This window comes from Mauremys reevesii, linkage group 3, assembly GCF_016161935.1.
Source record: "Mauremys reevesii isolate NIE-2019 linkage group 3, ASM1616193v1, whole genome shotgun sequence".
Taxonomy (NCBI): domain Eukaryota; kingdom Metazoa; phylum Chordata; order Testudines; family Geoemydidae; genus Mauremys; species Mauremys reevesii.
In genome coordinates, this window is record NC_052625.1 from 187,380,652 (window position 1) to 187,452,740 (window position 72,089).

Below are 72,089 nucleotides of genomic sequence, written 5' to 3' on the forward strand. Positions count from 1 at the left end.
AAAGATTAAGGGACGTGATCATTCCCCTCTATTCGGCATTGGTGAAGCCCCATCTGGAGTACTGTGTCCAGTTTTGGGCCCCACACTACAAGAATGATGTGGAAAAATGGAAAGAGTCCAGCGGAGGGCAACAAAAATGATTAGGGGCCTGGAGCACATGACTTATGAGGAGAGGCTGAGGGAACTAGGATTGTTTAGTCTGCAGAAGAGAAGAATGGGGGGAAGGGGGATTTGATAGCTACATTCAATTACCTGAAAGGGGGGAGGTTTAGGTTGGATATTAGGAAAAAGGTTTTCACTAGGAGGCTGGTGAAGCACTGGAATGGGTTACCTAGGGAGGTGGTGGAATCTCCTTCCTTAGATGTTTTTAAGGTCAGGCTTGACAAAGCCCTGTCTGGGATGATTTAGTTGGGGATTGGTCCTGCTTTGAGCAGGGGGTTGGACTAGATGACCTCCTGAAGTCCCTTCCAACCGTGATATTCTATGATTCTATGATCTCTTAGTCTGATGTTAATCCACATGATTTAATGTGGTTTATATCAGGCCTTGTCTATACTGGAGGTTTAGTTTGCACTGAGTTGATGCATTTTATTTGGTGCATTATATATAAGCCATATTAATAGTGTGCTCACTGATAGCTGTGCCCTCTTTCAGTTTGCATCATTGTGTACGCTGGGTGGGGGCTTGCTGTGTACTGAGCATGTGGCATTATAGGAGGGTATCCCACGGTCCTTTGCTTTGCTGCTGAGCAGTATGCATTTGGGGATTTTTCTCACTGTGCATTGTGGGATGCATAGTGGAAGCCCGAATTCTGGGAGTTGGGGTCAAATTAAAAAAAACAACATGATTTCACTCTCTCTGCCCAGGTTTCCATCTTTGTTGGTGGGTTAGCACCATTTTTGAATTGTCCGCCAGCATGGACCCAACCATGCTCCGTGCTACTATGCTTTCAGCTATGAATACTCAGAGGCTCCTTGGGCTTTATTTGAACTCTCAAAGACGGGTAGCTTTGGTTTTGGACTTTGCTTGCTGCCCCTCGTCCCCACAAGCAGATGATGTGGCTGCAGCAGCAGCTCCTCCAGCATCAGTATCAGCGGCAGCCATCGCAGAGGAAGAAAGACGAGTATGAGGGAGAAGAGGCTGACGCTGCGCAGATGCTACTACAGGAGCTGTTCCTGGAGCAGCTTCACATAGTGCAGCGCTGTTTCTGGGCTCAGGAATGAACAGGGTCATTCTGCAGACCCGGGGTGATCAGCAGTGGCAAGGGAATTTCAGCATGGTGAAGGCACCACTTTTTTAGATCTGTGCTGAATATCCCTGAAGCTGGAGTGTCAGCGTACTGACATGCGGTGCCCCAGCCCTGTTGAGAATGGGGTCACCATTGCAATCCGGAAGCCGGCCACCCCCAAATGTTATTAGTCTGTAGCTGACCAATTTGTTAAAGGGAGGTCGACTTGGGGCCATGGTCATGCAGGTGTGTAATAGCATGCATAACGTACTGGGGCACTGGGATATAAATCTTGGCAATGCTCAGGAGACTACTGATGGCTTTGCATACATCAGGTTTCCAAACTGTAATGGGGCAATTGATGGAACCCATGTGCCTGTTGTTTGCCACCCATACCAGGGGTCAGAGTTTATAAACAGAAATGGGAATTCCCCCATGGTGCTTCAAGAACACCACAGCAGGTTTACAGACATTGTTAAGGCTTTCTCCCTAACTCTCACAAAACCTGTGCAACATGCCACATGCAACTATAATCTTAGATAAGCTTTTTCCTTCAACTTCCCACCTAGCTCATAAACAGCACCACCACTGTCATTCTGCAACTACTGAGGTGATAGTTAAACAGTTCCTTCTTTCTGTCCAAGTGGGCAGTCAAGGCTTCGTTACCCAGGGAAACAGAGGATGAGATGAGTCTCCCCGGATAACCAGAGCAATGTCTACACCATTAATCATAGAAATGTAGGGCTGGAAGCAAGGCATTTACTAGAAAATAGAAACAGCCAGGCCAACACTGTCAGGAGGCCTATTGCTCTTACTTGGAGTCTCAGGCCTGAAAATGACCACCTGGACCCCCAGTTGTTATCCCTGGGAGTGGGGTGGGAAGTGAGGGGAATGGATTGTGAGCCTTGCAGTATCGTTTATGGGTGGTAGATGTGGCATGTTGTGGAACTCCTTATTTTGCTTGTGTCTGTACCTTTGTAAAAACCTGTGACTTAAGCACAATTTACAGTTTTTCTGTGTGACATGCCTTGCCAGCACTTTCTGAATGAATTTTAATTGTTTTTCTTATTAAACAACAACTTCTTTGATAACACCCAGAAATAATCCTTCAATTAAAACAGCAATGAGCCAAAGCTTTAAAGTGACACAGGGCAGGGCAGGGCAGAATACACCAATGGTGGCAGTGGGTGGAGAGCGAGTGCTCCAGTTCACACGTAAGGACATCTCTTCTTGTTCTTGGGCCTTCTGGTTTTGAGTGTTGGAGCTGGAAGCTATCAGGGCATTAGAGGTCTCCAGAGATCTGGGCTCCCAAGGACAATTGTTCTCTCTGCCCTGAGCTTGGGCAGGGAGTGGGGAGGAGGTGATGACCTCTGAGAGCAAGGCTGGTGTTCCCAGTACCCTGTATTATTCAGGGGCTGCAGAACGTAGCTGGGTCCTTGTTGAGGGCACTGGATTGTCTGTGTGTGCTGGCAGCTTGCGCTGCAGAAGAGCAATCTACTGCTGTACTGCCTCCAGGAGCTCCCTCTCCATGTCCCTGTCTGTCTCTACAGTATCTTTTGCCATGGTAACACCGTCTAGCCAATGTGACGCTGTCTCTGGTCACTTCAATGCTCTCTTTGGATAGCTCCCTTTCTTTTTCCCTCTCCAACCTCAAAACAACCTCCACGCACCGCTGTTGTTTTCAGTTCTGGGGGGCAGTATGTAATGAGGTCTGTGAACATTTCTGCCTGAGTTTTCTGTTTTTTCCTCCTCAGGTTAGCCAGCTGCTCAGCTGTTGATAAAGACCCTGTCCTTGAGGGTATAGCTGGTGCAGTTGCCATGACAGGGGAAAAAAGCAGTTATTGTTCATATTCCAGCTAGCATTTAACATATATTTCTGATTTCCCCTCCCTGAGATTCTTCCCAGGCTCGGCGGGAACTCGGAGACGGCAAGTAGTGTGTGCATGGAGGCAGGATGCATTGGGATTTTTGAGTGTGCAGTATATGCTGTCTGGATTTTGAATTGTGCCTTGGAAGCTTTAGGGGTGTTGAGAATTATGTTCCCCGTCTGGCTGGGTACTGTTGCTGTGCCTTAGAGGTGCTCATATGATGTTGGAGGGGTTAGTGGAGGGCATCTGGAGGCGAGCTGGATAATAATCCCCTCTGAATCCCCCTCAGGACTGCCCTGACTCTTGATGGCGTTGCACTGAGGCAAATGGCTAGGAGGTAGAGAATGGCCTTATTCAAAAAGCAATGGGGAGACCAGTGAGATACGCTGTGAAGTTAATCACCAAGATGGTCCCTAGAAGTGCTCCAGGAGTAGAAGGGAGCTCAAGCTCTATTCAGGGCCATGAGCATGAAGCTATCCAGCATAATGTTTGGACCAAACTAGAGCAATTTCTCAGACTTAGTTTCTGCTTTCTCTCTCCTGCAGACCTGCTGAAGTGCAGAGAAAAGTAGATGGGGTTCTGCACTGATTGTTTGAAGCCTTAACTGCTCCCAGTCTTTCTCTATGTATGCCTTTGAAAAGCCATCAAGAGCTGTAGCCTTTGCTATCCCTAAGATAAACTTTTTTCTGTATAAATATGTGTTACGAAGCATTTATACCAGTCTTTAGTACCTATACCTCAGTCTTAGTACCTTTATGGGCATGCAATGCCCATGTCTACCTCATGTAAACCGAGAACTTTTCCTGTAACCACTGTCTCAGTAAAGTGGAATTTTGCACAACTGAATGTTTTCATTATTTGTATATGTTGCAGGAGGGGCGGCGAAGGGAGACTGAGTAAAGGCTGCAGCTGTGCCATGCTGCTGGCCATCATATGGAGCAGGTGAACTGAGCTGGGGGCAGGGTGGGAGAAGGGAGAGATTCACTGGGCAGCACAGAGGAGGGGAACAGAAAGAAAAATAGGTAGATGGGTATCTGCCTTCCTTAGCGTGGGCTTGGAAACAGTCAATAGGGCTATAGCATGAGACAGAAACCAACTGGTCAACCAGCCCAGCTGCCATTTTGAAAATGTATAGTGGGTACTGAACAAACAAGGGGGAGAGGGTGGACCAAGGGAGGAAGGCAAGGGCTAGAGACTCAAAAAGGCCTAAATGTGTGGCCATGGGGCACCCAGAGCAGAAGCTAGCAGAGAAGTATAGCACAATCAGACATTGTAAAGATAGATACTTACATGCCGAGGTTCCCTCCATAAGATCTACCTCCTCAGTCCCAGCCTGGGTCTCTGGCTGGGAATTGGGCTTGCTTCTTACATGGCTGCCCTCAGGGTGCTGAGTCCCAAAGAGAGCCTAGCTTTCCAGGGATAGCTCTTCACTGACCTCATGTTCCTCCTCCTCCAAAGATCCTGGAGACTCGTCCTGGGGAAGAGGCTGGGGGGACGGCAGGTTCCAAAAGCTCCTTGGGTTCAGTAATGGTTGCTGAAAATCCTGTCCAGTTCCCCCAAAAAAAAAAAAAAAAAAAAGGACAGGCTACATTTCCACAGTCAGACTGTTTGCTGGCTCCCTGGTTTTAATGTAGATACTCCTAAACTGTCTGCTCTTTATCCCAACACTAGTTGGTGTCCTGGTTGTGACCCCTTGAAGACATCTGATTAGCAATGTCAGCAAACACATCTTTATTGTGGTGCCTGGAGCTTGCTGCACTGATGCTTCTCCCCAGATGGCAAGGAGATCCAGGATCTCAGCCTGGCTCTGGTGGCTGCTTGAAGCATGTTGCAAAGCTTCTGAAGCCATATTGCAGCAATGCCGGTATATTTGAATCCAGGAGCAAATGGGCAAATTCTGGCCCTGTGCCAGTTTTTAAGTGTGGTCGGGAACATCTGCTCAGCTTGACCCCAGAGCCACAGAGGGCACATGGGTAAACAGACAGGTAAAATACAGGCACCCGCAAAGCATTGTGGGCTAGCAATTGGACTTGTAGGACTGACCGAACAAGGAGTAATGGTCTCAAGTTGCAGTGGGGGAGGTGTAGGTTGGATATTAGGAAACACTATTTCACTAGTAGGGTGGTGAAGAACTGGAATGGGTTACCTAGCGAGGTGGTGGAATCTCCATCCTTAGAGGTTTTTAAGGTCAGGCTTGACAAAGCCCTGGCTGGGATGATTTAGTTGGGGATTGGTCCTGCTTTGAGCAGGGGGTTGGACTAGATGACCTCCTGAGGTCCCTTCCAACACTGATATTCTATGATTCTATGATTCAAAGTAGTGCCCGGCAGCACTGAATATATACAAACAATAGATTGCACTATCTCAGTTTGCCTCGAACTTAGTGTGCTTTGGAAGAGGACTCCAGAGTTCACAATAAATTCAGAGCTAGTGCGCTCTAATGAATTGCATTGTATGCATGCAGGCATTTTCACACTGGACTAACTTGAGTTACTGCAGAATAAACCCTCATTGTAGTCAAGCCCTTGGTGTAACTGTGGTCAGAATTTGAACCCATATTCCTACATTACATATAGACTAACACGGAGAAAAAGTGAGAAGCAAAAATACTATAAAAGATCCAAACAAAGTGAAGGGCATCATGCAGGTGTAAAGAAACTTCGGGACTAATCAACTGAGAAGTGGAAAAGAAGAAGAGATAAAAAATGATTCCATGATAACAAAAAATGCTTCTCTTCTGCTGCACTGTCCTATCCCAACCTCCCCATTTTGTGTTCTCTTTCTCTTTGCTAAACCTTACAATGCGATACTGAATTATCGCCATGACTGCATAGCTACCTAGACTCTATCCAGGTTTTCTTTCATAGATTCATAGATTCCAAGACCATAAGAGACCGTTGTGATCATCTAGTCGGACCTCCTATATAACACAGACCAGTAAATTTTCCCAAAATAGCTCCTAGAGCAGATCTTTTGGAAAAACATCCAATCTTGATTTACAAATTGCCAATGATGGAGAAACCACCATATTTCCTTTGTTCTTTGATAAAGATATTAGATAACACTGTTATAGTCACCAGGTATGGAGGCTTATCAGCAAAAATGTCCAGTGGAGGGCAACAAAAATGATTAGGGGGCTGGAGCACACGATTTATGAGGAGAGGCTGAGGGAACTTGGATTGTTTAGTCTGCAGAAGAGAAGAATGAGGGGGGATTTGATAGCTGCTTTCAACTACCTGAAAGGGGGTTCCAAAGAGGATGGATCTAGACTATTCTCTGTGGTACCAGATGACAGAACAAGGAGTAATGGTCTCAAGTTGCAGTGGGGGAGGTTTAGGTTGGATATTCGGAAAAACTTTTTCACTAGTAGGGTGGTGAAGAACTGGAATGGGTTACCTAGGGAGGTGGTAGCATCTCCTTCCTTAGGCTTTGGCTACACTTACACTTCAAAGCGCTGCCGCGGCAGCGCTTTGAAGCGCTAAGTGTAGTCAAAGCGCCAGCGCTGGGCGAGAGCTCTCCCAGCGCTGTCCGTACTCCACCTCCCTGTGGGGAATAACGTACAGCGCTGGGAGCCGCGCTCCCAGCGCTGGGGCTTTGACCACACTGGCGCTTTGCAGCGCCGCAATTTGCAGCGCTGGAGAGGGTGTGTTTTCACACCCTGCTGCAGTGCTGCAAATTTGTAAGTGTAGCCAAGCCCTTAGAGGTTTTTAAGGTCAGGCTTGACAAAGCCCTGGCTGGGATGATTTAGTTGGGGATTGGTCCTGCTTTGAGCAGGGGGTTGGACTAGATGACCTTCTGAGGTCCCTTCCAACCCTGATATTCTATGATTCTGTGAAAAAGGACAAAACTATCAGTGCTAATATCGAACAGGCTTCTTGAGCCACAGACAATCAACTACTAATAGTTACAAAAGGGCTGTATGCCAGGCAACTGGAACAAAAGAAATATCATGACGGGTACACACAAATCGTGCTGGCCCCCCACTACCAATCCGCTCTTCTAAGTCAACAGCTCTTCTTCTACTCCCTCTCCAATTCCCATCCTCATAATCCCAGCCAACTTGTCACCCACACAGACTCCCTCCTTACAGGATCCTGCCAATTTCATCCAAGGGATGATGGGGGCACCACAACTGGGAGGATGGGGGGACATCATGCTGGATTTCATTCCCTTTATTACATGCACTACTTAGGTGAATGAGGAAGGCTGCTAAGATAAATCTTTTTCAATCTCCCGAATGGATCTACAGGTACTGAAAGCAGTGTTTTACTTCATATGTTTAGTCATGTCTATATTCCTTACGCATATTTTATGAGCTTCTTGCTTATTACATTACGTAGTCATATTTTAATACCCACCAATGAAAGTTCTGATCCAAGAGATTAAATAAGTGCTGTAGTCAGGAGCACTCGGAAATTATAGGGAATAAATTGTCACTGGCAGGAAAATGGAGTAGAGGACCTAACAGTTCTTCTCAATTTCTAATTTCTATGTATGGCTGAAGCAAAGGTTGCTTGTTGGAAATCCCAAGCACAACTCAGTGGTAGAGTCTTGATAAAGATTCTATATCTATTTTCCTACGGACCTTCCAGACACAAAGCTTTTCTCTCCCTCCTTTGGAAAAAGAGTCCTTGCTGGTGTCTCTGCTCCTCCCCCAACTCTTTCTGCAAACTTCTCTCCCTTAGAAACACTCCCTTCGGAACTCACTGTATCTGACAACTTCTTTCCCCTGGAAAAGGTCCCTTGGCTCCACCTGAAACCTATGGACCTTCAGCGTGGGAATTTGAAAAAGTGCTCAGCATTGGCCTAACTCTGCTCCCATTGCAGTCAAGGGAAGTCCTGCAATAGGAACAGAGTGAGGCCAGTGCTGAGCATGTTTGAAAACCCCACCTCAAGGATGGCAGGGTTTGTTTTTATTTTTTATGATTGTGAGTGCTCTGCTCTGGCAGATTCAAACTCTTGCATGTTCTCTGCTCATACGCTGCCCCACCATACACTGCAGCATGCCTCTATCATCCCCTAGTGGCTTTGATTCTCATAATAATTCTTCCATTTTATTGCTAGGGAGGAAGTTGGACTTTCCAATGGTAATAGCCAGAATACTCTCCATTCTTTTTTTAAAAATCACCACACTTGCTTTCCTCAGCCTCCCAGTATCTCCACAGTTCTTCATGAGTTTTCAAAAATTGTTGGCATGAATATATGAACTAGATCAGTGGTCCCCAATCTTTTTGGCTGGCAGGCGCCAGCCGAAGGACCACTGCGGCGGTGGAGCACCCACCAAAATGCTGCTGAATTTCGGCGGCATTTCGGCGGCGACGCCTCTCGATGACGTTGCTTGCCGTCGACAAGCGACATCATCGAGAGGTGTTCCCACCGAAATTCGGGAGCGACGCCTCTCAATGATGTCACTTGTCGATGGCAAGTAGCGTCATTGAGAGGTGTCCCTGCCGAAATTCGGGAGCGACGCCTCTTGATGACGTCACTCGTTGATGGCAAGCAGCGTCATCGAGAGGTATCTCCGCCAAAATGCCGCTGTGGCATTTTGGCGGGTGCTCTCCCGGGGGCCAGGACGCGGGCGCATTAAGACGCGTTGGGGACCCCTGAACTAGATATTCTATTATCAATAATAATAATTTCCTAAACAAATTAAGGTGCATACCAGGCCTAGGGCACTAGCCTGGGAACCCGGAAAAATGGATTCTAATTCTGGCTCTGCCACTGAATCACTGTGTGAACCTGAGCAAGTCACTCAACTGCTCTGTGCCTTAGTTTTCCCAGCTGTAAAAGGGATGTAATAATGCTTGCCAACCTTTGTGATACACTTCAAGATCTGTGGGTGAAAAAGTGCTATATAGAACTACTGAGCGTTGTTGTTATCATCATCATCATCATCATATGTTCACATTTTCCGTGTTTCCCCTTTCACAAAGCAAAATATGTATGTTTCATTCTCAATTATTTTTATTTTGGGATTAAGAAGAAGAACAGACAAAAACATATGTGAAATCTCCATGAGAGAGACACCAGTGATTCCCTCTGACATTCAGCTCCTAAATACTTGTGCAAAATTCCTCTTCTAGGCCCAATTCAATAACCATTATCAACATTATTTCTTTTGGCTATGTAGACAGGCCCTGCTATGGCACCTCATCACTATTTCAGAATGCCCTAATCCCAAATCAACCGGTAAAATGTTTTCCATGTTTAAGACTTCTCAGGATGGGACAGGTCTTTGTCTGGAGTTCTAGATCTCTCTACATGAACATTGCAGCATGCTCACTTGCAAGAAAAATTCCTAGAGCTGAGACTCAAGCCTGGTCTACACTTAAAACTTAGGTCAACATAGCTACAGCTATGGGGTGGGCCATATGTTTCAGGTACAAGAGCCAGAAAAATCCACCCTCTTCAGTGATGTATTATGCTGACCTAACCCGCAGTGTAGACACAGGTTGGTTGACAGATGAATGCGTCCATCAGCCTAGCTACTGTTGCTTGGGGAGGTGGAGTTCCTTCAATGATGGAAAAATCATCACAGTAGTCTGAGTCTACGCTACAGGGTTACAGTAACATAGCTACAGTACTGCAATTATGTCACTGTAACACCAGTAGGGTAGACATGGCCTGAGCTTTGGAAAAAAAGACTATTTCTTCTGGGGTCTGGCTAGTGCCTGGGGATAAAAAGCATCAGGGTGAACACAGCACAGTGATGGGACATACAGAAAGTGCAGCATTTTCCTATAATCTCAGTCCTTTCCACTGTTGAATATGCCATTGTGATAGCTAAGATTTGAATTATGAGAACAAAACCAGTTATTAACAGATTGGACCTGCAACCTACTCATTTAAGTGTACCAGTAAGTTTCTTAATGAGAACTAAGGTGGCAAAGATAAAATGAGATATGATTGTTACAGTTCATATTGCTGTAACATCACCCCATCACTTCTTTCATGTTTGTTTTCCACACTCTATTGTACATGGTGTACTTGTTGCATCACATCTAAAAGTAAAGTCTCAATTCTGCAATGACTTATGTACATGCTTAACTTTGAGAAGCATGAGTAGTCCCATTCAGATCAATTGGACTGCTCACAGTACTAGGGCCACCCGGGGAGGGGGGGGGGGGCCAGTGATTTGCCCCGGGCCCAGCCGGGGTCCCCATGCGAGTTTTGTGGGGCCCCTGGAGCGGGGTCCTTCACTCGCTCCGGGGCCCCGGAAAACTCTCGAGGGGCCTGGGCCCCTGGAGCTTCTTCCGCTCCGGGTCTTCGGCGGCGATTCGGCGGCTGGGGATCCTTCCGTTCCGGGACCCGCCACCAAAGTGCCCCGAAGACCCGCAGTGGGGGGTCCTTCCACCCTGGGACCCGCTGCCGAAGACCCCAGGCCCCCTGAATCCTCTGGGTGGCCCTGCACAGTACATAATCACTATCTTTATAGGATCAGGGCCTTGGCCTGTAAGGTCCTTGGAGGGGTTGCACAGTGACCTGTTTGTTTTATAAAGTGCCCAGTACATGTTTGGGTGTTGTAAAAACAATCAGCAACAATGATTGTCTATTTTAGTTCATTTCACGTGTCATTCTGTCCTCAATCAGATTAACGGGAGACGGACAAAATCCATCTTAAATTTCTTGTGTGTGCACCTATGGCACAGGAGAATTTTTAAATCAAGCATTAGGGATAATTGACCAAGCTGTTCATGAACTATGGCAATTTGGAAAACCAGAGGGTGAACATTGTTTCTTCTTCAGAATTTTATATCTAAAACATAGCTTGATCTAGAAACTGCAGATCTATTTAATCAATGAGGACAGTTTTCTTTGACTGTTTTATGTTTGTTTATTGCCTTTTTTTGCTTTCTTTTTTTTTAAGAATAGGTGGCTAATTTTATTTCTTTCTTTAATTGATTTATTATTTCTTTGGATTTAGACAATAATAAACACACGTGACAATCCAGGAGTCTAAGCACTCCTCTCACAAATTACAGAAACAAATTGAAATTAAATGGTATTCCCCCCCCCCCCCCCACGGTGATCAGAATGAAGACCTTCAAAATGTCAGCAAAAGAAATTGCATATTGACTTCATATTATTTGTTAGTACAGGTTGATAAAAAATGGAACATTTTCAGAAATTTCAAACATATTTTCATTTCAAATTTTTTAAAAATAACCTATTTATATTTGTCAAAAAATGTTGTGAAATTTTTTACTACATATTTTCAGTTCTTGATTTTTCCATTTTCTTCATTATCCGCTTTTGTCACTTGTAAAGCTAAAAAAAGTGAGTGAGAAAGAAAAAACCCCACAAACCCTGATTCCCCCCCACGCCGTTTCCTTTTTTAAAAATCCCAAAATTGAGCTGTTATTCAGGGAAGGATAGCTTAGTGGTTTAAGCATTGGCCTATTAAACCCAGGGTTGTGAGTTCAATCTTTGAGAGGGCCACTTAGAGATCTGGGACAAAATCAGTACTTGGTCCTGCTAGTGAAGGCAGAGGGCTGGACTCAATGACCTTTCAGGGTCCCTTCCATCTCTATGAGATAGGTATATCTCTGTATATTATATTAAGTTCATTTTTGGAAAGAAAAAAAATTGTTCAAAAAATATGACCAACTCTTTCATTATTGTTCTGGTAGCATCTATGTCCTCAAATGAGATTATGGCTCCATTGAGCTAAGCACTGTAAAAACAGTGAGAGATGGTCCTTACCCTAAAGATCTTACAGTCTAAATGGACAAAACAAGCAAAAGATGGGAAGGAAAACAGGAGAGCTGGTTGGAAAGTTGTTATTTTTCCTCAGAAAATTTTGACTTTTCATTTAAAATTTTGGTCTGAAAACTGCTGTAAACCAATTATTTTCAGCCAAAACCTGACCCAAATTGAAACACTTTCAGTTTTCAAGTTTTCAGTTTCTGAGGAAATATTTTAAAAATGCCAAGGGAAACAGACACTTTCTACAGAAATGTTCATTTTCTTGAAAGCCAAATATTCCATCAGAAAAAATATGTGAAAGAAAATATCCAGCCAGTCGAGTCACAGAGAGGTGAAACCACTTGTCAAGGCCTCACAGCAGGTCAGCAGCATATCCAGGAACTGAAAATAGGTCCCTGAGTCCCAGTTCAATGTCCTATCACTGGACAACGCTGCCTGTCAGTTTTTGCCTCAGTTTCCTGACCCAGTTTTATCCATGATAAAATGGTGAGGGTTGGCATAGCTGCAGGGGTCTGAGAGAAACCAAACTGGGAGGCATTGGCCTTGCTGTTTCATGTTCTGGACAAATTTCTATGAAAAAAAGAGAACAGAAATTGAACATAAAATCTTTGATTCTGACTAGGGTCAGAAGACAGAGGTCCCAGCTGATCATGAAGGGCCTGTTTAAAGTTCCTTCTCCCTGAGTATACAATTTATGTCCACATGTCTGCCCACTGATACATCAGTCACCGGATACCAGGTAGGTAAGCAAGACAGCTGTCTCCACACCCTACCTCTCCTTTAGAATAGTGCTTGTCTGAATGGCCCTACCCACAGAAGACATGGCCCTTAGGCATGTACAATCAGTGGATAGAAAGCATGACTGATGCAATAATTATGGCATTGCCTCAAGCACTGCTGAGTCACAGTACCCCTTCTCCAACTTAGCAATGCCACAAGCACAGTCAGGGGCGGCTCTAGACATTTTGCCGCCCCAAGCACGGAGGGTCTGCTGGTCTCGTGGCTTCGGCGGACCCTCCGCAGGCATGCCGCCAAAGGCACCCTGCCTGCCGCCCTCCCGGCACCAGCAGAGCGCCCCCCGCAGCTTGCCGCCTCAGGCACGCGCTTGGAGCACTGGTGCCTGGAGCCGCCCCTGAGCACAGTTAAGTCTGCAGAAGAGAAGACTGAGGGGGGACATGATAATAGTTTTCAAGTACATAAAAGTTTGTTACAAGGAGGACGGTGAAACATTGTTCTCCTTAACCTCTGAGGACAGGACAAGAAGCAATGGGCTTAAATTACCTCAAAGGGGGCTTAGGTTGGACATTAGGAAAAACTTCCTAACTGTCAGGGTAGTTAAGCACTGGAATAAATTGCCTAGGGAGGTTGTGGAATATCTGTCATTGAAGGTTTTTAAGAGCAGGTTAGACAAACACCTGTCAGAGATGGTCTAGATAATACTTAGTCCTGCCTCACTGTAGAGGACTTGATTAAATGACCCATCAGGGTCCTGTCCAATCCTAAATCTCCTTTTTGAGAAACTAAACAAGCCTAGTTCTTCCAGTCTCCTCTCATATGACAGGCCCTCCATTCCTCTGATCATCCTAGTAGCTCTTCTCCGCACCTGCTCCAGACAGTTCATCTTTCATGAACATGTGCAGTGTATTCCAAATGAGGTCCTATCAGTGCCTTGCACGATGGCATTAATATTTCTCTATCTCCATGGGAAGTGTCTCAACCTAGGACTACATTTGCCTTTTCCATAGCCACTTCACACTGGTGGCTCATAGTCATCCTGTGATTAACCCCCACACCCAGATCTCACTCCTCCTCCATCACTTCAAATGATGAGCACCCCCCACCCCAGCTTGTAGCAGAAATTCTTATTATTTGACCCTAAGTGCCTGACTTGTACTTAGTACTATTGAATTTCATCCCATTTCTGTTACTCTAATCTTCAGGATCATCCAGATCTTCCTATATAACATTTCAATGCTCCTCTGTTTTGACAATGCCTCTCAATGCAGTATCATCAGCAAATTTCATCAGGACACTTCTACTTTGTGTGCCAAGGTCATTAATAAAACTAAAAATTTCTCATGTGTCAATAAGAGGACTGAAGAATGACCAAAAAGGGCCATAAGGAATGTCTCTAGGAAACGTTTTAATTGGACCCTGTGGAGGATGTTGTGTATACCACTGCCCATGCCCTCAGCAGAGCAACAGACTCGGGTTTTATGGAGACTATAATTTCGCTTGCTGCCACCACTAGACCCTAATAACCAAACTGACAAGGGATTATTGTGCCACACGAGTCCTTCCTCTCTGCGCTTCCGCGCCTGCTTCACATCTAGTGAAAACTTCATACGGTGGGAAAACGCCATCCTGTAGTATGTTGTAAACCACACGCAGAACAGGAGCAGATGGAGGGGGCTTTGGAGGCTGATCCCGCGGGGAACTTCAGGGGCTCCTCCGAGGGCTGAGAGCCCTCAACTCTCCTTGGCAAGAGCTGGTTGTGGGGAAGGCCAACACCTTGCAGGACTGGGCCCTTACTCTGGAGGGATTAATTGAGGGGACCAGTAGAAACGAAAGAGCTACCAGTGTGGTAGAAACTGTGACTGAAGGTAAACTATAAATAAAACAAAACGAGGGAGTCGCTTTCCTTAAGCCTTTCCCTGGGTACAGATGTTAACAGTTAAGATTCCTGCAGGAACTGCGAGCTGCAAAGTTAACGCATCTGAAAGTTTCCTGATGCCTGAAGTCAGGCTGCTGCAAACAATGCTCACTAGGTTGAGCAGACTCTGCTAAGGCACTTTTATTGCAGTTGGACTGATTTCAAGCTCTGCTGTGTGATTAATTGCTCCTTTAAAAAAAGAAAGTTCAAAACAGTTCCCAGGAAGCTGGCGTAGCAGAGAATTCCAGTGGCACCAGGAGCTCGGAGCTCAGATCAGTTTTCAAATGGGCTGCCTTACGAGGTTCAGTTTCATGCAACTGGATTTGATGCAGCCTCCTTCAGCCAAAGAGTATCCCAGGAAGCATTGGAGCATAACCCCCCTGATCCTGTATCCCTGCCACACCCATACATCAGCAAACCAGTGCAGGGTGAAGGCGGGTCATGGCCCTTCCTTCTCCTCACGCCATCTTTTTTGTGCAACTAGCTTCTGGGGAGAGCAAGGACTGGAGCTGCGGCTGACTCCTGAGAGAGTCACAGGTAAGGAAGTCCCTTGCACCCCTCCCCCTTTGCCCTTCACACATTTTGTGCAGGGACCAGCCCCAATCTGATCCACAGCTTTAAAAAGTTCAATACTGTCTGAGGAAAGGAGAAAACAAGAGGCATAAGCACGGTAGAAAATAGTTATTTCAGATCATAGGCGCTGCGGAGGAGAAGGTTCTTGCAGCTGCAAAGTGACAGAGGGAAGACCAGGGCCAGGACTGGGAGCAGAGCAGGTCAAAGAGTCAGCACATTTTACCTGTGTACTGGGAAGAAAGGAGCTGTAAAAACAAGTATCCACATGATATAAAAATACAAAGCATGAGGCCTGCCACTAACATTAGATGTGTATAAGTTATGTGCTGCTTAAGGGAAAGGCTTGGATGTAGTGCTGACTCAGGGACATGCCATATGATCACAGTACCATGAATGGAAGGGACTAAGCACATATCCACAGTATCTACAGGTGCTCTGCATTGCTCGGTGTACAATATGGGCCAAACACTTACACTTCACAGGCAGTCCTCTGGAGACAACGGCGCTGCTCACGTAAGTAAGGGGAGCAGGATTTGGCACTGTATCTTACAGCCAAAAGGCACTGTAGGAACTAGTGACGTATCTGGCCGGTGTAATTATTTCCATCCCAGTTTTCTTTACACTGGAAAAGAAAGAGGCTATTGTTTGTGGAAAGAGCAAGCAGATAAACACCACAAGATGTGCTGAACTAATGGAAAATATCCTAGGTAGTCAGCAAGCAGGAGGCAGGAGGGTTGCAGGCAGCATGACCTTCGCTTGGCAATTTCCACTCAAAGGACAACAAAATAGATGCAGGCTCCTCTTTTTTGCTCATATGTGACACAATAAACACCCCACGGGGCCTTGCCACGCAGGGGCAGTCAAGTACATGATTCACCAAAGTGAAACCCTTGGTTATACATACATGAGAAACAGAGGTTGTACATGTAAGTGAGAGAAAGGCGGGGGGAGGTTGGCTTTTGGCAGTGCTGGAATTCTGATATTTATCTCATCTATCTCACAGCTAAAAAAACAGATTGGTAACTGTCTAGGTGTGCACATTGCTGGCTTATGGTAACGCACGTTCTCATTGCTGTCTCCCTCATCCTCACAGCCCCTTTCCTTCCTGCTCTTGGTTTTACCCACTTTGTACCCTAGGACCTGGTTCTGCAAACATGTATATACTTGCTTAACTTTGTTGCGCTGTGAGTTGTGTTGAATGCAATGGGACAACTCACAATGTGTAAAGTTAATCCCCTGGGGAAGTGTTTGCAGGATCAGGTCCTCAGTATAAACTCCTTCAGCTTTATGTTCATACACAGCCTAGCACACTGGTCCCCAGTTTTGACTGGAGTCTCTCTAGACCAGAGGTGGGCAAACTACACCCTGTGGGCCACATCTGGCCCGTGGGACCGTCCTGCATGGCCCTTGAGCTGCCGGCCGGGGAGGCTAGCCCCCGGCCCCTCCCCTGCTGTCCCCCCTCCCCCACAGCCTCAGCTTGCCATGCCATCAGAGCTCTGGGTGGTGGGGCTGTGAGCTCCTGCCAGGCAGCGTGGCTGCGAGAGCCACCGGCCTCCCCAGTGCTCTAGACTGCACAGCGGCATGGCTGGCTTCAGCTGGGCGGCGCGGCTGCCAGTCCTGGTGCTCTGAGCGGCGTGGTAAGCGGGGGGGTTGGATAAGGAGCAGGGAGTCCCGGGGACAGCCAGGGCACAGGGAACAGGTGGGCTGGATAGATGGGTTGCAGTCAATGGGAGCAGAGGGAAACCTTCCCATAGTTGGGACCCTCCTTCCAGATGGTGCTGGGGTTGCCTCTCGCACTGAGGTTGCCTCTCTGGGGGAGGGAACTCCAGTTTCTAGGAAAAGGCAGGTGTTAGTAATGGGAGATTCGATTATTAGAAATGTAGATAGCTGGGTCTGTGATGACCGGGAGAACCGTATGGTGACTTGCCTGCCTGGTGCGAAGGTTGCGGATCTCTCGAGGCATCTAGATAGACTTATGTGTAGTGCTGGGGAGGAGCCAGTGGTCGTGGTACATGTAGGTACCAATGACATAGGGAAGTGTAAGAGAGATGTCCTGGAAGCCAAATTTAGGCTGCTAGGGAAGAGACTGAAATCCAGGACCTCTATGGTGGCATTTTCAGAAATGCTCCCAGTTCCACGCGCAGGGCCAGGTAGGCAGGCAGAGCTTCAGAGTCTCAATGCGTGGATGAGACGATGGTGTAGAGAGGAAGGGTTTACGTTCATTAGGAACTGGGGAAACTTCTGGGATGGGAGGAGCCTATCCAGGAGAGATGGGCTCCACCTAAACCAAAGTGGAACCAGACTGCTGGCACTAAACATTAAAAAGGTTGTAGAGCAGTTTTTAAACTAGGAGATGGGGGAAAGCCGACTGCTGCAGAGGAGCGTGTGGATCGGACACAGACTTCTCTTAGGGGAGAGTCTGATGATAGAGAATCTCCAGGTTATAGTCAGGAGCAGAGGACTGAAAAGTATAATGTAAGGGCCGGATCAGATGATAAACAGTCACATAAAAAAGAATCTGGCACATCAGAAAAAGGCAGGCTAATAAACAGGGACAAGTTTTTAAAGTGCTTGTACACAAATGCCAGAAGTCTAAATAATAAGATGGGTGAACTAGAGTGCCTTGTGATAAAGGAGGATATAGATATAATAGGCATCACAGAAACCTGGTGGACTGAGAGCAACCAATGGGACACAATCATTCCATGTATATATACAAAATATATCGGAAGGACAGAACAGGTCGTGCAGGGGGAGGAGTGGCACTATATGTGAAAGAAAGTGTAGATTCAAATGAAGTAAAAATCGTAAGCGAATCCACATGTTCCATAGAGTCTCTATGGATAGAAATTTCATGCTCTAGTAAAAATATAACATTAGGGATCTATTATCGACCACGTGACCAGGACAGTAATAGTGATGATGAAATGCTAAGGGAAATTAGAGAGGCTATCAAAATGAAAAACCCAAAAATAGTGGGGGATTTCAATTATCCCCATATTGACTGGGAACATTTCACTTCAGGACGAAATGCAGAGATAAAATTTCTCGATACTTTAAATGACTGCTTCATGGAGCAGCTGGTACGGGAACCCACAAAGGGAGAGGCGACTCTAGATTTAATCCTGAGTGGAGCGCAGGAGCTGGTCCAAGAGGTAACTATAGTGGGACCGCTTGGAAATAGTGACCATAATACAATAGCATTCAACATCCCTGTGGTGGGAAGAACACAACTGCCCAACACTGTGGCATTTAATTTCAAAAGGGGGAACTATACAAAAATGAGGGGGTTAGACAAAAGTTAAAAGGTACAGTGACTAAAGTGAAATCCCTGCAAGTTGCATGAGCCCTTTTTAAAGACACCATAATAGAGGCCCAACTTCAATATATACCCCAAATTAAGAAAAACAGTAAAAGAACTAAAAAAGAGCCACCGTGGCTTAACAACCATGTAAAAGAAGCAGTGAGAGATAAAAAGACTTCCTTTAAAAAGTGGAAGTCAAATCCTAGTGAGGCAAATAGAAAGGAGCACAAACACTGCCAACTTAAGTGCAAGAGTGTAATAAGAAAAGTCAAAGAGAAGTTTGAAGAACGGCTAGCCAAAAACTCCAAAGGTAATAACAAAATGTTTTTTAAGTACATCAGAAGCAGGAAGCCTGCTAAACAACGAGTGGGGCCCCTTGATGACCAAAATACAAAAGGAGCGCTTAAAGACGATAAAGTCATTGCGGAGAAACTAAATGGATTCTTTGCTTCAGTCTTCACGGCTGAGGATGTTAGGGTTATTCCCTATCCTGAGCTGGCTTTTGTAGGTGACAAATCTGAGGAACTGTCACAGATTGAAGTGTCACTAGAGGAGGTTTTGGAATTAATTGATAAACTCAACATTTACAAGTCACCGGGACCAGATGGCATTCACCCAAGAGTTCTGAAAGAACTCAAATGTGAAGTTGCGGAACTATTAACTAAGGTTTCTAACCTGTCCTTTAAATCAGCTTCGGTACCCAGTGACTGGAAGTTAGCTAATGTAACGCCAATATTTAAAAAGGGCTCTAGGGGTGATCCCGGCAATTACAGACCGGTAAGTCTAACATCGGTACCGGGCAAATTAGTTGAAACAATAGTAAAGAATAAAATTGTCAGACACATAGAAAAACATAAACTCTTGAGCAATAGTCAACATGGTTTCTGTAAAGGGAAATCGTGTCTTACTAATCTATTAGAATTCTTTGAAGGGGTCAACAAACATGTGGACAAGGGGGATCCGGTGGACATAGTGTACTTAGATTTCCAGAAAGCCTTTGACAAGGTCCCTCACCAAAGGCTCTTACGTACATTAAGTTGTCATGGGATAAAAGGGAAGGTCCTTTCATGGATTGAGAACTGGTTAAAGGACAGGGAACAAAGGGTAGGAATTAATGGTAAATTCTCAGAATGGAGAGGGGTAACTAGTGGTGTTCCCCAAGGGTCAGTCCTAGGACCAATCCTATTCAATTTATTCATAAATGATCTGGAGAAAGGGGTAAACAGTGAGGTGGCCAAGTTTGCAGATGATACTAAACTTCTCAAGATAGTTAAGACCAAAGCAGATTGTGAAGAACTTCAAAAAGGTCTCACAATACTAAGTGATTGAGCAACAAAATGGCAAATGAAATTTAATGTGGATAAATGTAAAGTAATGCACATTGGAAAAAATAACCCCAACTATACATACAACATGATGGGGGCTAATTTAGCTACAACGAGTCAGGAAAAAGATCTTGGCGTCATCGTGGATAGTTCTCTGAAGATGTCCAAGCAGTGTGCAGAGGCGGTCAAAAAAGCAAACAGGATGTTAAGAATCATTAAAAAGGGGATAGAGAATAAGACTGAGAATATATTATTGCCCTTATATAAATCCATGGTACGCCCACATCTCGAATACAGTGTACAGATGTGGTCTCCTCACCTCAAAAAAGATATTCTAGCACTAGAAAAGGTTCAGAAAAGGGCAACTAAAATGATTAGGGGTTTAGAAAGGGTCCCATACGAGGAAAGATTAAAGAGGCTAGGACTCTTCAGCTTGGAAAAGAGAAGACTAAGGGGGGACATGATAGAGGTATATAAAATCATGAGTGATGTTGAGAAAATGGATAAGGAAAAGTTATTTACTTATTCCCATAATACAAGAACTAGGGGTCACCGAATGAAATTAATAGGCAGCAGGTTTAAAACAAATAAAAGGAAGTTCTTCTTCACGCAGCGCACAGTCAACTTGTGGAACTCCTTACCTGAGGAGGTTGTGAAGGCTAGGACTATAACAATGTTTAAAAGGGGACTGGATAAATTCATGGTGGCTAAGTCCATAAATGGCTATTAGCCAGGATGGGTAAAGAATGGTGTCCCTAGCCTCTGTTTGTCAGAGGATGGAGATGGATGGCAGGAGAGAGATCACTTGATCATTGCCTGTTAGATTCACTCCCTCTGGGGCACCTGGCATTGGCCACTGTCGGTAGACAGATACTGGGCTAGATGGACCTTTGGTTTGACCCGGTACGGCCTTTCTTATGTTCTTATGTGGGAGTCCTGGGGGCCTGTCAGGGGGTGAGGGTGTGGATAGGGGTCGGGGCAGTCCAGGGACAGGGAGTGGGGGGGGTTGGATGGGGGTGGGGTCCCAGGGGGGTGGTTAGGGGTAGGGGTTCCAGGAGGGGGCGGTCAGGAGACAAAGAGCAGGGGGGATTGGATGGGTCATGGTTTCTGAGGGGGGCAGTCAGGGGACAGGAAGTGGGAGGGGGCGGATGTTTGGGGAGGCACAGCCTTCCCTACCCGGCCCTCCATACAGTTTTGGAACTCCAGTGTAGCCCTCAGGCCAAAAAGTTTCCCCACCCCCACTCTAGACACTACTGTAGTACCTCATTACTCTCCTTCAACTCCTTCCTTAAAACTCTCCTTTGCCATGATGCCTGCAAAACAATTAACAATGGTTAAGCAGTGGGTGTGCTGAGACCAGTGACCACTGCTTATTATGCTGACCAATACTGTCTCACTGTTTCCTTGTATTCCCCCATCTGTTGTAAGCACCTCTTGTCTTACACTTAGATTGTAAACTCTCTCGGGGAAGGGCTGTCTTTTTGTTCTGTTTGTTCAGCACCTAGCGCCGTGGGGTCCTGGTCTGTGATTACGGTTCGTAAGTGCCATTACAATTCAAATGATTAATTATTATTATTCCTCAGTATTGCATGAATGGGAATTTTCTAAAAAAAAACAAACCCAAAACAAAAAAATCTAAATAGGTTCACCACATACAAGATTTTTAAGCGTAAAAAGGGGAGAGTTACTGTCTAAAATGTATCCCCATGAGGCACCAATAGATCCTGGCCATGAACCAATGCCATAGGTTTGGGTAGTCAGGAGTTTGGTTAACCCCTCCACAGAATTCCTGCATTTTAGGTGCCCAAATGCACTTGTTCTCATTTGACTTGCCTTAAAATTTTTGCAGTACGTAAGAGAACTGTCTCCTGGAGATCAGTGATTGTGATGTGCATTCCTAGCGTGTTCTTGAGCTGCTCGTTCACACCCTTAGGGATGGCTCCAAGTGCTCCACTGGGATCACCTTTGTTCTACTTTTCCATAATGGTTCCACTTCACAACAGAGTTTTTCAGACTTTGCTCTTGTCTTTTCTTGTTTCTTTTTTTACATTTGTGTCGGCTAGTATGGGGATATCAATTACCGTGGTCTTGTTTGTTTTCTTTTCTACAACAACGATGTCTGGCCTGTTTGCCTCCACCATTCAGTCTGTGACAATTGCCAGATCCCATAAATTTTAATCTCTTCATTCTCAAAATTGCTTTCAGTTTGTGGGGTGTAATACTGCATGGTGCATTTAAATCCATACCATTTTATTAATTATGTATTATTTATAAATAAAATATTATAATACTGTATTAGCTATTATAATTTTTCATTTATCTTGGTAATTGTACCAAGTACTTTGATTTATATATGTGAATAACACTGCATACAATAAATTGTCATTATTTTGCTTATTATTAATAATTATTATTATTATTATTATTGATTATGATTATTATTATTATAATGTTGATTTATTGATTGTGCCCAGAGGCCCTAGTTAGTGTTTGGGCCTCACTAGGGCACTACACAAATACACTTTAAAATACTTCTTTTCTTCTTACTTGCTCTGCTGTTTTCTAAGTATCAAGTCTGGGATTGTCAAAGGGACCTAAATGATTTAGGTGCCTAACTCCCATTGAATTTTCAACTCCTTAGGTTCATAGATTCATAGAGTCATAGACTTAAGGTCAGAAGGGACCATTATGGTCATCTAGTCTGACCTCCTGCACAATGCAGGCCACAGAATCTCACCCACCCACTCCTGTAACAAACCCCTAACCTATGTCTGAAAATCCCAGATCTAACCTGCTGCTTCTTCTTCAGAGGATCAGGTTTGTGGTATATGGATGATTGTATAATATTAGATTGTAAAGTCTGTGGGGGTAGAGACCATCTCCTATTATGTGTAGGTATAGTGCCTAGCCATGGGACTCAGATCTCAGTGGCAGTCTCTACATGCGACCATATTGCAAATAATAATAATTCTGAAGTCTGAATACTTAATATTTGTCCTATTTCTGTCTATGTATTTTGGCTTGTCTATGTGGGGACATTCAGGCAAATTAATCTGAATTAACTAAAGGTGTGAATTTGAGGTGGATTAGTTAAACCACATTAAATCCCTCTGTGGACACTCTTATTCAGAATTAAAGTGGCCCTAATTTGGTTTAATTTAATTTGCTTTGGAAATGAATTAAATGAAGCCTAATTAAGGCGACTTTAATTCTGACTGAGGGTGTTCACCGGGTTGAATGCAGTGTTAACTAATCTACTTCAAATTCACACCTTTAGTTAATTTGCATTAAATTTTTCTGGCTATCCCCATGTAAACAAGCCCTTAGTCTCCTGTATACTCTTCCCTTCATTTGCATCAGTAAGACTATCAGGGGTGTCTGTGTGTGTATAGAGGATAGGCTATTTGCTTTTTTACATAAGCATCAACTAATAGATTACTAAAAAGTACATTTTCTCCAGATAGTTTAAGCTTCTTACCAGAAGGAATTATATCAGTAATCATTATACACATGTAATAACACAGCTGAAACAAGTATACACAAAGGATTACCCTAATCTTTGAGGGAAAACACTTAAGAAAGTGCAAAGGTGGGTTTGTTTGTGTTTGGGGTATTTTTTTTTCCACCTGCCTTCTTGGGATCTCTTTCTCTTTATAGGTTTGTATCTTCTGGGCAGAGTTCATAGTACATTCGCTACAACAGTGGGTCTCAAACTTTTTTACTGGTGATCTCTTTCACACAGCAAGCTTCCAGTTCTGAGTGCGACTCCCCTAATAAATTAAACACACTTTTAAATATATTTAACGCCATTATAAATGCTGGAGGCAAGCAGGATTTGGGGTGGAGGTTGACAGCTTATGACCCCCCCCATGTAATAACCTCATGACCCCCTAAGGGGTCCTGACCCCCAGTTTGAGAACCCCTGGTCTACAGGAATGCATACAGGAAACGCTTAACTTGCTGCATAAATGGTTCCACTGCACCCACTTCATTCCCACAGTCCAAGCGTGAAGCTCTTACTGCCATCCATGAAAGTCAGTGTCATGCATTTAACTGGTGAGTCAGAACAACAGTAAAACACCTAATTGTTCATGTTGTGGCTCGTAAGTGATTAAGGCTTATTCAGATCCCCATTTCCCCCTGCTCCTTCTGATTCAGGGGCTGATTTAAACTGCTGCTGCTTGCTAGCTCACACTCTGCTTAGTCACAGACGGGCTGTTAATTCATGGTTTTTCAAAGGGGAGAGGACAGATTGATTGATGCAAATGATCTGATGTTTTCTTTATGATACAGTAATGAGGGCTGGGCAGGAAAAAAGTCATTGTGAGATTGCTGGCACCTCATAAAGGATCCCAAACTTAACTGATAACATCTGAGTTCGAAAATGTGAGATATCAGTGGCTGATTGGAACTGGATTCTGTTGCTTTAGGGAAAAGTGGAAACTGAGGTGATCCTGGCAATCAGCATTCATGCATCTGTGAAAACAGCAGTTGCTGGTTGCATTTGAGAGTGCAGAACTAAAGAGAAGGAGACAATCATGCTGTTCTAGGAGCAATCACATTCCACTCTGAAATTGAGACTGGGAAGACCTCCTGTCCCAGTGACACTTTATGGCTGATACAAGAATTGGCACTGATGGACTATAACAGAATTCAAGAATATGGCCTGGTCTACACTGGGCGGGGGCAGGGGCGGGGATCGATCTAAGATATACAACTTCAACTACAAGAATAGAGTAGCTGAAGTTGATGCATCTTAGATTAACTTCGAATTACTTATTTCGCATCCTCACGTCACGGGATCGACGGCTGCCGCTCCCCCGTCGACTTTGCTTCCGCCTCTCACCAAGCTGGAGTTCAGCAGTCGACGGGAGAGCGATCGGGGATCAATTTATCACATCTACACTACACGTGATAAATCAATCCCCGATAGATCGATCGCTACCCGCCGATTCGGCGGGTAGTGTAGAAATACCTTATAACATGGTTCAAACAAGAACTAGATAAATTCATGTTAGCCAGGAGGGGCAGGGATGGTGTCCTTAGCCTCTGTTTGCCAGAAGCTGGGAATGGGCGACAAGGAATGGATCACTTGATGATTACCTGTTCTGTTCATTCCCTCTGGGGCACCTGGCATTGGCCACTGTCGGAAGACAGGATACTGGGCTAGATAGACCTTTGGTCTGACCCAGTATGGCCGTTCTTATGGGATCTAGAGCAGCAGTTCCCAGACTTTATTGGTTCATATACCACCTTCTTAAAAAATTGTTGTGAAGTGAATGGATGGAAAATGAAGCTCACACAGCACCAGTGGTACGTGGACCAGAATTTGGGAATCCTGGCACTCGAAGAAACTGCTCTCAGTCTGTTTGCTAGAGGAATGGTCACCACAATGAGAAAAGGGGAGAAATCAGGGATTTCTAATCTTTCTATCTATGGTATGTATGGGATGGGGCTAACGGTTGGCCACCTGAGGGCAGGACAGTAGAATTCAAACCGATGGCCAGAGAGGTGAGAACAGGCATTGTGGGACACCTTCTGGAGGCCAATCGCAACACTGTAATCACCACAGTGTCTACACTGGAACCGCAGCGCTGTAGCCACAGCGCAGAAAGCTCTACACCTCTTGTCGAGGTGTTTTTTTAAGAGCGCTGCATCTGCACAGTTTCTGCGCCCTAAATGGCTTGGCAATGTGTGCACCTTGGGAGTTACAGTGCTCAAAGCTGCTTTACTGTGCAGAAACTTGCCAGTGTAGACAGGGCCTTAGTCAATTGAACCAGGTATGACACCTCAAGCCCTTATTAAGGCAAAGCTCACTTCAGCTGAAATTCAGCCCTCCTGCAAGTCTTAGGCAGGGGTTCTCCTTCTTATTGGCAGCAATGAAGGATGCACCTTCCCAAAACAATTAACAAACACAATATATCAGTGGTTTTCAAACTTTTTTTCTGGGGACCCAGTTGAAGAAAATTGTTGATGCCTGTTACCCAACAGAGCTGGGGATGAGGGGTGTGGGAGGGGCTCAGGGCTAGGGCAGAGAGTTGGGTGCGGGGGTGAGGGCTGCGGTGTGGGGCCAGGAATGAGGGGTTCAGGGTGTGGGAGGAGCTCTGGATTTGATGGGGGGCTCTGGGTTCATGGTTTTAACGTCCCAGTCGGCAGTGCTGACCACACCAAGGCCACCCATTGCCTTACATGCCGTGACCCAGTCCTGGGTTGTGACCCATGGTTTGAAAACACTGCAATATATCATAAGCAATCACTTGCATTTTTCTATTCCTCCTCTTTCTCTTCGTCCTCTAACATAATTTACTTGTGACTTCAGCCAGACTGGCACTAAGGCTTGCAGTGAATCATAGATTTTAAGACCAGACCCTGGGATTACTTTGATCATTTATGCTGACCTCATGTATTTACCCAGGACATAGAATGTTGCCCAATAATTCATGCAGTGGAAGGAATTATTTTTTTGCGCTATGTAAATGAACACTATCAAGGCTAGTACTTTGTATTTGAACTAGTGCATCTATTTTAGAGACATCCAGTCTCAAGACTCAAGATGATGAATTTACCATTTCCTGTGGTGGGTAAAGGTCATCCCTACCTACGCCCAAGCAATATGTACCGGTAATGGCTAAAATAAGATGAATACTGCAGCCAGGGAGATTAGGTTAGCGGTTCTCAAACTTCATTGTACCGTGACCCCCTTCTGAACACAAAATATACCACATGACCCCCGGGGTTGGGGGGGACCAAAGCCCACCTGAACCCCAGCTTCCCAAGTAGGGGGCCCAAATCCAAAGCCCGAGCCCCACCACCCCAGGTGAGGGGGCCTATAACCTGAGCCCCACAGCCCAAGGCTGGAGCTGAAGCCTGAGCCCTGCCACCCAGGGCTGAAGCCCTCAGGCTGAGGTGGTGGAGCTTGGGCCCCAGCAAGTCTAACACCAGCCCTGTTGACCCCATTAAAACGAGGTCACGACCCACTTTGGGGTCCTGACCCACAGTTTGAGAACCGCTGGTAGATATTAGGAAAAACTTTCTAATTATAAGGGTGGTTAGGCACTGGAATGTGTTACCAAGGGAGGTTGGGGAATCCCTGTCACTGAAGGTTTTTAAGAACAGGTTAGACAAACACTTGCCAGGGCTGGTCTCAGTATACTTAATCCTGCCTCAGCATACCGGGATGGACTAGATCAGCTGGTCTGCCGCTTGTTCAGTTAAAGCCCCTGGCAGGCTGGGCAGGTTTGTTTACCTGCCGTGTCTGCAAGTTTGGCTGATCACGGCTCCCACTGGCCGCAGTTCGCCGCTCCAGGCCAATGGGGGCTGCGGTTGCGGGAAGGGCGGCCAGCACATCCCTTGGCCTGTGCCACTTCCCTCAGCCCCCATTGGCCTGGAGCGGTGAACTGCAGCCAATGGGAGCCATGATCGGCCAAACCTGTGGACGCAGCAGGTAAACAAACCGGCCTGGCCTGCCAGGGGCCTTCCCTGAACAAGCGGTGGACCAGCTTTGAGAACCACTGGACTAGATCACCTCTCAAGGTCCTTTCCAGCCCTACATCATTTCTATGATTGTAAAGTATATTAGTACATTGTACCATTCATGCTTTTAGACTGCAACTCTTAGGGCTGAAACTACTGTTACTACTTCTTCCTCTTTTTCTTCTTTTATTGCAACAGATCACATATTGCATGAGAGAGAGAGAGACATAGGCCAGGGCAGTGGTTTTCAAACTGTGGGTCATGACCCAGAACTGGGCTGTGGAATGGAAGGGACTGGGCTGCAGTGGCTCTGGTCAGCACCGCCAACCGGGCCGTTAGAAGTTCTGTCAGTGGTGCTGCAGAGCTAAGGCAGGCTAGTCCCTACCTGTTCCAACACTGCGCTGTGCCCCGGAAGCAGCCAGCAGGTCTGGCTCCTAGGCGAGAGGTGGGGGCAATGTTGTGTGCCTGCAGGCGAGAGCCGCGCGGAGCCGCTTGCGCGCCTCCGCCTAGGAGCCGGACCTGCTGCTGGCCATTTCCAGGACACAGCATGGTCCGTGGTGCCAGGACAGGCAGGAAGCCTGCCTCTGCACTGCACTGCTGACCAGGAGCCGCCCGAGGTAAGCCTGCACCATAACCCCCTGCCTCAGGCCAAAGCCCCCTCCCACACCCTGAACCCCTCATTCCCAGCCCCACCCCGCAGCCCTTACCCCCGCACCCCAACCCTCTGCCCCAGCCGTGAGGTGCTCCCACACCCCAAACCCCTCATCCCCAGCTCCGTTGGGGCACAGGCAGAAAAAAGTATGAAAACCACTGGGCTAGGGAACTAAGCACAAGGATAAAATTCAGAACCCCCTGAGATCTAATCCTGAATCTAACAAGGACTCTCTGCACTACACTGGCCAAATTACTTAATCTGTCTTCTTTAGTTTCCCAATCTGCAAAATGGGGGTGCAATTTGCCTGCCAAACAGGTGTATTTGAGGATCAATTAGTTGATTTTCATGTGTGTATATATACACACTATATACACACATAGTGACAAAGTTCCTCCTCTACCTTGGTGGGTCCTGCGCTTATTGGCAGATTTGCTCACCTCAGTGATCTTCCCCACAGTCTGGGTCAACTTCTCCTGTATCTGATCAGGAGTTGGGAGGTTTGGGGGGAACCCAGATCCACCCTCTACTCCGGGTTCCAGCCCAGGGCCCTGTGGATTGCAGCTGTCTATAGTGCCTCCTGTAACAGCTGCATGACAGCTACAACTCCCTGGGCTACTTCCCCCTGGCCTCCTCCCAACACCTTCTTTATCCTTACCACAGGACCTTCCTCCTGGTGTCTGATAACGCTTGTACTCCTTAGTCCTCCAGCAGCACACCCTCTCACTCTCAGCTCCTTGCACCTCTTGCTCCCAGCTCCTCACATGCACTTCCTCTCCTCTGGCTCCCCCTCACCTGACTGGAGTGAGCTCCTTTTTAAACCCAGGTGCCCTGATTAGCCTGCCTTGATTGGCTGCAGGTGATCTAATCAGCCTGGCTGCCTTAATTGGTTCTAGCAGGTTCCTGATTGCTCTAGTGCAGCCCCTGCTCTGGTCACTCAGGGAACAGAAAACTACTCATCCAATGACCAGTATATTTGCCCTCTACCAGACTCCTGTAACCTCACTCCCGCTCCTGTTTTTTTTCATTGGTTGTCCCACGTAATTAGTTAGTGTCCCGGCCCTGTGGATCCTCCCCTTAGGCTGGGGGGAGGTCCTTTAGCAGTGGGCGGGCTAATAGGACCAGACTCCTGTACCCCACTGGCCTGGGTCTGTCACTATATATACATATATATAAATAGATAGATATAGATATAGATATAAAATTTGTCTGTTTACCTCTCTATATATTAATCTAAAACTATATATTCTATATGTTTGCAGGTGTATATTTGTTTAATTACAGATTTTCCCGTCTTTCCCAGGCCAGTAGTGACCCTCTGTGATAAATAAAGTGGGGGGATAGCTCCTTTTTATGGACACCCAGCCAGCCAATTAGCTGTAAAATCCCCCTTGGTAGCTGTTCTTTACTTGCTTTACCTGTAAAGGGTTAAAAAGTCCCTCAGGTAAAGAAAAAAAAAGTGGGCACCTCACCAAAAGAGCCAATGGGAAGGCTAGAACTTTTTAAAATGGGGAAAGAAACTTTCCCTTTGTCTGTTGTTCTCTGGGCTGGAGGGACAGAGCGGCCATGCTATAAGCAGCTTTAAGCCAGGTATGATCATAAATTATCAGATCACGCCTAGAACTCCAAATGTATAAGTAGATCAGAATGTTTAGCTAGATGTGATCAGGTTTATTTCTGTTTATTTTTTTAAGGCTTGCGGATCTCTTCTGTGCTAACCCCTGATGCTTTTGTTTGCTTGTAACCTTTAAGCTGAACCCCCAAGAAAGCTGTTTTGGGTGCTTAATTTTTGTAATTGTTTCTTTTAAGATCTAGCAAAAAGCCTAGTTCCAGATGTATTTTTCCCCTTTTTGTTTTTAGTAAAATTTACCTTTTTTAAGAACAGGATTGGATTTTTGGTGTCCTAAGAGGTTTGTGCATGTTGTTTGATTAGCTAATAGCCACAGCTAATTTCCTTTGTTTTCTTTGTCAACTCTTCCCTGGCGGGAAAGTGAAAGGGCTTGAGGGTATCCCACAGGGAGGGATTCCCAAGTGCTCCTTCCTGGGTTCAAAAGAGGGTTTTTTTTTTGCATTTGGGTGGTGGCAGCATTTACCAAGCCAAGGTCAGAGAGAAGCTGTAACCTTGGGAGTTTAATACAAGCCGGAAGTGGCAAATATTAATTTTTAAAATCCTTGCAGGCCCCCACTTCTGCACTCGGAGTGACAGAGTGGGGATTCAGCCTTGAGCCCCTCCATGATAGCTTTCTTTTTGTGCAGTGAGATACTCATCCTCCTTAGAGGCACCTGCTGTCCTGTACCTCTCTGTGGGTTGGCTGCCCTGGACATTAAATATTAAAGCAGTGTCTTCTGCCCACACTCAAAGAACTAAATATATTGGGCATGGTTCCTAGCCTGAGTAGCAAGAGTTATGAGATGCTGAGGAAGAGCACACATCACACACAAAGGGCCCAGTTTGCCTCTCAGGGTGATGCTATCATAACCTATTGGTCAATATGTGTTATATGTTTCTTCCCCCCACTTCTCATGCCAATGGGTCTCTTACAGCTCTCCACTCAAGTTGTATTAACTCATGCTTTCAGCTCTGGAGGTTCCTGCTTCCCCAGTGTCAGCCAAAATGGCGGCTGACAGATAAAACAGTGTGGCCCTCTGGTATTCAAATTGCTGTGGGCCTTAGATGCTCAGGGCAAGCTTCCTCTGTCCAGAGGAAGTACGTAACAAACCCACCGGCTAGTGTGTGTTGCATGTCCTTCTCTGTGCCCAGTCCACAGAAGATGTGAGTCTATTATAGCTCTTGGCTTGAGTTCGGCTCTCAAGCTGTATGGACTCATGCTGTCAGCTCTGGAGGTCTCTGATTCAATCCCCAGTGTCAGTCAAGATGGCAGCTGCAACACTATTGCCTCTTTAAATAATATGGACCAAATTCAAAGGTAGAAGAATATAGACTAAGTCAACAGGGAGTCCAAATTGGGGCCTAAAGGCTAATCCCTGTCCTCAGTGCACCTATGTAACTCATTTCAATAGAGTTGGCAGAATTTAGCACAGTCAAGTTGGTGCACTGCACCCCAGTCTTAGTTACAATCACAGCCACTTACCATCACTGACGTGACCACTTCCCTGAAGCATCATGTCTAAATATGGCTTGTGAGTGTAAAGGATTCTAAGCAGAGGTTAACTCATATGTCAAGAGGCCAGCAATGAGCAGTGTGCAAAGAAAAGCAAGGAGACTGTATAATGAAAGTAGGCTGCCCCCCCTCCATCCGCCTTTGCTAAATACACCTTCTTCAGGTTCCTCAGCATGCACGTTACACTAAGTGAGATTTTCTTTTATACATCAGTGAGTGGGGCTAAGATAGCCTGGGTCTAATGGAGTGTAAAAAAAAAAAATCTAATTTCTACCACCTTATATAATATATATACATTAATATATATATATTAATATTAATATATATATCACCTCTGGATTCGGCCCTGTAGATTTTGAGATGCTGAGTACCAAAAGGAAGTGTTATTTTAGTTACAGCTGAAACTCCCCTAATGAAACTGGGCTGCATTTTTCCCCTGCAGTCAGTGCTCCTAGCTGGCCAAATAAGAAGTGCTCATTAAAATGACAAGCAGAGCCTGGAGACTAGTGATCATCTGGAATGGATAGGAATCAAAGCTAGGGTTGATTTTTATTCTTTGCATCAGATAAATTTGCCCCATGCTAAATAATTCTAAGCCAAATGTTTTCTCCAGGTCTGGGCTCATTACCTTGTCTCTTTGCCTTTTTTTAAAAAAACAACAAGGTTTTATTTTTCATGATTCCAAAGGAATAAGGAAGGAACTTGTGGAGACCTGCTCACACTGTGAACCTTGAGAGCAGAAAGGAAAGCCCAAACCAGTATTGCTGCATCATTAGTGAAAAATCCAACAGACACACAGATAACAATTACAGCAAGGCTGATTATTTAAGCCCTGCATGTAACTCACTTTTCCTGGCTCTCTCAACGGCTCACATTCAAACAACACTTTATCTTTCCCTGGGTTTTTCTTAATTGGATTTTTGGTTCTCTCATATATGGCGTAAGAAAATTCAGGAAAATAGCATGAAGGAAGAAAAAGCACTCAAGAGAACTACAGGCTGGAATTAAACATCTTTTTAGAGCACAGTTTGTGTTTTTAATAATGACAGTGAGAGAGAGGAAAATAACTGGTGATTTTATTTTGCATCAGTTGGTTACAAAACATTGTTAATTGCAAAACTGAACTCAAGCTTAAAGGAGGAGTTGGGACTACTGCCTCCACAGTTAAAGCCTGAAAACTAGAGCTGTGTGTACAGCCAATTTTTCAGCTAGGTTGCCAAACCAAAATAATAATAATAAAAAAGTGGTTTAGGTTAACCCAAAACAAAAAAGTTCAGTTTTCTCTTCAAAATGAAAATGTTAAAAAAAAATCATTTTCAGCTGAACAAAACATTTTATTTGATCCAATATTAAACATTTAGTTTTTGAAGGTTTTAAACTTTTTGATGAATTTTTAAATAAAATTGACTCCAATTGAGAAACACAACATCTTTCCAAAATGAAATGTTGAAATGTTTCATTTTGGAAATGCCTAAATGAATCATTTGGACATTTTTTAAAAAAATATTATTCGACTGAAATAAGTTACCAAAATTGATCCATATTCACTAATTGTTTTGGTCAACCCAAACTTGTATTTTTTCAGCAAATTAATATATATATGAAAAATTTTGCTAAGCTTTGCTAACGACGCCCCTGAGACATATGTTACTATTATTGCAGATTTTACAACTGGGAAAGGTGAGACATCCGCAGGATAAGGAAAAAGTCTTTGGGGCAGAGACTGTCCATTTATTCTAGTCAGGATTGAGCCTTTGTTTAGGTGTCTGAATATGTACAGAGAAGCCTAACAGGCATCATATTTGAAAATAATGGCCTGCTAATTTAGGCTCTTCACAGATAAACTCTGCACTGGCAGAGACCTCAAAGTGCATTACAGAAACAACTCAGGATTTTTACACCCACTCTAGAGCCGGACAAACTGAAGTACCAAGGTATATATGGCTTCTGTACTATAGCTCCTTCAGTAAATAAGTGATATTTTTAAAAAATACAACAGTAAGAAACTGAATGGTGGAAACTGCAAAATAGGCTGGTATTTCACATCACAGTATTCCAAGAATTTCTTAGCATTTCTGCAAGGGTAAATGCAGCAGTCTCTGCAATCATGAATCCTTGTGCAGCTTGTATCTGCAGGAGATTGTTGGGTGCTGAGGTGTGTCTCAGCAGTGCCGTAACAAGGGCGAGGCGAGTGAGGCACTTGCCTCAGGCGCACAAAGTCGAGGGGCGCAGAAAGTGGTGGTGAAAAAAAAAGAGCCGCTGGCACAGAGATATTTATAACTCGGGTGATCTCCCCGCTGGCCCCACCTTCCACCCCCCTGCGCCTCCCCCGAGTGTCCCCCGGGCCCGGACTTGCTTCCCCCAGCCACTTCTGGGACCCAGAGCAGAGCAGCTCCATGTTGCCTCCCTGCAGCAACTGCTGCTGCAGGGTCCTAGTGCCCCCAATCTCAGTGCCAGGGCAGACTGACTCTGAGCCTGCCCTTCCCTCTCAGCCCCTTCCCTTTTCCAATGGGACCCTCCAGCAGCACAGCCTCCCCCCACCCGCAGTCACTGCTTCTGCCCCATGCTGGGCAAGGAGGCAGCCCCATCCCTCACCCCCAGTGAGGCTACAGTCAGGGGCAACAGCAGGGGAGGAGGCGCACGCAGCACCCCCCGGCACCCACCACGGGGGAGGTGAGGGAGATTCCTGGACCTGAGAGGGGCCCTAGGAGCACATGCTGGGACAGTGGTGGGGGTGAGTGTGCTGCTGGGGGGGCAGGAAAGGGGAGGCTCCTCCCCCAGAGCTTACTGCTGCTGGCAGGGAAAGGGCTGGGGGGAGTCCTCCTCTCTGGCCCCTGTCCCGGAGCAGCCTGCCTGCACCCCAAACTCATCCCCAGCCCTGCCCCACCCCAGAGCCCACACCCCCAGTCAGAGCTTTCACCCCCCCACCGCACCCTCAACCCTCTGCCCGAGCCCTGAGCCCCTCCAGCACCCCAAACGCCTCATCCCCAGTCCCTGCCAGAGTCCTCACCCCCCCACACCATGACCCTCTGCCCCAGGCCTGAGCCCCTCCAGCACCCCCAAACACCTCATCCCCAGTCCCAGCCAGAGCCCTCACCCCTATTCTCGCCCTGAGCTCCTCCCACACTCCAAACCTCTCATCTGCAGCCACAACCCACAGCCCTCACCCCTGCACCCCTCCCATCCCCAAACTCCCTCCCAGAACCTGCACCCCAATCCCTTGCCCCAGCCTAGGGCCTGCACCCCAGACCTCCTCCCTCACCCAAACTTCCTCCCAGAGCCGTGGGGGGGTGGAGGCGGGTCCTGGGCACCACCAACATTTCTACAAACCTGCCACTCCTGATCCTGCCCTGCAAGCCTGAACTCCCAGCATTCTCAGGACACGTGCTGATCCCTAGTGGCCACTGTTGATTTCCAGCACCTCCCTCCTCTCTTAACCTGTGAGCCCCTCTCTGGATTGGAACTGGACTGGAACCAAAGACCATCTTGGAAGCAACATTACCAGCCCAAGCAGTCAAAAATCATGAGTTGAACCCCTAAAATCACAGGCTCCACCACCGCCCCTTCATTTATTCTTTGGCGGCAATTCGGCGGCAGGCCCTTCCCTCCGAGAGGGACTGAGGGACCCGCTGCTGAATTGCAGCTGAAGAGCCGGCCTTGGGGGAGGGTGCAATTTTATATTCTTGCCTTGGGCGCAAAAATACCTAGTTATGGCTCTGTGTCTCAGTGCTAACAAGAGCTGAACCTCCTTTAATGTAACTACCAGTAACTGCTGTCAAATACAATAGATGACCTAGCATCTTTGTCCTGTTTCCCACAAACCCATAATGCCATTTTCTGTCTGTAGAACAAATGTCTCTAAGTAAGGAAGAGTTGGCAAGAGTCAATGGGTCTACATTGATTTTTTTTAAACTCTTTTTCTAAAGGCACTGGATAGAGATTAACCTTCTTTGTTCAAGATTTATTCAGCAGCAAAGAATCCTGTGGCACCTTATAGACTAACACGTTTTGCAGCATGAGCATGTCTTGCATCCGACGAAGTGGATATTCACCCACGAAAGCTCATGCTGCAAAACGTCTGTTAGTCTATAAGGTGCCACAGGATTCTTTGCTGCTTTTACAGATCCAGACTAACACGGCTACCCCTCTGATACAAGATTTATCAAATGGGAAGTGCTGCAGACATTTTGCTAAATAGATTGAAAGATTTTCTGATTTCATTCTAGCTTCTGTAATGACATCTGGATCGAGTCCTGAAATTCTGTTTTGTAACTTACAGCAGAACTCCTCTGTATAGATTACAACAGCTACCCTGCAGGCTTCCTATACACTAGAACAATATGCTAAAGGCTTTTTCCGCTCTTTCTCTCCAGAAAAAGCACTATCATGTTACAGCAGGGAACCTGCCCACTGATCTTAGTGATAGGCAAGCATCCAGAAGTCTGGGGATTTGTTTGATTTCAATCTGCTTTTCTGAACTTTGTTGTTCTATAAAGAAGCTTCTCAGAACCAGCTTTCATGCAAGATAATACTGCTTAATACTGTTACAGCACTTGTCATTTTCAAATTGCTTCACAAACAAACTAATTCATGCTTACAGTGTCCCTCGGAGGTTTATGTGTCAGTGTTATCATAATTTTACAGATGTGGTGAACCAGGTAAGCAGGAAACTATCATTCCCGCCAACCTCCTCCCCACTGACCTATGACCCTCCAGGATGGACACATAGGCACATCCCCACCCCCTGTACAGTGTGGGGAGGAGGCAGGACTGTATGGGAAGACCCTGACCCAGGAAGAGACCTCACACTCGAGAAGCGGTGGTGGCCTCATGGCTAGCCAGGAGTAACAGGGAAGCTGAATACAGGGGAGACTGCTGGGGAAACTGTGTGCAGAGCTCATGCCCCTGTGTGAACAGACTGTGATGGATACATTAGGAGTGGGTCAGATCTTGTGTAGAACCTGTGGGGATTGGGCTGAGAGACAGTGCAAAGGGGCCCCAATGAGACACATCACTAACAGAACCTGGCCTGGAAACATACAAACTCCTGTTTGTCTCTAGCAGAGATTCATAGATTCATAGACTTAAGGTCAGAAGGGACCATTATGGTCATCTAGTCTGACCTCCTGCACAATGCAGGCCACAGAATCTCACCCACCCACTGGAACAAACCCCTAACCTATGTCTGAGTTACTGAAGTCCTCAAATCGTGGTTTAAAGACCTCAAGGTGCAGAGAATCCTCCAGCAAGTGACCTGTGCCCCATGCTGCAGAGGAAGGTGAAACACCTCCAGGGCCTCTGCCAATCTTCCCTGGAGGAAAGTTCCCTCCCGACCCCAAATATGGCGATCAGTTAAACCCTGAACATGTGGGCAAGACTCACCAGCCAGCACCCAGGAAAGAATGCTCTGTACTAACTCTCAGATCCCACCCCATCTAACATCCCATCACAGACCATTGGGCCTATTTACCTGCTAATAATCAAAGATCAATTAATTGCCAAAATTAGGCTATCCCATCATACCATCCCCTCCATAAACTTATCAAGCTTAGTCTTGAAGCCAGATATGTCTTTTGCCCCCACTACTCCCCTTGGAAGGTTGTTTCAGAACTTCACTCCTCTAATGGTTAGAAACCTTCGTCTAATTTCAAGTCTAAACTTCCTAGTGTCCAGTTTATATCCACTAGTCCTGAGGCACCCTAATCCTCTAGTGAACTGCCCTCACCAGATAGGAACAGTTATTGTTTTACCTGCAACTGAAACTGTTTAAACCACTGTACCTAGGATATTTGCATCCTTCCCCTTTCAGCCAGCCTGAGCGATCACCAGCAAAGTTTATTCTCTGACTGAATTGTTTAATCTGAGGTAGAGCTGCTGCATAGAGGTTATACCTATGCAAGCAAACAAAATATGACATGGCACTAAAATATTATGGTGTTAACACCCTCCAAATATTTGTGAACTATCATGTCCCATTAGTTGTCAATTTATCAAGTAAAATGCATTTAGCTCTTTTAATCTCTCCTCATAAATCAGAGCAATCTTACTTCTGTTCAGAGGTATCCAAATGCCTATTTTTAGTTTAAAGTATTTTGTTATGTCTGTTGCACATGTGGGTCCAGTGTTTTTCACAGTGGTTAAAAAACAAATGAACCACAAAGGTTGTATCCCTGCCTGTATCCAGTACAAAGCTCATAATACCCTTGGCCAAGAAGCAGTCTAGAGAAATATGCTGCGTTCATTTTCATATTGGATTTCCCGAGCCTCTGTGTAAATAAATGGACTGAGAGAACCCACTGACTGCTCTGAAGCACACAAAACAGGAAACTGGGCTGTTTGTTGTTCATGACTCGCATGCTGATAGCCTTTTAATATGAGATTAAAAAAAAAAAAAAAAGACCAGCTATCCACTTCAAAGGAAAATTCCACCACGGATGATCGTTTCTGGTTGTCTGAGACTCTTTAATCTGACAAACATCATGCTCAAGATAAAAGGTCAGAGCCCAAGAATATTGTGAAGTCTTCCAGTTAACATTCAAAGCCCAAATATCGCATTTGAAATCATTACACTGCCATTGTCTTTGTTCATGTACAGGCCTAAATCCTTAACAAATACATAGTTAGCAAACAAAAGCCTGCTTTCTCTGCAAGCTACTGGGCCACATGCAGCCATGGTGGGACCAATAAAGCTGCACTGACATTCACTGAAGATGAATTTGGTCTCTTGTTTTAAAGATCAGTCGCATGCCTGGATTTTCTACCACTGTACGAATCAATCTTGTAATTCTGCATGATTTGTTCCTTAATGTTTTAACTGTGATTAACCACCAGCCAGGCAAGATAGTGCAGGCAGCATGAACTAAGATATTCTGTGATCTCACTCCATTACACAATAGTTTTAACAGCTCCAGTAGTGCAACTTTATACAGAACAAGCTCCAAGGAGCTTAAAGGCTATAAAGAGCCACGTGGAATTGTTTTATTTCATGAGGGGAGAATTCAGAATAAAATCTCAGTTCAAAGTCCTTCTAACCGTATAGGCATCAATATACATTTTTATAACTTGGAACTGTATGAAAGTGTCATACTTGGCTCATAGCCTTCTCAAATGCCTCGAGAAGCCCACTTTTTCAGTTGCCTTTTATTTGTGCTATGTACATGTTTCAATAAAACATGACCATCAGGCCTGATTCTAAATTGGTGTAAACTGATGTCACTCTGTTGCCTTCACTGGATTTACACCAGCTGAGGATCTGGCCCATATTTTCCATTATGAAGAACCTATAAGCATTTCCATTAAAACCCCTCCATCCCTCACTTTTTTCCTCCCAAGTATTTATATTTCCAACATAAAAATCTTCTCAGGCTCATACTTGTCCTATATTATGTGTCCTCTTAGACATATGTATTTTAAGTTTTTTTTCAAATTGGCCATTATATCTGCGTACATGTTCTAGGTAAGAAGAACATAAAATAGGGCTGATATGCAGAGATAGGGCCTTGGAAAAAGAGGGTCAGATTTAACTTGTCAAACGGAGGAGCACCGGGGATGACCATGGGCCTTGGAGCGAGAATGAGAGGTAAGTCGAAGGAAGGCAATTGCTAACTAATGTAATTAAACTAACCAATGAATGACTGAACCAGGGAATTGGGGTTGTGGAAGCAGTGGGAGTAGATGCTAAAAAGAGCAAGAGAGAAAGATGGGGGGACCCATACTGGCAGCATACACAGAGAGAAGACCTTAAAGAGAGAAACAGACTCATTAAAGGCTCAATCCAAAACCACCAAAGACTTCAATGGGCAATGGGATCTTTTCCTAATCAACAGTGGGTCAGTGTAACCCAGTATTGTTAACTCCAGTTGTTCAAAAATCAAGAGTCAGAACCTGTAAAATCATGAGATTGGCTTAAAAGTCATGAGAGATTAAAAAATAATAAATGTAGGGTTTCGCCTCAGAGTTTTGAGCCCTTAGGATTCATTCTGTTAATGTTTTCAGGCTTTTCTCCACAACCATGAAGCCAAGATTTTTTTTTTTTAATGAAACCCAAGATTCTCATGAAATCACTTGACTCTAGGAGCTGGGGCTTTAAGAAAAACAACACATTTTGTGAGACTCTCAATAAAATCATGTGAGTCGGCAGCATGGTTAACCAATCAAACAGGCTGGATAGCAATATGCTATCTGGCTAGCAATATGCATATTTTTAGTATGCACAAACAACTAAAACATTTAAAAAAAATCTCACTGCATTCTAAGCAATTGCCAGTTTGTAAACAAATACACCATCCCAAAGATTACAAGCATGTTTTGCACAATGTCTGCATTTTTAGAAAGCAGTGCAGCAGGGGTTTTGATTATGTACCAAGTACTTGCCATCCCTCAGTGAGAGAGGACAGTCATTTATCAAACTCCCCTAGGATCTGTGTTTTAGCCTTTCACGGATCTCTCATGTTTACAGAAACATGTTGTAATATCCCCTTTGTGCCTCCCTCTGGAGCCAGATCACAGTATCCTCCTGGGATTGTTTTGGTTATCTAGTATACTTTACTTCTTAACTCAGCTGGTTTCTACCTTTGGAGACAGATTGCACAAACAGTTCTTTACCCAGACATCATGATGTCTTTCCACCCCCAAGAATTGCCACATATCCTCCTCCTTTCCCATAAACAATATGTATCCAGTCTCTTAAATTCCTGGTCAGTTTCCTGATTTAGCCACATCTCAATTACCTCAGTTGCTAGACTGATGTTGTCATGTAAAACATACAAGCAAGTGCATCTGGAATCTTGTTTAGTATTCTCTTGGTAGTCACATAAATAAAGGGTATGCGTGAGAGTCTTGTCTAGTGGTTCAAGCAGTGGCTTTGCTTTAAGGACTTTTGAGTTTTAATTTCCAGCACTGCCACTGACTCACTGTGGCCCCAGTCATGCAAATCCTTACTCATGTATACCTATGATTATTCAAGACTGTGAGGACTACCCATATAAACAAGAGGTTGCAGGATCATGCAGTGTATAAGATTAGGTGTCTATGGAAAAGTTCTATCAGATTTAGGATTAAACAAACCAGGTTTTATAGAAATTAACTACGTGTTCTGTAGAAATTACTCTCAAACCCTATAGAATTTAATAGAGGGCGAGATTCCTCCTAAAGAATTCTACAGCTCTAGATAGCTTAGCATTCTTTGTTAAAGTCCATAGGACTTTTCATATGGGTTGGGTAGGTTACATAGGGTCTGATTTTGTCATGTTTCTTGGAGCCACAAAATATGATTCAGTGTGAGTAAGGTTAGCAGAATAGGCTCTAAGAAATGCTGTAAAACTCCTTGAGTTACTTGGATAATTTGAAAGGTGCTACATAAAAATGATTGTTACATCATTTTCCAGTCACTGTGGTGTCTTTATCAGATAGGGAGGAGGGATAGCTCAGTGGTTTGAGCATTGGCCTGCTAAACCCAGGGTTGTGAGTTCAATCCTTGAGGAGGCCACTTAGGGATCTGGGGCAAAAAATTGGTCCTGCTAGTGAAGGCAGGGGGCTGGACTCAATGACCTTTCAAGGTCCCTTCCAGTTCTAGGAGATTGGTATATCTCCAATTATTACCTTTTTTATTACCTATACAATGCCTATTTTGTATAACGCTCATTTGTAACTTTATACTTATTGTTTTGGGTGAATATCTCTTTAAGGAAAGTACTATATATTTTAATAGGATGAAACCAATAAATGTTTATAGCAATTTAAAAAAAAAATCTGTAGAGCCTATCCTTTCTACAGGGTTTCTTTTTATCCATTGTATAATGTAAGCGAATGCTAAATAATAGTTCTAATCTCCTCAAGAAAGATGATCATTTCCTATTGCATTCTATAGGACTTTAGTTATAACAGGAGAAAAATTTCAAACTTAAGTTTGCTAGATCTTTGACAGATTTTTGTTTAACATAATTCTCTCCCCTCCATCAGATGAATATGATTATTATCTCTGTTACTACTCGTAACTCTGATTCGTTAATGACTCCAGTGTCAGTGTGGTGACCTTGAAAATGTTATAGCTCATGGAGCAAAATAAAAATTCTAATAATAAACTTACTGGTATATCTTTCCAGTGTAACCCCTATGGCATGATCCACTGCTCATTGAAATCAAGGGGATTTTTCCAATCACTTCAGTGGGTGTCAGATCAGGTCTTATGACGATTAAGCACTTCTTATGTATGTGAATTCCAAGATCAGAAGTAGGTACAGATTAAATTGATCTGATTATAAAATCCTGGAGACACTAGGTTAATAATTTGTTAAAGCAAATTTGCTTAGCTTGTTTAGATTTTCCTGTACACAAGACTCCTTACAGTTTGAGCCTCTCTCCCTACAGAAAGAGCCATGTCTCACTCTGCTTTATGCAGGCAATAAAGCAGGATTATTAACAAAGATAATTTGCTTTATATAACTTCTGGATGCCCCTCCCCCTTGAAGCTCAGGATCTGACATCTCTACCCATGCTATATATCCTATGGCTCTCATGCTGCACTCCCATGTTTATAACCAGGGGGTCTGTATATTCCCATGTTTATATCCTGTGACATCTCTCCTTCTGTTGCACTCTCATGTTCATTGCCTCTTATTCTGTTGCATTCCTATATTTGTACAGTATCCTCCTCCTCAGCTGCACTCCCATGTTAATAGCCAGTGACCCTGCCACACTCCCCTGTTTATATCTTGTAACTTCTGTAGCGCAGCTGAGTTCCCAGATAGCTTCTTATTCTGCTACATTCATCATGTTTATACAGTATCTTCTTTCTTAGCCTGTGTTTACTGCTTGTGACCCTGCTACACTCCCATGTTTATATTCCATAACCCGCCTGTACTCCCATATTTATACCCTGTGGCGTCTAAAGCCCTGCTGTGCTCTCATGTTTATATCCGCTCTGACATTTCTAACCTGCTGCAACTTCAGTCCATGTTGATAGCATAAACTGAAATGCAGTCAGAAGGGAAAGAAACAAATACAAGTGAAATGAGACACCAATATCTTCACTTTCTGTTTTCTGAGCTCCAGTTGATATCCTTGATGTGATTTGATCTTTCTACCCCTCTGATAGACTGTATACTGAGCATTCAGAATCAAAACAAGAACATTTAAGTGAGCTGTTTCAGTTCTAATGATTTTCAAATAGCTCCTTTCAGTTAGGTCTGTGGAATTCGCTATTGATAATTATTTCCATTTTTACCCTTATATAAGACTATCGCAGCATCCTGCAGATCCACTGCACCTTACAGTAGGGTTACTGGCATGACATGTGTGGTTGCTGTCCCATATTGTGGTTACACACAACAAACTAGATTAAAAGAACTTGAAGGTTTGTAAACGGGTCGACTCACCCCCGCGGCGCCTCCTGCTGGTGACTCTGGGAATTAGCTTTGTTCAGCACCGGAGCGCCCTCTGCAGGCTGGTGATCCACCTGTTCTCAGGCCCCCGTGTCCCTCCCTGGACCCAGTGCCCCTTTTCTCAGGGGTGCTGCCCCCTGCCAGTAACCCCTTTTTGCTCTGGGCTTCCCCCTTTGTCTCAGGGAACCCCCACCCTCTATCCCTACCTTGCCTCAGTATGTGGCTACTGTCAGTCATTGTCTAGCCCCACACCCTGGGGCAGACTGCAGTATCAGCCTATTCATCATTGGCAGGGTTGGGTTTGGACCTGCTGCTTTGGCCTACCCCTGGGCTGCCCTCTGCAACCCCCAGTACCCGTTGGCCTTATGCTAGGCCGCAGCCTGGGGCTTTCCTGGATAGAGCTCCTCAGCCTTTCCCCGACCCTGCTCCACTCAGGTATTCAGCCTCAAGCTAAGCAGCCAGGCCCATTCCTCTCTGAAGGCAGAGAGAGACTGTCTGCCTTTGGCTTCCCTGGCCTTTTATAGGGGCCAGCTGTGGCTCAGTTTGGGGCGTGGCCTCACCTGCAGCCACTTCCTCAATTAGCCCAGTCTTGAGAACCGCCGCTTTCAAGCCCTGCCAGGCCCCTTTTAAACCCCTCTGGGCCAGAGCAGGGGGTCACCCTGCTACACACACCCCCCCTTAAAGCCCCCACCCCTGGGGATAGGGAGGTTTCTTGGCCTGGCTCAGCCGCCCATGTGCCTCCAGTGCCACTCCCCTCTTTTCGGATTCCTCCAACCGTTTTCTCAAGCGGACCTCCTCCTCCACGACGGCCTCATAGTCCTTAGCGAAGGCCACCCCATTCGCTTCGGACTCGCGGAGGGCCCGCTCCGCAGCTTCCAGCCGTACACGCAGATTTGCCTCCCCCAGGCCCTCTTCCCTCAGGGTCTGGGTTCCCTTGGTGGCCTGTCCCATAACCACCTGGGTCCATTTTGTTTCTAGGACCTGTTTCTTCTGGGCTCCCGCCTCCTGCGGGGCCCACTCCGTCTGGGTCCCTCTCTCGGTGACTGGCGGGGTGATGGTCTGGGTCCCAGCCTCCTGCGGGATCCCCACGATTGTCATCTCCGCTGGTGTCACCTCCCCGGGATCCAACGTGGCCCCTTCTGGACCTCCCGGCACCTCCCTTGGCCGACCCTCAGCTTTCTTGAGGGGGCAGTGCCTCCTAATATGGCCCGGTTTCTGGCAGCCCCAGCAGGCTCCTTGCCTCCTCACTGCCTTGGGCCTTCTCTGTCCCTTCACGGGCCTAGCCTTCCCTAGGCTGCCCTGCGCCGTGTTCTCTGGGCCTGGACAGTCCCTCCAGAAGTGGCCCGTCTGCCCACAAGTCCAACATGCTGGCAGCTGCCTGGGTTCCCTCACCCGGCGGACTGCCTGAGGGACCTGCCGCTGCCCCTTCTCTGGGTGAGGCACCCTGCTCCCAACCCAGTAGGGACAGTCCCTCTTTAGATGTCCTCGCCTTAGACAGGCATAACATGTCTGGCGCTCAGCCGCGGGCCTCCCGGTCCCGGCTCTCCGCCTCTCCCTTCCGTTTTCACCACGCCTCCGGAACTCCGTCCGGAGGATGTTTACCAGGGCCCGCTGATCCTGTATCAGCTGGCCCAACTGTTCCTGGAGGGCCTCCTGCATCTCCCACATGTCCTGTTGGGCCTCCCGGATCCTCTGCAGGTCGTCAGCCCCCTTTCTCCGGGGCACTGACACCGGGGCCCAACCCGGGACTGCATCTGGGGCCTCCGCATAAAAGACCCCCGTGTACCCAAGATCCATCATCCCCTGGGTTACTCCAGTTCAGGCAATAGTCCTCCGTCCTTGCCCTGGCCCCTTGTATCAGGGGTGGACCGCTATGCCTGCATTCTCCACCATGTGTAAACGGGTCGACTCACCCCTGCGGCGCCTCCTGCTGGTGACTCTGGGAATTAGCTTTGTTCAGCACCGGAGCGCCCTCTGCAGGCTGGTGATCCACCTTTTCTCAGTACCCCAAGTCCCTCCCTTTACCCGGTGCCCCTTATCTCCGGGGTGCTGCCCCCTGCCAGTAACCCCTTTTTCGTTCTGGGCTTCCCCCTTTGTCTCAGGGAACCCCCACCCTCTATCCCTACCTTGCCTCAGTATTTGGCTACTGTCAGTCATTGTCTAGCCCCACACCCTGGGGCAGACTGCAGTATCAGCCTATTCATCATTGGCAAGGAGGGTTTGGACCTGCTGCTTTGGCCTACCCCTGGGCTGCCCTCTGCAACCCCCAGTACCCGTTGGCCTTATGCTAGGCCGCAGCCTGGGGCTTTCCTGGATAGAGCTCCTCAGCCTTTCCCCGACCCTGCTCCACTCAGGTATTCAGCCTCAAGCTAAGCAGCCAGGCCCATTCCTCTCTGAAGGCAGAGAGAGACTGTCTGCCTTTGGCTTCCCTGGCCTTTTATAGGGGCCAGCTGTGGCTCAGTTTGGGGCGTGGCCTCACCTGCAGCCACTTCCTCAATTAGCCCAGTCTTGAGAACCGCTTTCAAGCCCTGCCAGGCCCCTTTAAACCTCTGGGCCAGAGCAGGGGTCACCTGCTACACACACCCCCTTAAAGCCCCCACCCCTGGGGATAGGGAGGTTTCTTGGCCTGGCTCAGCCGCCCATGTGCCTCCAGTGCCACTCCCCTCTTTTCGGATTCCTCCAACCGTTTTCTCAAGCGGACCTCCTCCTCCACGACGGCCTCATAGTCCTTAGCGAAGGCCACCCCATTCGCTTCGGACTCGCGGAGGGCCCGCTCCGCAGCTTCCAGCCGTACACGCAGATTTGCCTCCCCCAGGCCCTCTTCCCTCAGGGTCTGGGTTCCCTTGGTGGCCTGTCCCATAACCACCTGGGTCCATTTTGTTTCTAGGACCTGTTTCTTCTGGGCTCCCGCCTCCTGCAGGGCCCACTCCGTCTGGTCCCTCTCTCGGTGACTGGCGGGGTGATGGTCTGGGTCCCAGCCTCCTGCGGGATCCCCACGATTGTCATCTCCGCTGGTGTCACCTCCCCGGGATCCAACGTGGCCCCTTCTGGACCTCCCGGCACCTCCCTTGGCCGACCCTCAGCTTTCTTGAGGGGGCAGTGCCTCCTAATATGGCCCGGTTTCTGGCAGCCCCAGCAGGCTCCTTGCCTCCTCACTGCCTTGGGCCTTCTCTGTCCCTTCACGGGCCTAGCCTTCCCTAGGCTGCCCTGCGCCGTGTTCTCTGGGCCTGGACAGTCCCTCCAGAAGTGGCCCGTCTGCCCACAAGTCCAACATGCTGGCAGCTGCCTGGGTTCCCTCACCCGGCGGACTGCCTGAGGGACCTGCCGCTGCCCCTTCTCTGGGTGAGGCACCCTGCTCCCAACCCAGTAGGGACAGTCCCTCTTTAGATGTCCTCGCCTTAGACAGGCATAACATGTCTGGTGCTCAGCCGCGGGCCTCCCGGTCCCGGCTCTCCGCCTCTCCCTTCCGTTTTCACCACGCCTCCGGAACTCTGTCCGGAGGATGTTTACCAGGGCCCGCTGATCCTGTATCAGCTGGCCCAACTGTTCCTGGAGGGCCTCCTGCACCTCCCACATGTCCTGTTGGGCCTCCCGGATCCCCTGCAGGTCGTCAGCCCCCTTTCTCCGGGGCACTGACACCGGGGCCCAACCCGGGACTGCATCTGGGGCCTCCGCATAAAAGACCCCCGTGTACCCAAGATCCATCATCCCCTGGGTTACTCCAGTTCAGGCAATAGTCCTCCGTCCTTGCCCTGGCCCCTTGTATCAGGGGTGGACCGCTATGCCTGCATTCTCCACCATGTGTAAACGGGTCGACTCACCCCTGCGGCGCCTCCTGCTGGTGACTCTGGGAATTAGCTTTGTTCAGCACCGGAGCGCCCTCTGCAGGCTGGTGATCCACCTTTTCTCAGGCCCCCATGTCCCTCCCTGGACCCGGTGCCCCTTTTCTCCGGGGTGCTGCCCCCTGGCAGTAACCCCTTTTTCGTTCTGGGCTTCCCCCTTTGTCTCAGGGAACCCCCACCCTCTATCCCTACCTTGCCTCAGTATTTGGCTACTGTCAGTCATTGTCTAGCCCCACACCCTGGGGCAGACTGCAGTATCAGCCTATTCATCATTGGCAAGGAGGGTTTGGACCTGCTGCTTTGGCCTACCCCTGGGCTGCCCTCTGCAACCCCCAGTACCTGTTGGCCTTATGCTAGGCCGCAGCCTGGGGCTTTCCTGGCTAGAGCTCCTCAGCCTTTCCCCAGCCCTGCTCCACTCAGGTATTCAGCCTCAAGCTAAGCAGCCAGGCCTATCCCTCTCTGAAGGCAGAGAGAGACTGTCTGCCTTTGGCTTCCCTGGCCTTTTATAGGGGCCAGCTGTGGCTCAGTTTGGGGCGTGGCCTCACCTGCAGCCACTTCCTCAATTAGCCCAGTCTTGAGAACCGCCGCTTTCAAGCCCTGCCAGGCCCCTTTTAAACCCCTCTGGGCTGGAGCAGGGGGTCACCCTGCTATAAGGTTGAGCACTCAAAAGTTAGGAAATGCCAGAATCTGAGGTTTCTAGAAGCTTGCACCTATAGTAAGAATAGCAGCATCTACTTCACAGTGGCTGAATTCATCTGTTTGGAAAGAGCTTTGAGATCCTCGAATGAAAAAGGCATAGATATTGCCAAATTAAATTACTACCATCACATGCTCTGCAACTATTGTCACTCACTTTAAGAAAACAAACAAACATGTTTTGGTTCACCATTTACAACTGTGCATTGGGGCTATAGCCTGATTTCTTAGGTTCATAGAGTTTAAGCCCAGAAGGCTCCATTAGATCATCTAATCTGACTTTAAATTCCATTAAATTGCACTAGTTACCCCTGTATTGCGCCTACAACATTGTGTTTGACTAAAAAGTCACTTGTCTTTCAGCTAAAGCCTGTCTTCCAGAAATCAGCCAGTCTTAATTTGAAGACATCAAGAGACAGAGAATCCACCACTTCCCTTAGTAGTTTGTTCCAATACTGCTAATAATATCTGCAATATTTCTCATTGGAGTTTGTCTGGCTTCAGCTTCCCATCATTGGTTCTTATTATGCCTTTTTCCTCTAGATTAAAGAGCTTGTTAGCACTCACTACTTTCTCCTTATGAAGGTACTTATACTCTGCAATCAAGACACCTCTGTCTTCTTTTTGATAAATTAAAGATGCAGATAGGTGCCTAGGGGATTTTCAAAAGCTCATCGGGACCTAATTTCCACTGATTTCAAATCCCCCTAGGCACCTATCTGCATCTTTAGGCACCTAAATACCTTTAAAATCTGGCCCTGAGTGCCCAAGTCACCTTTGAAAATGGGACTTAGGTTCATGACTCACTTGGATGCTTTTGAAAATATTATCCTAAAGGTAGGCCATATAGCTGACTCCAGGAAGTTGTGACAGGGTGGTGTTAGTGACTAATCATGATTGTGCACTAAGACCTGGTGGGGGGGAGAATTGATCTAAGTTACACAACTTCAGCTACATGAATAATGTAGCTGAAGTCGACGTACTTAGATCTACTCACATGGTGTCTTCACTGTGGTAAGTCGACGGCTGACGCTCCCCCATCAACTCCGCCTACACTTCTCGCGCTGGTGGAGTAGAGGAGTCGATGGGAGAGTGCTCGGCGGTTGATTTATCACATCTAGACTAGACGCGATAAATTGATCCCCGCTGGATGGATTGCTGCCCGTTGATCCAGCCCATAATGTAGACTTGCCCTAAGTCTAAAAAGTACTTGCCTGCTTAAAAAAGGCAGTGGGCTGTTCTCATTGTCGGTGGGGAGGCTGTTCCTGGTCCTGTCCTGGGTGGGGAGGTAGGAGGTGGAGATGCACAGAGCTGGTTGCACAGAGGACTGGTGATGGTAAAATGAACCCCTGGCAGCCCGGCCTGGCAGGGAGCTGTGGTGAGGAGGGCAGGACAGGGGAGGGGAGTCTGTGCCACTGCCACCACCTCTGGGGCAGTCCATGCACTTCTGTCTGCTTAGGGCTGTGATGGCAACTCTCTCCTGGGAACCCTGGGGTGGGGGGCAGAGTTGGATGTGGGATAGAAAAAGGTATGCCACGCCTCCTGTTAATGGTCATGAAAGAATTAAAGAGCAATTTAGTTACTTTGTGGCAACATTTTCTAGCACAAGAAATAAGCAATCAAAACTTAGCAACTGTTGCATCAAAATATTGATGTTAAAGCTGCTGTTTAAATGGGATTAGACAGTAGTGTTGTCGAGGGGAAACACGGGGAAACAGAGCTTTCCCACTTCTCATTTGGGAAATATGGAGGTTAGGTTAGTTTACCCATTTTCAGCCATTGGGGTTAGCTATCAAATCTAATAGCAATTTTAGGCATTTAATTTGATTAATTCTTCAGGTTTGCATTCCAGTTTGCATTTGTCTATTGCAGTGGCTCTCAGACTTTTTCACTGGTGACCCCTTTCACATAGCAAGTCTCTGAGTGCAACCCCCCCTTATAAATTAAAAACACTTTTTTATATATTTAACACCATTATAAATGCTGGATGCAAAGCGAGGTTTGTGGTGGGGGTTGACAGCTCGCAACCCCCCATGTAATAACCTCGTGACCCCCTGAGGGGTCCCGACCTCCAGTTTGAGAACCCCTGCTCTAGTGCCTTCGATCAAAGTGTCTTTAGTTTACAAACACTAATTAATCAATCTCATTGCCACTCATGAGAGGTAGGTCAATATTATTATGCCTGTTTTACACAGAGCATTCTGAGTCACTGAGAGGTTTGACTGACTTGTCCAAAGATTAGTCACTCAGTCATAGATCTAAGAACAGAAATCAGCAGGCTGATGCCTAGATCCTGTTCTAGCTTTTCACTCCCACAAAGCTCTATTTCGCTAGATTCGGGCCAGAGTGCTAATCACTGGACTATGCTACGAAGTCCTAGAGCTACATCTAAAGAAGAATAGAAGTCAAGATTTTCAAAAGTGATTAGTGATTTGGGGTCCCTCAATTTCTGGATGCTCAACTTGAAACACTTAAAAGGGACCTGTTTTTCAGAAAGTGCTGGGTACGCAACCTCATAATATCAGGTCTCTTTTAAGATGTATCAACCTAGGCTCCCAAAATCACTAACCACTTTTGAAAAATCTTGACCATCGTTTTCTAGGCTTTTGCAAATTGTTCAATGTTCTCCATGTATTCCCGTTCACTTATGAATGCTGGGTCTGATTCTCCAGTGCCTTGCATAGTCAGTTACACCGGGAGTAATGTAAAACACTACCATTGTTACTTAGTACTGATTTGCACTCACTCTGCACTGATGGAAATGATGATATATGAGGTGCAAAGCAATGGAAGATCAGACCTTAATAAAAAAGGCATTAACATTTTCCTAAAGGAGGGTAACATTGTCCTAGAAATAACAGGCCTGATTCTGCTCTCATTTGCACCAGAGTAAATCAAGAATTACTCCTCTGACTTCTCTTCTATTCTATTCAGGTTCTTATACTAATGCCCATCACTTTACTATCTGAATAGCTTCAATCAAATGACTCTGGATTTACACTGAGGTAACTGATATCAGAAAATGGCCTAATAAAATTAATTTGCCACAGAGTGAGGTGAAGAAGCCAGCATACTGCAATCTGGGGAGTAAGGAATTTCTGGGTTAACAAATTCCCACTACTATGGGATAGTCTAATTTAAAAGCAGGAAATTCCTCAGAGCAACCAGTTCCCAGTCCCAGCTGAGAGCTGACTCATAAAAACACTGTGAAATATTTACTGGGTATAGTTGCAGAAGATTAAGAACAGACATGGCTTAGAAAAATCAGTCAAACACACACTGAAAATAAATCTCTGTCATCAGATTTGATAGCATCTGGCCATGGCTATGTCTGACTGAATTAGAGCAGCCATGTCTATCAGACGTTTGACCTTGAACTCATCAGACATCTGACATGCGCCAGCTGTAAGTTTCATTCTACCAGGAAGTTCTTAATCACTAGTAATGTTCTCCTACTGTCTGCACACTTTGGTAATTAATGCTATCCCACTTCTCTTCTTTGGAGCAGGTGCAGCTACAGTGTCCCAGGCCATCTGTAAGATAAAAGCAACCCCTGGATGACTTCAGTGTCCTCACAATCAGCTCACAACACTTGAGAAGTGCTTAATAACTGATAATAAGAGGGAAAGTATTTATAAGCCAATAACAGTGGGGCAGCTGAGCTCAGCTCAGAGCTATCAGGAGGAATTTGCAAAAGCATTCAGTGTTGCCCTAACTATGCTCGCATTGAAGTCAGTGGGAATTTTACCAATGGGTGAAGAGTTAGGCTGGGTGCTTTTGACAATCCCGTCCACAGGATTTAATACAACCCAGTTGTGAACTTTGGGTCCCGATAGGAATATGAAGTTTCCCAAAGTTGGAGACTATTTGGATTTGAGATTCCAGTTGTGAATCATTATAAAGATAACGACCAGAATTTTCACATTTGGGTGCCTGAAAGTTGGCTCCTAAATCCATATTGAGCGCTGGTCTACACTACAAATTTAGGTCAAATTTAGCAGCATTAGATCAATTTAACCCTGTACCTGTCTACACGACAAAGCCATTTTTGTCGACTTAAAGGGCTCTTAAAATCAATTTCTGTACTCCTCCTCAACAAGGGGATTAGCACTGAAATCGACATCGCCAGGTCGAATTTGGGGTAGTGTGGACACAATTCAATGGTATTGGTCTGCAGGAGCTATCGCAGAGTGCTCCGTTCTGCACAGCACTTTCAACTCAGATGCACTGGCCAGGTACACAGCAAAAGCCCTGGGAACTTTTGAATTTCATTTCCTGTTTGGCCAGCGTGGTGAGCTCATCAGCACAGGTGACCATGCAGTCCCAGAATCGTAAAAGAGCTCCAGCATGAACCGAATGGGAGGTACTGGATCTGATTGCTGTATGGGGAGAGGAATCTGTGCTATCAGAACTCCGTTCCAAAAGACAAAATGCCAAAATATTTGAAAAAATCTCCAAAGACACGAAGGACAGAGGCTACAACAGAGACCCACAGCAGTGACACGTGAAAATTAAGGAGCTCAGGCAAGCCTACCAAAAAAACAAAGAGGCAAATGGCTGCTCCGGTTCAGAGCCCCAGACATGCTGCTTCTATGATGAGCTGCATGAGAGGTGGTGGGAGCAAGAAGAGAAGTGAAGGGAGCAAGATGAGAGATGGCAGCAGCGCAATGAGTGGAGGCAGGATGAAATGCTAAGGCTACTGGGGGATCAAACTGATATGCTTCGGCGTCTGGTGGAGCTGCAGGAAAGGCAGCAAGAGCACAGATCATTGCTGCTTCCCCTGTGTAACTGCCCGCTCAACTCCCCAAGTTCCATAGCCTCTTCACCCAGACGCCCAAGAACGCGGGGTTGGGGGGGGTGGCCCTCCAGGCACCCAACCACTCCACCCCAGAGGACTGCCCAAGCAACAGAAGGCTGGCATTCAATAAGTTTTGAAGTGCAGCGTGGCCTTTTCCTTCCCTCCTCCCCTCATCCACCACCCCACCCGGTGCTTCCCTTCTCACCTACCCCTCCTGGGCTACCTCGGCAGTTATCTCCCTATTTGTGTGATGAATTAATAAATAACGCATGATTTTGAAACAATAATGACTTTATTGCCTCTGCAAGTGGTGATCAAAGGGGGAAGGGCGGTTGGCTTACAGGAAAGTAGAGTGAACCAAGGGGACGGGTTTTCATCAAGGAGAAACAAACAGAACTGTCACACCATAGCCTGGCCAGTCATGAAACTGGTTTTCAAAGCTTCTCTGATGCGCAGTGCTTCCTGGTGTGCTCTTCTAATCGCCCTGGTGTCTGGCTGGACGTAATCAGCGGCCAGGCGATTTGCCTCAACCTCCCACCCCACCATAACCATTGAAAAGTACCCCTTGCAGTTTATGTACTGGCTGCCAAGGTGGTCCAGTCCCAAGATAGGGATATGCGTTCCGTCTTTCTCCCCACCACAGTTAGGGAATCCCATTGCAGCAAAGCCATTCACTATGACCTGCACATTTCCCAGAGTCACAACCTTTCGTAGCAGCGGCTCAGTGATTGCGTTGGCTACTTGCATCACAGCAGCCCCCACAGTAGATTTGCCCACTCCAAATTGATTCCCGACTGACCGGTAGCTGTCTGGCGTTGCAAGCTTCCAGAGGACTATCACCACTCGCTTCTCAACTGGGAGGGCTGCTCTCATCTTGGTATTCTGGCGCTTCAGGGCAGGGGAAAGCAAGTCACAAAGTTCCATGAAAGTGCCCTTACCCATGCGAAAGTTTCACAGCCACTGGGAATCATCCCAGACCTGCAACACTATGTGGCCCCACCAGTCTGTGCTTGTTTCCCGGGCCCAGAATTGGCATTCCATGGCATGAACCTGCCCCATTACCACCATGATGTTCAAATTGCCAGGGCCCGTGCTTTGAGAGAGGTCTGTGTCCATGTCTCCATCACTATCGTGATCGCGCTGCCGTCGCCTCCTCGCCTGCTTTTACGGGTTCTGGTTCTGCACATACTGCAGGATAATGTGCGAGGTGTTTACAATGCTCACAACAGCAGCGGTGAGCTGAGCAGGCTCCATGCTTGCCATGGTATGGCGTCTGCAGGAGAGCAGAGTTGCAGCGGAAGTGGTGAATGACGATGGATGCCACGAGAATAGATATTTATCCCGAACAACGAGAGAACCTGTGAGGTGGATTCATGGCACCAGGAGAGCAGAGTTGCAGTGGAAGTGGTGGAGGATGACAGTTAGTACCGTGCACATTTTCCGAGGAAGAATACATGTTCCCGGGAGCCCATGACAGACAACACGGAGAAATTTGCTATCAAGATACGAGCAGGAGAGCAGAGTTGCAGCGGAAGCAGTGGTTGGATGACGACGGTTAGCAATCCTACTGCACCATCTGCTGAAAGCAGTATGGCGTCTGCACGGAAAAGGTGTGAAACTGCCTTTGCTTTCATGGTGGTAGGGGCGACTGACGACATGTACCCAAAACCTCCTGCGACAATGTTTTTGCCCCATCAGGCATTGGGAGCTTAACCCAGAATTCCAATGGGCAGTGGAGATCAGGACCAGCTCCAGCTCTTTTGCTACCCCAAGCGGCGAAAAAAAATAAATAAAAAAGTAAAAAAAACAAACCTGATTGAGTTGCTGCCGAAGTGCCGCCGAACAAGAAGACAAGGAGTGAAGGACCCACCGCCGAATTGCTGCTGAAGACTAAAGTGGGCCGACTGAGCTGTCACTGACCGGAATGTGCCCCCCCAACAACGGACGGACTGACATCCTTTTCCATTGGCTGCCCCAGGCACCTGCTTCCTTCGCTGATGCCTGGATCCGGCCCTGGCAGAGACTGCAGGAACTGTGGGATAGCAAAGTCGACGCTAGCCGCTGTACTGTGGATGCACTTCGCTGACTTAATGCACTTAGAGCATTTTTTGTGGGGACACACACAATCGACTGTATAAAATCGCTTTCTAAAAATCGATTTCTATAAATTCGACCTAATTTTGTAGTGTAGACATACCCTTAGGCACCTAAGTAAAAGTGGTCTGATTTTCAAAGTAAATGAGAATTGCTTATTTTTAGCACTTTTGAGACAATCAGACCTCGTTTATTTAGGTGCCTAAATGTGGACTAAGGGCTTCAGTCTGGGCCCTGAGGTTTGCGTACTCCCAATCCAGTCCCGCATTCCCTGGACTCCACTGCCTCCTAAGCAGAGAGGGCCAGTTTCTGATCTCGCTTATATAGGTTTTACCATGCAAAATGGGAATAATGCCTAGTTGTTCCGAGAATTCATTTATAAATGTCCACAAAGTGTTCTCATGCTGCTGGAACAAGGGGTAGGAAACATAATAAAGTGCCAACATACTGAAGTCATTAGGGATTTTAATTTCTTAGCAAAAGTTTACAGCAGCTAAAGGACTTCTTTCTCACTGTGGTGGAAACAGTTCCTTTGACCCACTGAATGGAAGTGAGACATTTTCAACCACTTTCCAGAGGTGACTGTCTGCGTATCAGTCATCGCTATCTTATCTACAGCTGCAGAAATGCAGTGAGTCACAAAGCAAAGCAGAGCAGCTGATAATGAGCAGTACCAGTGCAAAGAACTGCTGAGATCATTAGGCACCTTAGGCACAACTCCTGGTCAACCGCAAAAGGAGGAGGAGAATATGTTCTACCCACTATTTCTCTCTCTCTCTTAAAAACAAAACTTTGGCATCTTGCTTTTTCTCTGTTTGTATTCCAGATAGTGAGCCAGATCCTCAGCTGCTGTAAGTTGTCACAGATCTACTGATTGTTACATCAGTTTCCACCAACTGAGAATTTGGCTCTCTGTGGCCCCAGTTATGTTAATGTAAAGCTTAAAAGAGGCAATGCAATAGTAACAAACCAAAATACTATAGATTTGGCACTGAGGGTGTGACTTTCAAAGGTGTGAAGGTGCCCTAAAGATGCAGATAGGTGCCTAGTGGGATTTTGAAAAACTTGGTGCCTATTTGCCTCTTTCTGTGCCTAAATACTTTGGGGTCAAATTCGGCCCTCACTTATATCCCAGGAGGTCAATAAATAAGTCAGTTGGAGAAATCAAAATGACACTATAGGGTGTCAGGGTGTAAATCAGCACACAGATGGGCCCTTTTAATAATGGCATACTCAGTAAAATAAACTAATGCACAAACTACTAATTAAAAAATGTTCCATTGTCACCAGTTGCAGGAGTTTTAAGAACAGCCAGGGTGAGCTTGTACACTACTTGTCATCTTTTTATACATGAAACTGCTTTTACCAAGGGCTTGGCTACACTTGAAAGTTGCAGCGCTGGGAGTTACAGCGCTGGTCATGCAGCTGTGCAGGAACAGCGCTGGTGTGTGGCTACACTCACAGCTACCAGCGCTGGTGTGTGGCCACATTTACAGCATTTGCAGCGCTGTTGGGAGTGCTGCATTATGGGCAGCTATCCCAGCATTCAAGTGGCAACAACGTGCTTTTCAAAAGAGGGGGGTGGAGGGTGGTGTACTGTGACAGGGAGCGGGGAAGAGAGAGAGAGTGTGTGTTAGCTTCCTGGATTGAAAAATCACAAAATGTTTGCGAACCCTTAGTCTTAATTGCAAACAGCCTGCATCCAATGTTGCTTCTCTGTCAAGCAAACATTCACTCCCTACCTCTCATTTGATCATTCACAGCCAGGTACAGATAGCTCCTGTTTGCTGTGATCAGTGTTTGTTTTTTTAGATAAGCAGTTCAACGGAGCTCCTATCCGAGTTCACAACAAAACAAAGAGAGGCTGCATAACAAAACAAAGAGAGTAATTTAGTTAAAAGCATTCTGGGATATCTCCTTATTCCCTGGAGGCCAATAAAAGCGCTGGTGTGTGTCCACACTTGATGAGCAGTGATGGATCACCAGCGCTGCAATCGCTACATCCCAACCTGACCAGGTGTACAGCCAGCGCTGCAGCCAGGGAGTTGCAGCGCTGGATGTGCCAGCCTCTACCAGCGCTGCAACTTGCAAGTGTAGCCAAGCCCCAAGACAGCAGTTATACATTGTCAGTACACTAACAACAAGTCCTATTTCCATGCACAAAAGATTTTAAAATCCATGCTCCCATGATCAATAACAACCCATCCCTCTCTCAAACACACTTCAAAATATGTCTAGGTCCATTTACTCTTAAAAAAGCAGGCTGACTCTCCTAACATAATGCCTCACCTATTCTATGCCTTGGCTACTACTTTAGAGAATTAAAGAGGATTTATCTGTATCGTGAGCAGTTCTGATCAGAAACCTGGTGACTAAATATGATGTTATATTTGTATAAGTGTGATGTTCTCAAGAGGAAGTGACAAGTATTTACTCCAAATATTTGGGCAGATAAGTACATTGAACTGATGCTGTTTACACAGGACCTACTTTTCATAGCTCTCATTTCTCATTGGCCTGATCTACACTGGGGGGGAGGAGATCGATCTAAGATACGCAACTTCAGCTACGAGAATAGCGTAGCTGAAGTCAACATATCTTAGATCGACTTACCTCCCATCCTCACGGCGCGGGATCGATGGCTGCGGCTCCCCCGTCAACTCTGCTTCCACCTCTCGCCCTGGTGGAGTTCCCGAGTCCATGGCGAGCATATTGGGGGATCGATTTATCTCTTCTAGATGAGATGCGATAAATCGATCCCCGATAGATCGATCGCTACCCGGGTAGTGCGGACATACCCACTGACTGCTTAATTTTTATGCTTCCCATTATGCAGCATCCAAATAACTTTGGTTCCCAATCATTTATGAGGACAAGACAGCTTGTTCTTTACATGTCATTGGCTGCTGCATTATGACTAGGGTGAACTATCCTCACTTTGTGAAGAACAAGAAGAAAGGAAAGGGATGAGTCAGTGTTAGCATTTTTGAATGATCTCTGAGAAGTGCTGAGCTCTCTGTTACTGTCCTGTGAGGAAGTAGTGAACAGCTCTGAATGAAGAATAAGAACTTACTTAAAATCCCTCTTTTCAAGAACCTGGTATTGTAGTCCCTGTCTACACTGGCAAGTTTCTGCGCCAGAAAGCAGCTTTCTGCACTGTAACTCCCGAGGTGTAGACACTGCCAAGCCACTTAGTGTGCAGAAAATGCACAGTTGCAGTGCTGTAAAAAGCCTACCCGAACGAGAGGCGTACAGCTTTCTGTGCCGGGGTACAGTGCCGCGGTGCCAATGTAGACACCCTGGTTGATTACAACGCTGCGATTGGCCTCCGGGAGGTATCCCACAATGCCTGTTCTCACCTCTTTAGTCTTCAGTTTGAACTCTACTGCCCTGCTGCCCTCAGGTGCCCAACCGTCAGCACCACCCTTTAAATTCCTTGAAAATTTTGAAAGTCCCCTTCCTATTTGCCCATTGATGCATGCAGTGGTCTCAGCGCATCTTTACATGTGACCATGACTGCTCCGCGCACCAGGCGATCCCCTGCTTGGAGCAATGCCAAGCTGCTGGATCTAATCAGCATGTGGGGAGAGGAGGCTGTCCAGTCCCAGCTGTAGGAATTATGATACCTATGGACAGATTTCACGATGCATGACAGAAAGGGGCCATGACTGGGACACATTGCAGTGCAGGGTCAAAATGAAGGAGCAGCGGAACACCTACCACAAGGCGTGGGAGGCAAACTGCTGCTCCCGTGCTGTGTCCATGAGCTGCCAGTTCTACGGAGAGCTGTACCTGATACTCTGTGGCAACCCCACCCCCACTGTGAAGAGCCCCATGGATACTTCAGGGGCTCATGTGCCAGTCGAGAGTGGACTGAGCCAGAAGGAGGAAATCTTGGACAAGGATGTGGAGTGGGAGGAGGACCCAGAGGCAGAGGATGACTCGGAGGTCAGAGATGCATGATGCAGCCAGAGCTCTTCTCTACCCTGAAGGTGGCTAGCCAGTCACAGTAGTTGGAGCGTGGTGAAGTGGAAACAGGTGAGGAGGCCCCTGGCAAGTGGCTTTAATTTTGGGAATTGCTGAAGCGAATTGTTAGGGGAAGGAGCATTGCAGAAAGCCGGCTAGTTTCTGTGTGCTGAGCTTGCAGGGAGGGATTTGCAGAAGTTAGGCTTGTGTCTGTGTGATGTGCGTACCACCACATGCCTAGTCAGAGAGGCGAAACATGGTGTTGATGGACTCCCTCACTTCACGTGTATCTGCCTCAGGGATCTCCACAAAACTGTCATGGAGATACTGGGCAGTCTGCTGCCGGAGGTTCTTTGGCAGAGCTGCTTTGTTTCTTGCCGTATTAAGACTAACTGTCCCACAACAATCTGCCGTCACTGCAAAACCATAGCTACACACAGGCATAAGGGTCAGGGTGGAAGCTGCAGTCTTGGAGAAGACCCTCCCTTGATTTTCTGCTCACCCTCAGCAGTGAGATATCTTCCATAATTAACACAGCCTGTGGAAAATGTGGAGACAGTAATTATTTTAATGTCCCCCCACTCCACAGTGCTGGCTCTCCCCAAAAGCCACGTGCCCAGTACTGTCCTGGAACACTGGAGCTGGTCAGAGAAACTTTGATAGAACCATATTTTATTGGAATATGCAGTTCCATCTAAAGCAAAATGCTTCACAAAATTGGGTCAATTTTGCCAGAATTTTGTTTTGGAAGGAAACCAGAAAAGAGTTCCATCAATGTCAGAACATTGACATTTTCTGAACAAACCATTCTGATTTTTCAGTTTGAAACAACTTTGTTTCAATTTTTTCTATTATATTAATAAAATACAAAAAGTAAAAAGTCTATCTAGAAATACAATATTTATTTGTCAAAACAAAACATTTTGGTCAACCCCCAAAAAGTTTGTTCAGAATTTTGGTGAGTTGCTTAGATGCAGAATGAAGCCTAATTCTGAAATCTTGAAATCCTGGATGAAACAAAACTTCCATCATCTGCACAGCACATATATCTCTGCTTCAGAAAGCTTGCGACCTGAGTATAAGAGAAGAGATTACAGGGCCAGGTTAACATTATAAACTTACATTGATACAACTATGTTGCTCAGAGGTATGAAAATTCCACACCCCTGAGCAACACGGTTATAGTGACCTAGCCCCCAGTGCAGACAGTGCTATACCAGTGGGAGGGCTTCTCCCAACAGCATAGTTACAGGCTCTCGTGGACGTGGATTAACTACACCGAGAGGAGACGCTTTCCTGTCGGCATAGTAATGTCTTCTCTGAAGCGCTACAGTGGCACAGCTGCACCAGAGCAGCTGTGCCACTGCAGTGTTTTAAGTGTAAACCTGCCCTAGGTGCGGCCAACAAACAGATGGCGGCGTACAAGGTAGCAATGAGACAATGATGATCAGTATTCTATGCAGGGGTCAAACACACTCCTCAAGTGTTTTCCAGCCATCATAGCAGAAGGGAGTTGGTGAAGGTCAAAGTGTTTAGAATTTTGTGGTCTTACACTTGGAGTTTAGTAGTCCAGAATGTGATCAGAGCACAGTGCATCTTGGGCATCCATAGCTGCAAAATTTGCCCAGAATCCACCATTGCCTGCAGAACTGTAATCCAGAATCTCAGCTTTCCTTTTTAAACAAGTGAGTTTTCTTGTTCTTATGTTGGGAAACCTTCAAATGTGCCTGGAAAAGATATCACTGCAGTATTGTCTGCCTGAGTGTGCAGACTGGCTGAAATAAGAGATCAGAAAGAAGAGTGATCTGTCTCAATTATTTCTAATGGATTGTTAACTCTGAAACCTGATAATGATTTAAATAGGTCACATGAACCATTTCACACTATTTTTAGCAGGATTGTACAGCTAATGTGCTTACCCAGCATTGCAATCACATTGGCAAATATCGGGGCAAGGGCAAAGGTTTCTGAAGTGGGGAACAAGGAATTGTGCTTCCCCAACCTCCCAAAGAAAGAATGTACAGTCACTTCCAACCTTGTCTACTAGGATAGGAAAAGAGGAGATACCGATTTAGGTTCATTTTGCTGTTAAGAACATGGGGCTTTTAGTATTATTAGCTACAGGAGGCTATGCCCTTTTCCTGTGACTTCCCGTATATACGTAAGTCCCATGTCTAGAGGATTTAGTGGGATGGAGCGCTGCACTTCCTATATTGGTGAAAAATAGAAAAGCCAGCTCTGGCTAGCTTCATTTGCATATTGTTACCATAATTCCACCATATAGGTTGTTGTTTTGATTAAAATCTATTTTAGTGCATGTGTGATAGTTAGTAATTATCCCTATTGTAAGCCCTTTGGGAGAGGAACTGTCTTCTTGTTCTGTTTTTCTACATCCCCTAGCTCCATGGGGTCCTGGTCTGTGAATGGGGCTTCTAGGCATAGGGTAATACAAATATGAAATAATACTATTGTCTGATGAAAGGGCATAGGAACTATGCTAACTGTGCCCTGGGTGAGGGTTCACCAGGAGGGTACCAGATGTGGACTAAGGTTGAGTAATAGAGCTAGGGGCCAGCAATGAGGAGGAGGCAGTGTTTCTTTGCATGAAGACCCTGACTCCAAGAAGCAGGGACTGTCCAGGGGTCCTATGTACTTTTGGTATCTCACTTGACATTCATGCAGCTGGACAAAGGAATCTACAGACTCTTGACTGGTGGCAATGGAGCAGACTCCTTATCCAGAGATGCGGCAGTGGAGTAGGTTCTGGATCAGCAGCCATTGAGTGGACTTCTTGATAGGACCAGTGGAGTGGAGCAGACTCTGTGGTCAAGCTGGCCAAGGTGAGCTGAGTCAGTGTCACAGGGGATGCTGGGATGCTGCACCTCAGGGTAGGACCAAGCTGAGCAGTTCTGACAGGGATTGGACTGCCAGCTCTGGGACACTTACTGAGACTGATGGTGGGTTGGATAAACTCCTAGTAGGTTGGCTGGGGTTTGTTGCTTTTACATATAGAAATATTAAGCTGTCCCTGATTGTTGTGGGATTGTTTGGTCTGTGTCCCTCCTCCCCTCACTTCCCCCTCCCCTCACTTCCCCAATAAAAGATTCCCTCATATCTCAAACTAGACTCTCAAGTGCATGCGAATGGGGAAGAACCGCTTACTAAGGGTGGAACTGGAATAGGCGTAAGACTAGGGGGCTATTTTCTAAGAAGGACCTCCAGATATTTTGAACCCAGCTCTATTGCTTCCATCAGAAGGCAGAAGGGCTACGTATGCAATCTGAAAAAGTAAAGCACCAGATCTGCTGACATCTGAAAATGAGTGGGTGAAAGTGACATACGGTGCAGTTGGAGTGAATTTGCAGCAGCAGATAAAAATCACCATAACATGTATGATTCAAAACAGGCTTGCCCTGCAAAGTACGACACTCACCCCTGCTAATGTTTGCTGAGTGCTCCCTATAGCATTACCCAAAGAGGACAGCCAGTACATCACATCTGCAAACGGACATTAGTGATGAGTGCAGTGTCAGAATCTAGACAGATGGAAAACCCACTGCACCCTCTGTCCCCCCAGGCCGAATGATACACACCCTCAGGGTAATGGAAAGTTTCTCTGATTTTAAAGCTAGCCACCTAACCAACCACTCTTATTCTTGGATGCTTACGTCACATTTTTCTCATGTTTTCAGCCACGTGGATAGTGTTAAAAACAAATTATTGCATTAAGTTGGTCAAAGTTCGGATGTCCTATGTAGCACTTGTTTGTAACTAAGGCCTTGTCAGGTATTTCCTGCTAATCAGGTTTTACCTATTATATCCCTTATTACTTTCCCTCTAAGCCCAAACTAGTCACAAAATACTTGGGAAAAGAGTTCTGAAAAACAACTTAAGATGGGAAAAGTCCCATCATCTGTTAATTATCTGGTAGGCAATGAAGCAAAAGTGCCCAGAGCATGCCATATCTCATCTTGCCCTAAAGGAGTGGGAAATAGGCTGACTAAAATGTCATGAGATGCATCCATAAATTACTGTTTTCACGGTCATCTTCCATTGTCCCCTATTTTTTGTTTGTTTGTATTTTTCTCATTGAGTATTTTGGAAGGATGCAACTCTAGTAACTGTGGATATGATCCACCAAAACAAGAGGTGTGTTTCATGAAGATTTCCTACTGAGAAAATAATATGTTAATTGTCCATATTTATGTCCTCTGGTGATGTTGCAGTCAAAAGCTGAGATATGACACTGGTGCCTTTGTTTTCTTATTTTTATTTCCTTGACTATCTTTTAGCCTTCACTCGGCAGTGCTGCTCTCTTCATAAAGGCTTTGTAGTGTTGGATGTATTCGCTTTCCTGTCCATAACACAGTATTGTGCCAGGCACACAGTGTTAGATGCCACTCAGTCAAAGGGTTTTGTAAAGTCCAAGGCAGACTGGTTATCATCTATTCCTTAATTTAAGAAGCACAACTTCTCATCTGTCACCTCATAAAATGATCATTTAAGTTATCAGCAATTAAATTATTACAAAAAGAACAGGAGTATTTGTGGCACCTTAAAGACTAACAAATTTATTTTAGCATGAGCTTTCGTGAGCTGCAGCTCACGAAAGCTCATGCTAAAATAAATTTGTTAGTCTTTAAGGTGCCACAAATACTCCTGTTCTTTTTGCGGATACAGACTAACACGGCTGCTACTCTGAAACCTAAATTATTACAGTAACTCCTTGCTTAACATTGTAGTTATGTTCCTGAAAAATGCGACTTTAAGTGAAACGATGCTAAGCAAATCCAATTTCCCCATAAGAATTAATGTAAATAGGGGAAGTTAGGTTCTAGGGAATTTTTTTTGCCAGACAAAAGACTATATTTTATACACACACACACACACACACACACACACACACACACACACACACACACACACACACACACACAGAGTATAACTTTTAAACAAACAATTTAATACTGTACACAGCAGTCAGAAAGTGGAAGGGGGTGGGGTATTTCCCAGGGAATGCCTTACTGCTAAATGATGAACTAGCACTTGGCTGAGCCCTCACGAGTTAACACATTGTTGTTAATGTAGCCTCACACTCTACAAGGCAGCACGAATGGAGGGAGGGGAGACAGCATGGCAGAGTGAGACAGAGACATACACCCCTGTGTGTGTGTGTGAGAGAGAGACGGGCATTGCCCCTTTAAGTACGCTGACCCCACTCTAAGTACACTGCCTTTTTAAATAGATCAGCAAGCTCCCTCTGTCCTGATCCCTGTCATGTCCCCTCCCTGCTCTGGGAAGATGGGGTAAAGGAGTGGGGGGCAGGAGCAGGGGGAGGGGGACACCCTGACATGAGCACCCTTCTTTCCCACTGCCCTGCACAGCAAGCAGGAGGCTCCCAGAAGCAGCTCCAAAGCAGAGGGCAGAAGCAGCACACAGCAGTAGTGGGAGGGGCAGCTGAACTGCCCAGCAATTGATAGCCTGCTGGTCAGCTGCTGCACAGGCAACTTAGGGGAGTGGGGAGCTGATAGGGGGGCTGCCAGTCCACCCTGGTTCCAAGTCCCCACAAGCTAGCTCCTATGAGCTGCTCTTTCTGCAAGCAGTGGACAAAGCAGGGATGTTATAAGGGAGCATTGTGCAACTTTAAATGAGCATGTTCTCTAATTGATCAGCAACGTAACAACGAAACAATGTTAACCCTGATGACATTAAGTGAGGAGTTACTGTAGTTGTGCCCTGTGAAATAAAATACATTGATGAGTGATAATATTCAGATTTATACTGTTGAATATTTAAATTAAAGTAGGCCTTTTAATCCTTTTAACTTCAGCTGAACATTTGCACCGTGGGTCCCCAATCCTGCAGCCACTTATGCTTGCGAGTAACTTTCGGCATGTAAGTAGTGTTCCCCATTGTACTCAGAGTTATTCGTGGGCATAAATATTTGCCAGATCAGGGCCTTATATAGCTTAACCAACATCATGTTAGGAAAGAAATAGAAAAAAAATAGCAAAATTGAAAGTCTGCTAGAACAGCTGCCTAGATGGCTGCAGACCCCTATACTAGCTACAGTCGCTATGTTGGATAGTTAAATGAATAGCATATGAGACCTCGTTTACAAGGTAATAATCCAAATGCACCTTTAAAGGTTTTCGCAAAACTTGTCAATTTACATTCAGCTGATGAGTAAATGTGAAAGATGTTTTTTATTACAGCAAATTCTTCCCACATAACACCTCAAAGCAAAAGGTTCCCATATAAGAGATCAAAAATAGGGGCCTAAATAGGCTTCTGAGTCCATAATCAGGCACCTGAACACTGGCTGGATTTTCAGAAATGCTGAACAACCACATCTTCTAATGAGGTCACTTTTTAAGATCAAGGTGCAAATTTAGGTACCTAAATATGGATTAAGTATCCTACATTTATGTAGGTATTTTGAACAGCTTTGTCTTTATTGTTAGTATATTGCTTCCCTTGTGTAGTGCTTTATTCTTATGTCTGTATAGACAGTTTTCATAATGAGTATAAATGTCACTGTAACGCCCAGTTACCAGTGGTTTTTTTTTATTATTTTTCCCCTCATTATCCACCCTGATTTTATTAAATGCATATCAATTGCAGTGAATGAGTTCATGCTAATTGGAAACCTGAGCAATTATAATGATTGATTGTTTCAAAGAGCATATACAATAGAAACCTCCTTTGGGTTTGCCATATTTTGCAGTCACTTTCTTTTTCCATTCAATGACATCATCTCTGTGGAGTATGCAGTGAGGAAATTCTCAAAGCTGGATTACTTAGGTAACTACCCTTCTCTTTGCTATCACTGGGGACTGAACCCAGGACCTATAGAAGTAAGAATACAAGCTGCTACCCACTTAGGTGAAGAGCTAAATCCACTGGCTGTGAATTGTGGAAGACTCAGTTTCTGTGAATCAAGCACAGAGAGGGATGCCTACTGCTGAAATACCACACTGAACAATGGTTTTTGCAATCAGCCCCCAACCTGGCAAAACTAGGGCATTTCAGCTGTGATTTGAAACTCTGGAGTTCAGAGTGAAATGAGAGTGTCCCAGGAAAAAGGCTCAGATTCAGTTACAACCATAGAAGTTCACAGAATACCAGTGTTGAAAGGCACCTCAAGAGATCATCTAGTCCAACCCCCTGCTCAAAGCAAGACCAATTCCTAACTAGGCCTCTTCATGGATTGAACTCACAACCCTGGCAAAAAGCAGACTAATGCTTAAACCACTGAGCTATCCCTCCCCCCAACTTCATGGGGGTACACTGATATTTAGGAGTGTTCCATCACCACTGAGTTTTGCACAGTTCTGCATTAATGGTGGGATTCAGAGAGGTGAAGGATGGATGAATATAAAAAGATGTGGGGAGGGGGAAAACCCTAATTTTCTATAGGGTGACCAGATGTCCTGATTTTATAGGCAAAGTCCCGATTTTTGGGTCTTTTTCTTGAATAGGCTCCTATTACCACTCATCCCCTGTCCCGATTTTTCACACTTGCTGTCTGGTCACTTTTATTTTCTATGACAAATGATTATGGTAACTTTAAAGAAAAGTTGGGTATAACATGGATTGGACATGCAATGTAGTCACCTTAGTGTTCCTTTACTAGTCCAAGAATAATGCTAATTTTCTAATTTGAGATATGTCCCAGGCTCACACATTCAGTTTCAGATCCAAAGTCCACCAAATTTCAGAGGTCTCCAGGTCTAGAGTTTAGGACCTTTCTCTATTTGTAATATTACTTGAGAAAACAAAGTAAAGTGTGTTCTCCCTTATGGGTCTGATCCTTTGCCACTGACTTCAATGGGTGCAGGATCAAGCTGTGTGCAATAAAACGTTTGCATTTTGAGAGACTATAGCTTAGTACCGGGGACCTTCCTAATCTCTTTTCTTTAGCAATTTAACAAAGATAAAAATGGGTTCTTAATAGAAAAAAAAATCAGACAGTATTACAAATAAAAATGGCACTAATTCTAAGTGAATGGCTTTCATCGCATTACACTGCTTCATCACACAACAAATAGCACTCCATTTGACATATCACCAAACCACTAGCTTCCAGCAAAGAGGATGAAGCATTTTCTAAATTTTTGCAGTCTAAGAGTTCACAGCTAACACTGGCTAATTAAATACTTTTTTTTGTGGCTAAAATATTAATCTAGAATGGATATTTTTTACTTCCTCTTTCAAGTGAAAGCAAAATCCATTTGTGCCAGGAGGTGGGGATGAAAAGCTTATAGATTTACCTAAATTGCGATGGCTCCAGTACCAAGGAGATGTGGTACTTTGGATGTTGCCTGAGTCTAATTGTTTGAATATTTTCTCCATGCTCATTAATTGCTCTGTATAGCGGTTTTACATTAAGGACACAGGGTCTCAAAGTAAAATCAGAACATTTAACATGTGACAAACAATAGCAGCTGAACAATGAATCCTACATGGAGGTTAAAAATCATGCTTCACATAGCGGCAGATGAACATGTGAGTCTGGTAAACTTATTGTATTTGTGGAAAGGTGGATACATGTTCAAAATGGGTGAGGCTCCAATGGCTTTATTCAGGCAAAGCTCCCTTTACAGTCAATAGGAATTTTGCCTCAATAATAACTAAAAACTCTGATTTCTCAGGTCTGTGCCTAAACTCAGAATCTTGCCCAAAAGTAAATATGTTTCAATGTGGAAGTGCCTAAAATTGGTATTGGGCAACCATGTGCTAGTTTGAGCTCCCAAATATGTAATCTGGGCACCCAATTTAGCTGCTCAAATTTGACATTTGGGCCAATACAATATAAATGTATTTATTTGATTTATTTGCATGGGCAAATACAAGGGTTCAGCGGCTCTAAGTGGAATGTATTTTCTCTTCTCTCCATTTTACTGTGGTTTGCATTATCATTTACTACAGACATTTAAGATTTTCTGTTTGTCTGCAGCCTCAAAGTCTTTGTGAGGTTCCCCATAGCCCCATGCCTCCGGGAATTTCACAAATAAATTAATGGATTACTGGTCAAAGCAAAAGCATGTTTTGTTCTTTATCGGGCTAATTCATTGTCAGAGATTCCTGCTCTGGGGGTGTTATATTATTACCACTGCAGACAGTGGAATTCCACACCCACTCAATTCCAAAGCAAAGTCCAGTTTGCACCCACTTGCTCAAAATGATGGCATTAGTGCTTCTACCAATTTGCAAATAGATTGCTTTGTGCTTATAAAAGCCAATAAGGAGATGAGGCTGAGGCAGTGAAATTCAAGTTTCAATTCTATTTCTGAATGCCTGAGGAACTGGTAGTGACAAAGGAATGAAAGGAATTGGTGTCCATGATAGGGGGTGTGGAGGACTGGGTGGTCTAGCAGTTAGTACACCTGTCCTCTAGCCCCTTTCTTTCTGTTGGGGGGCAGGGTGGTGGGAAATGGATGCCAGGTTCCTGCCACGAGGCTGGAAGTGTTTTGGCTTCAACCCCCATCTGTGCCTTTGCCCTTAAGTGGAGCATGGTGGAGGGACCCAGGCCTTCCCTTTCCACTGGGTCTCAACCCAGGGCTCTGTTGCAAGTAACATTGGCACTTCCCACTCCCTGTGGGGAATCTAAGTCTGCTGCCCTGGACAACTTCCTACCTATGTGCTCCTTCAGTTTAGGGCATGGCCTCTGCAGTCCAAATAGTCAATAGCTTAACGAAAAATTCCAAATGAGCAGGGCTGTGCCAGACCTGCTGTTTCTCTATGGGGGTGGAGGTTGGAGAAGGCACTGCCTTTGGGCTTTATCCCATCTGTGGTCCCATCCCAGGCTCAGCTTTCTATCTGGCTTTCCGAAGAAGGATTCGTCTCTCCTGCAGTCTGACCACCACCCTTTGGTGGGGCATCTGAGCTCCTTTTAAACCACTCCTCAAACTGGAATGAACGTGGCAGGCCTGGAGGGCTACCTGGGCCCAGTACTGCCTTTTAACAGTGTGGGTTTGTATACCCTGTGTGATGGGGTGGCTGCCCTGCACTGGTATGTAAGGGGTTAAAGCAACCGTGGGAAGGCTGCGCAGGAGGCAGCCAATAAGGAAAAGGCTTGTAGCACCAGCCAATTAGGAGAAGGTTTATTGGAGGAGCCAATCAGGGCCAGGCTGGCCCATATAAGAAGGGGCTGCTGAGCAGAGCAGAGTGCAGTCACTTCCTGGAGTTTGAGGGAGGAGGACTGTTTGTTTAGATCAGGGTTTCTCAGACTGGGGTCACCACTTGTGTAGGGAAAGCCCCTGGCGGGCCAGGCCAGTTTGTTTACCTGCCCTGTCCGTCCACAGGTCCTGCTGATTGCAGCTCCCACTGGCTGTGGTTTGCTGCTCCGGGCCAATGGAAGCTGCTGGAAGCAGCACGGGCTGAGGGACTTACTGGCCGCCGCTTCCAGCAGCTCCCATCAGGGCCGGCTCCAGGCACCAGCTTAGCAAGCAGGTGCTTGGGGTAGCCACTTCGGAGAGGGGCGGCATGTCCAGCTATTCGGCAGCAATTCGGCGGAGGGTCCCTCACTCCTGGTCGGAGCGAAGGAGCTCCCACTGAATTGCCACAGATCGCGATCGCGGCTTTTTTTTTTTTTTTTGGTGCTTGGGGCTGCAAAACCCCTGGAGCTGGCCCTGGCTCCCATTGGCCTGCAGCCAACTTTGTGTTGCTAGCAGGGCTGAGGACCCTGTCAGAGACTGGCCTTTCTACCTGCCTGTGTGTATAACACTGTGCACACCCCCTACTTCCTGGTGTTTGGCAGGCATGGCCAGCTGCCAGCAGACATGACCCTGAGCATTCAACTGCAGGCCTCAGAGAACCAGAGGCCTCAGAATGGGTCCATGAGCATCACCAATGTCTCCATGAGGCAGGCCGGATTGTAGCCACTAACATGGACCAAGCCTGAGACAGATGGAAACTGAGCTATGATAGATATGCTGGTGCTGGGCACCAAACTGGACACAGCCTGGGCATGTTATCTGTGAGATCCTGTACTCCAGATGGCCGGTATATCAGAGCCAAGCAGTGTCACATGATGCAGGTTTCCCAATCCCATTGTTCCATGGGCATCCTGCTACATTGCCTGCTGCTTTTCAACTGAAGTGTGTGTGTTGGGAGGGGAGCAGAGAGGTCACTTGAGGCATTATGGGATAGCTCCGGAGGCCAGTTACAGCGCAGAGAGCAATCAAGTGTCTACACTGGCAATAGAGCGCTGGAGCCTTTGCGCAAATAGCCTCACGACTCTTGCTGAGGTGGGCTTTTTGCAGCACTGTGACTGAGGAGTTTCTGCGCATAAAGTGGCTGGCAGTGTGTGCATGTCTGCAGTCTGAGTGCAAAAAGCTGCCTTACTGTGCAGAAACTTGCCAGTGTAGACAAGCCCTTAGTGACCTGTGAATGCTCATCCATGTCTCATACGTGAGGTTTAGGAGGAGATGGTCTTCTTCCTTCATTCTCTTATGTGCCCCATTAACTGAGAATCACTGGAAAAACTCCCTTTCTATGTTAGCCCATTCAGATGATGTTTCTGCTGACTGTTTCGTTTTGGCTATGTGTAGTGCTGAAGGCCCATTAATAAAAGTTCATCTTGGGGAGGCTTGTCTCAGTATCAACTCCATACTTAATGTGATTTAAACTCTTGACCATTAAAGCTGAAACATGCCTTAGGCACTAGGCTAGACAGCTTTTCATTACCACATTAGGGAGTTTTTACAGATTAGCTATAAGACTGCTCTATTCCTGTATGCAGTAGAAACATGGAGTTCCAGGTAAAAGACTAATTCAAGAAATCAAATGCCAGGGCTAGGCAATTCAAACAAAGCCTGTTCCCTAAATCATAACTAAAGCCTATGGAATTTGTTAAAAATTAGACTTAATGCTATATATTATGACTGGATTATTTGGTAATATAGCTTTTTAAATATAGATTAAGTGCAGAATATTTTTGGATGATCAAGATAATTGTGTTGAAAATGCAATGATGTGTTTGACAAAGAAACAATAAAATACATTGTGTTTTCTAATCAAAATACACGTCCTTTGAGGTGTAATTTCATTCCCGTTGCAATGTTCTCCACTTGAAGAATTGCTCATTAAACTACAGTTGGGAAATGAATAGCTAGGGCCAGTTCCTGCTCTCAGTTACACCAACACAAATCTGAACGAACTGCATTGAATTTCAGTGATGTTAACACAGATTTGCACTGGTGTGACTGAGAGCAAAACGTGGCCCAAACATATCTTTGAACTTTAAAGTTAGATATTAAGCTACACAAACTTTTATTAGCAGCCGTGGGAATTTAGAGGTATTACGTTGAAGTGGAAACATTGTAAGTTACAAGAAGAGTATTAATTAAAAAATCAAATATGAGAGCTACATAGTTTGAACAAAATGAGTTCTCTAGCCTCCAAGATCCATATGTATAATAAAAAAAATCCCACAGAACAGACATCAGGATTTCACTATTTCAATGGAACATCATCATCATCATCATCATCATCATGTTTCTATTATGCCTCTGGCATTTAGAGCAGCGACGAAGCTCCTCCACTCCTGTCTGTTTTTGGTAAGTCTTTCAATGGTTCCCCAGCTGTGCCCCAGGTTTTTCAGCTCGGCTTCCACAGCTCTTTGCCATGTTGTTTTCGGGCAGCCTCGTTTTCGCTTGCCTTCAGGTTTCCATCTTATTGCCACTCTCTTGATGGAATCAGTTTCCATCCGAAGCAGATGGCCACACCATCTCCACCACCTCCTGGCAATGATGGTGCGTATATCCTCTTGGCTGCACTGTGTCAATAGATCTTGGTTTGAGATTGTTCTGGGCCAAAAAATACGTAGGATTTTTCTGAGGCGGGTTGTATGGAATGAAGACAGTTGGGACGTGTCCTACTTTCTCAATGGAACAGTGAGAAGAATTTTGCTTCATTTTAGTTATATCCATCTTTGTTTGAGTGCTTCAGATGAAAAAGGCAGTGTAAGCATTCTATGCTATAATTTCTTTTATACATTTCTCTATAAAACGGCTGTCTATTCAAATGTGGCTGCTGATTATTAAACATGATTAAGAGTCAGTGGTGTGCTTGGTACTGTTAGGAGCACGGAGCCTAAATAGATGGATGACAAAAACAAGCTGAGAGATCAGAGGAAGGTTCTGTCCTTGATCGGCTGTCTTCTTCATAATAATACTTAAAGTTCTGATCAGAGTGAGTGAAAGCACTTCTACTGAGGTGGGTCAGCATTTCAGGGCTTTGTGGAAGAAGGGAGTTTTGAGGAGGAGTTTGAGAGAGTAGAGTATGGATTCTGGGGGCACGAGGATAAGGATTAGTGATTAGATCTGTGCAAAAAAGACAGTCAGAGCAAAGGTTCAGTGCTTACTGTCATCAAGACAATGCCCCAGACTTTGCACTATGTTTGGTCCTTTAGTAGTTCAGAGTAAATAACAGTCATGTTCTTTGTCTAACTTGGCTGGAGTCGCACAATTATCTCAACAGTATGCGCTATAGCAACGGCCTCATTAAACACTCATTTGATTAATCAGCCATTTTGAAACAGGTTTGGTAAACATTGCACTTACCCCTTCACTGCTGGAATAAAAAAAGCTGTCCTAAGAAGTAGCACCTCATGCTGTGAATAATATGGAGGTGATAATACCACCAATGTCCTCATCTGCTGTGCAAAGTGTGCTGTACACAGTCCTCCTCTGCTGTGCTTAATTTTGTAACAAGGTACAGGTATCATTTCTTACAGCATTTATTGTGGTTTTTCTAGCTGTAGGTTTACTATAGAAGTGTTTACATTATATTTGCAGTCAATAACTGCCTAAGAACTTAGTGGCTGACCAAGCTATGAAGAGAGAAGAAACAAAAATATTATTTCCTCTAAAGTAAACATTTGTATGTGATATTATATGGCAGGTTGTGGTGACTGGTATGTACTTTAAGTGCTAAAAGGCTTAAAGTACTTTAAGATTACAATAAGTATTTGCAGTGGATGGGAACATTTTCTTTATCAGGAATGGTATTAAGATTTGTTTGTTTTTTTTAAGTAACCCCTCATGGACTCATTTGGAGGAAGCTGTGAAGTCTAATTAGAGACTATGTGAAGCTGACATTGGGAATGTTATGGTGTCAGGTGTTTCTGGCCTTTTCTGAAAGTCCACATATCTATAAATAAGAAGCCTGATTCTTTTAGTGCAATGAGTGGAATTGAATTAGGAGAGAGGTTTCAGGAGAGACCTAATCTGGGAGGACACCAGGGGCTCAAGAATGTGAGCCAGAGCGCTTCACCATAAGCTAGACACTGAGCACGCTTAATAATAAAGATCTCTTTCCTACAACTCTGCCTGCCTGCTGTATCATTTACTGCATACAAGCACATAGTAAGAGACAGTTCCTGCCCCCAAAGATCTTACAAT